This window comes from Typha latifolia, chromosome 3, assembly GCF_019914945.1.
Source record: "Typha latifolia isolate L0001 chromosome 3, TyphaL0001v2, whole genome shotgun sequence".
Classification (NCBI taxonomy): Eukaryota; Viridiplantae; Streptophyta; class Magnoliopsida; order Poales; family Typhaceae; genus Typha; species Typha latifolia.
In genome coordinates this window covers 6,092,430-6,150,496 of record NC_133088.1, presented here as the reverse complement: position 1 = coordinate 6,150,496, position 58,067 = coordinate 6,092,430, and the positions used below count along the sequence as shown (strand labels likewise).

The window sequence follows — 58,067 nt, the reverse complement described above, 5'->3', positions numbered from 1 at the left end:
AACTTGAGAAAGGCGTCTAAGGATAAGACTACTCACACCACTGAAAATACCAAACCACCACTCGTTCACGCTGCTACGATAACGATCAGGCCTCACTAGCTAGGTCCACAGGGTCTTGAACAGGGGGGTCGGAATCTGAAATTATTTATAACAAATATGTCAGTCTTTCTATTAATTAAAATTAACCCGACAAAAGAATTGTTTCTTATTGTAATTATGTACTCTTCATTTCTATATTTGTTTTTATTATTTATTAATCATAATTATATTATTTAATTGTGTATTTAGAATATATTTTATCTGTCTATTATTCTCTTTGATAATTAAGAAAATAAGAATTAAGCTACTACAATTAATTATGTAAGAATATACGTACATAACCCTAATAATTACTATTACCTACTTAGGATTAAAATAATAATTTATATTGTAGGTATTTTGCTAAACATGATATAATTAGAATTATATACTAACTATGATACAATTATATTTAATTTGTATAATTTAAATACATTAAATTAACTAAGCTGCATATATATATAATATATATAAATGTATATAGTGCTGGGCTCAGCCCAGCACCATGCACAGCAAGGCGTTGGGCCGAGCCCAGCGCCTGGCGCTGCAAGGGCGCTGGGCCGAGCCCAGCACCCCTTGCAGAGTGCAGCTAGGGAGAGGGGAAGAAGGAGGAGGAGGAGAAGAAGAAGAAGAAGAAGAAGAAGAAGAAGAAGAAGAAGAAGAAGAAGAAGAAGAAGGTTGGGCCATGGGGGAGGGGTGCGACCGCTGGTGGCCACTCAGTGGCCGGCCTCTCGCCGACGGCTCAACCCTCCAACGGTCCGAGAGAAATCCGACAAAGAGAGAAAGAGGGGTAGAGAGAGAGAGAAGGAGGAGGAGGAAAGCTCACCGGCGTTAGTGGAGGTGGCGGCGGCAGCGGGTAGAGTGAGAGAGAAGGGGTGTTTGAGAGAGAAAGAGAGAAAGAGAGAGGGATGAAAATGAATCCGAGAGAAAGAGAGAGAGAAGCGATGGGGAGGGGGCTGCGGCGGCGGCAGCAGGGGCCTACCGCGCTAGCTGGCTCGGCCAGGTTGGCCGGGCCGATGCTTGGGGCGCGTGGCGCCCATCTCTGCTGCTACTGCATGGCACGAGCTGTCGTGCCATGCAGTGCAGTTTTTTTTTCTTGGGCTTGGGTTATTACAGTTGTAGCTCAATCCAGCAAACTAGGGGCTAGGTTGATAGTAGCCTAACTCAAAAATTGTGGGTTGGGCTACACTTAGCCCCAAACCATGGGCTGGGCTAATAGTAGCCCAACCCCAAGCCCAAGCTAAGCTAGGTTTCACTTTGCCCAGACCACCAGCCGACTACCTCCTCCATTCTTCCTCACCTCAACCAAGAGAAAGGAAGGGACGACGACTGTCGATAGTCACTGTCGTAAGTAGCCGAGCCAACACGTTGGTGGAAGAAGGCACCCACGATGCCAACTCGGCAAGTAGGGAAAATAGCGACCACCTGCAAATGGGCAAGAACTCAATCGGTGGAAGAGGGGAGCTGCTGACGAACCCAAACGTAGACAATCTAGCCAACTGCATCGACACGCTCCCCTCCACAAGTAGAAACTAGATGAGGGGGAGTCCAATAGCTAGAGTGTAACAAACCAATCTTAAAAAGAAAAAAATTATGGGCACGACGCGACCGGCCACACTGTGGCCGGCCTCGTGCCCATGCAAGCTGCGCATGCAGCTTGCGTGGTGGGGGCGCCACGTGCTCGCTGCCGCTGCCGCTGCCATCAGGCTGCGGCCAGCTGGCCGCGACGAGCCCCGGCGCTGTCGCAACCCCCTCCACCGCCTCCTCTCTCTCTTTAAATCTCTCTCTCTATCTATTTATCTATCTCGGTCTCTCTCTCACTCCACTCTCTCTCCACTATCTTTCTCTCTCTCTCTCTTCTTCTTCTTCTTCTCTTCGTCTTTCTTCTTCTTATTTCTTATTTCTATTTCTTCTTCCTTTCTTTTCCCTTAGCTCCCCTCGCCCTCTTCTTCTTCTCCTGCTCCTCCTTTCTTTTTCTCCTTCTCCTCCTTTCTTCTTCTTCTCCTCCTCCTCCTCCTTCTTCTTCTTCTTTCCTTCCTTTTCTTCTTCCTCCTCGGCTTCTACTTCTTCTTTTTCTTCTTCCTCCTCGGCTTCTACTTCTTCTTTTTCTTCTCTGCACAGTGCTGGGCCGAGCCCAGCACTTATGGCAGATTTAATTAATTTATTAATTAATTATTTTATTTATGTTATTTATTTAGGTATTTTTCTTCTTAATTAATGCAAATAGATTATTTAGACATTAACTATTTTAATAATATTATATATTCTTCAATATAATTTTATTAATGATAATTTTATAATTAATGATTAATTAGGTATAAATATAGGTAATACTTATATTTATTTATTTATTTATATATCTATTAGATTAATAGATAGATTTGTAAATTATAATTATTAGATTTATATTCTAATACCCTCATCATATATATTTTAAGTATTTCTATTAATTTTATGATTATTCTGCAACAAATAAAATACTAAGCTTATTTAGTTATTTATTTATTATTTTATCAGGTAAAGAATGCATTGTCCCTAATTAATCAAGATAGTGTATGAATTATAAAATTAATTATAATTAGACCTTGTCTATACTAATGTAGCCTTTTATTTTATTTTATTTTATTTTATAATTATATATTTAGAAATACTCTCATATAAAAGGAAACATGCCTCTTCTCCTTATGTTATAACTAATATTTTATAATAATAATAGAATTATAATATTTGAATCGTATCTATATTATAGACCTAGTTATGTAATCAAAAATAAAGAAAAGTGATTCTAAACCTAATAAACTTTTATATTTTAACTGAATTAATTCTAATTAGATAAATGACTAACATCATACTACTTAAATATTTCAGATCTGCAACCCCCTTATTTGAGACCCCGTGGACCTTGCTAGCGATGAGTATTACTCGGTTACCTTACGGACGTGAGAGATGCGTGGGTTGTGTCTTTTGATCAGACGGTGAGTAGTCTTATCCCTTAGACGCATTTATCAAATTATGTTATATTATATATTATGTAGGTGCATGTTTTGGCCTCCAGTATGATTATATGACTTTATGTAGAGATGATTTCAGTCAAGCATATTTTATCATGCATTTAATTATGCTGATCTGGAATATGAGTACATTGGTGATATATATAGAGATGATTAGAGATGATTCTATTGTTATGATTGTTTACCGAGTTGATCTGTAGTATGAGTATGCATGTAATAGATTAGCATGAGTATGTATGTGTTGACGATACAGTTGGAGACTACATTGCATCATTTTCTCTTGATTCCTATTCCACCTAAATTCCTGTTATGCATTGACTTATTATCGTACTGGATATATGCATTTGATCTGTCATTTAGAAGAAAAACAGGAAATGTGATTGATATGATAATTGATAGAAAGCGTGAGGATACCCGAGTGGGCACGAGGGTTAGGACACGCTTGGTGGATGATTGATCGCTCGACATAGTCGCAATCCTGTTGGCCTTACGTCTGAGGTCGTTAGTTTGTATGCGCAGCAGACATTCGGACACATGCCGTTCGCCAGGGCATATGTGGTGAGTTATCCTCACGAGATTTCTATCAGCTAGAAGGGTGCCCGGTCTAGATGGATATTGATACCCTTAGCGGATGGCAAGGTATGATTATTTTTGAGATACTCCTTGCGGATGGCAGAGTATGTTCTAAGCCTTCGGGCATGATGTTGAGACCGGGTACTAGGTGTTGACTGTGCACAGTGGTCTAGTATTATGATATTATACCGAGATGTCGGTGATAATTGTGATGTTGAGAAATGCATATGATTTCATTATTATTTGGTTACCTAATTATCGAGTGATCAATATGCATTATATATGGTTGCATTTGATATCATAGCATGGTCATGGTCGGCATGCATCATGTGTCATATTTTAGAGAGAGTTATGATGATGGTATAACATGAAGATTTATTTATACATTATCGATGATTATATATTCTACCAGTTATGACATGACATGTTATTTATTTTTCAGTTATGTATTATGGAGAAACATTCATATACTCATTCATGACATGATGCTCTTTCTGATTCATATTATCCAGTACATGATTTACTCTCTATTTGATATCACTGATTCAGGATAAGGTCTATTCACTGAGCCTTTTGCTCATGACTCTCTTTATTTTTCTTTTCTAACCCCCTCAGATATGTCGTATGTGATAGCGACTTGAGATATCTTGAGAAGATATTTTAGAGCGATTATGAGGTAAGCTATATATGCGAGACGGTATAGATAATAATTTATATAAGAATTGAGTTGTACCAGTATTTGATATTTGTACTCTGTTGTATTAGACGATGAATTGTATAATACAGGTCGAATCATAGTGTACTCTTATATTAGTCGTTTTAGTTGCATCTTGATGGTTTATTGTGGTCTGTGTGGGTCCTGCCAGATTATGTAGTGGTTTAATGTATATTATTATGGACTGGGATATTCATATGTTAAGAGGTTTATTTGGTTAATAATATGATTTAATTAGTGATGAGTTATGTGATTATGGATATGCTAGCAGGTAGTATTTGATGATGTCATGATTGTATGTGTACAGGAGAGTATATGTACGTGATGGGTCCCGCCCGTCCTGTCGCGTGCGCCGCGCGTGCCGTGTGGGCGCGTGGGTGTGCATGTGTCCGTGCCGAACGGGGGTGTTACATAGAGGCTATTGATAGTGGGAACGCCACCTTGCCAAAGCTGCCAACTAAGGTGAGGAGCCGCCTGGCGACTTCAACCACTAGGGTGTCGAAAGAAGCCACTAAGGGCAACCATGTGAAAAGAGAGAGCTTTTCCACTACTACGATCTGACCACATGGGTTAAGTTGAGTCAAGTCGAGTCGAGTCAAGTTAGTTACTTAGCTTTATTTTATTATTTTGAATTTCAAACAAATTTGATAATCCGCATGTGGATCCGATTCGCAAATAATTTTTACTCCTATAAATAGGAGTGGACATGTGTTGATAATTATCATAAAAGAATTCGAGTTTAGTTAAGTTATTATTTTCATTCTTATCTTTTACCTTAGTCGTTAGATCGTATTATCTTTTTAGGAGTAGATCATAGCCGTAGAAGTATCCTAATCTTCTAAACCCTAGCCACCTTCATCCACCAGCAGCTACCCTATCTTATGGACGTCCACTACCACCCTTGGCCGTCCGCCACCATCTCGCGACTGTCACAACATTGGTTATTTATCATTCTGCCATATTTGACCTTGCTCCACTATTTTAAGCATAATTTTCCATCCAGATCTCTAATTGACTTCATTCCAAAGGTATTAGATTCGAAACTTCTGAGATTACTACCTCTCAAAATCTTAGAATCATCATACAGACAGATCGCTCTAAATCTAGTTCGTAACATTGGTATCAGAGCTGATGTTCCTCAGATAATAGTGAACACGTGATCCAAAGCTAACCCAGGGGAGATCGCGGCCATGGAGGACCAAGAACTCATTTCCATTCTTTGTAGAGGTTTCTTTAGCACCACCAGCAACTATCGACGATGAGTTGCCAATGTGGGCAAAAGTATTTTTAAAGAACTTTTCGTCGAGTCAAAAGGAGATCCAAACCACCCTCAAGGACTCAATCCAAACTATCCTCAAGGACTCATTTCAGGCCTTGATAGAAGTTCTCCTAGCCCACTACGACCACCCAGCACCACTTGTGCCATCGACCACACTGGAATAGCCCACCCATGAACCGACCATGGGAGAAACCATGCACACCACGATGGTCGAACATGAGTGCATCGAACTAGTGGTAGACAGAAGCACCCTAGAGTTTGGAGCGGACACACCCCTTGAGTGCGCATCTCAAGGCCCAACCCCACCACATGATGACATGCCACTAGCTGAAAACCCACCTCATTTGATGGCTAGGGCTTGCTCTGATTTGACAATGCCGAAGGCTATGGCAAGACCAACTATAGCAAGTTTGGTTTGAATGACCCATGGCTAGGATTTGGCCCGAGCCACCCACAACTAAGGTAGACTATAGCTCAAACCAATGGGCTCTAGAGAAGAAACCACCATGAGGCCCCCTTCCACGTAGTAGATAGGACGCACAAGAGATCGGGGACATAAAGTTTGAGAGTGAATGAAAGTTTGAAAACCACTATGGACACCTTGAAGACAAGGTGTCGGAAGCGTGGTGGATTGTTACGATCCGACCACATAAGTTAAGTTGAGTCAAGTTAGTTACTTAGCTTTATTTTATTATTTTTAATTTCAAATAAATCAGATAATTCATATGTGGATCCGATCTACTAGGAATTTTTACTCCTATAAATAGGAGTAGATATATGTTGATAATTATCATAAAAAAAATCTGAGTTTAGCCAAGTTATTATTTTCATCCTTATCTTTTATTATATCCGTTAGAAAATCATTTGTAAGTAGAAGTTGTATATAGAAAATTTACTAAATATCTACCTCAAGTTCAGTGGGATCTAACCTTTAACATTTTTATATGATGAGTTGTCCTTCATTCTTTAAAATTTGAAAAGAAGATCCATGTTGAATATGTAGATTATCCTAATATTATTTCTTGTTAATAAATTAAAATTATTGTCTTTGATAAAAAGAATCTAAAAATTAAATATAGAAGTTTGTGTTATAATATAAAAATAGCTAAATTTATTAGAGCATCTCCAATGCTTGCTCCATATTTGGAGCCCAAAGGCTCCAAATATGGAGCCAAAAATGGAGCAAGAGCCCGGTGCACTCCAATGCACCGGGCTCCATATATATTATAAAATAATATAATATATATTATTATATTAGTTATTTTAAATTGCTTAATAGATCATCTTAGCGTTATTATTTTTTATTAAAAAATATATGGTTAGAAAACTCTCATCGAGATCTTTAAAATAAGATTAATATTCAATAGTTTTAGAAGTAATTTTAAATTACTAATTTTTTAATTAAACGCATTGAAATTACATTACACGAAATAAACATCAAAATAAACATTACATGTCATTAACTAAAAATATCAAAATTACATTACCTAAAATAAGCAGAAATTAATCAAACATAATAAAAGCAATAAATGTTTGATATTCTGGTCATTGAAGAGCTTGAAGCCAATGATGATGAACAATTTCAATGATTCCTTGCGCGACATAGGAAGATCCAAGATAGAGAGGCTCATTTTGAGCTTCGAAATGCACTAATTAAACACTTATGGAAGAGGCACCGGAATGAAGGAATATAAATTTTAATGTAATTTTTATTTGATGTATTTTATTTTTAATGTATTTCATGTTTGATGTATTTCATATCTAATGTATTTTAATTTTTAATATTTACATTGGGGATAATTTTGAGTAATTATATTTTAGGATACATAATTTATTAGACTCATTTTTATAAATAATAAAAAAAATTAAATTTAAATTAACTCAAAAATAATTTAATATTATACTCATTTTTATAAATAATAAAAAAATTAAAATTAAAATTAACTCAAAAGTAATTTAATATTAGACTCATTTTAAAGGTCTCAATGAGACCTTTCCAATGGTATTTTTTTTGTTAAAAACCGATTAGTAAAACTAATTATATGCTTAGCTTAACTAACTAAATTATTTAACAAAGAATATAAATGAAATTAAAATTATTGAATATAACACTTATTGGGCAATTTTAGTATTTTCAAAACGTTGATGTGACAAATGGAGCCTGGCTCCATTTTCATGATGGGGCTCCAAATTTGGAGCCCCACTATTCATGGCTCCAAATTTGGAGCCCCATATAGAGCCCGGTTGGAGCTCCACCGGGCTCCAAATTTAGAGATTTGGAGCCCGGTTGGAGATGCTCTTATACAAGTTCTTTCTTTTTATTAGAGTTTATGATTCAATTGGATACAAAGATCTACACTATAAAATAACATTAATTAAGAAAAAAATTGGTAAAATAGCTTATATAAATCAGGCAAATTATCACCAAAATAAACCTCCTCTAATTACAAAGTTCATTTAAACTTACTGTATCGCATGCATGTGATGTTATACTTGTCAACCCTAGGAGCCATTTGAGAGAAAAATATTATATATTTTTTAAAACTTTTATAGAATGCAGAGAATGTAATCATTCTATTTTCAACGTTAATCATCTTAAACCTAATAGGCTACTTGGTTCCATGTATTTCAAGATATAGCATCCTTAGTGTTAATTGAGAAATCATTTGTAAGTAGAAGTTGTATATCTTCCCTTTTTTCTTTCCACTAAAAGTTGAGAGAATGCATGACATGCACTTAATTAAAGTTGATGTCAAAATGACATTTCGAAGGATTCATTAAAAAAACTAGTTTTTTATTAAATTATATCTTATATATGTAGATGCAAGTTTTTTAAGATACATGAAAATATAATAATAAACGGGACTGTTTATAATATGTCTTATTTTCCTTTGCTCTAAATGAAAGTAATAATTATCTCATTACTAACATAATATGACAAATGTTAGTTATGAGCAATAAACTTTCTTCTTCTCTTGACTCTCCTACACATTCTCCCAACTATAAGTATTCTGATTCTGTATTTCTTTCCCCTTTGGATCAATTAATGCCAAGGTATTAATAAAGGAAGCTATAGGTGCCATAGAGATCCTTATTAAGGAGCTAACAAAAGTTGAGCGCCCCTTGTCATTATCCTTGGCCTATGTCTCTCTTACTAGCTCTGCCCCTTGTAGTGCCATTGCTAACTTCAAGTCCATTTTGCAAAGGATTCTCAATGCCGCCTCCTCTATAGTGGTCATGGACTAAAGAATAAAGAAAAAAAAATTAGAACTAAGTAAAAGTTCAGCCTTATCGGTAAGTTTTTAGGCCGGTCATCCCCACCGACATACCTACCGACATACCTAAGCAAGAAGACGATGATGGATTGAAATTGACAAGTATCTTATAGGTAATAGATATGACATCAAGTTTTTTTTTTTTTTTTAATTCAAGTTCTCCTTTGAGGCTTATATAGTTGATGGTCTTGTTGGAGGTCCTCAATATGACATCTAACATTGGGAGACTATTAAAAATCAATGGTTACACCCTAGCAACCATTAACAAAGTTTGTGCAGAGATTCACCTTAACAAACCTCTAAAGCAATTTACAATGGTTTGTTCGAGTGAGTAGGGTCCCTCAAGTCATGGCCTACAAGAAAATTTTCATTGTTTGCTACAAATGTGTCAGATAGGTCCCGGCTCATGATGTACCCTAAGATCATAGTGGTAGCGGCATGCTGCTCATGTAGTGAAAAAAAGGCTCTACTACAAGTTGGGGTTTTAGGTTCTAACTTGGGGCAAGTTGTATTGTATTCGACGATGGTCTTAAGATCGATGTTAGAACTGTAGTATTTCGATCCATAAAACTATGTCCAAAAGAAGGGGCATTAGGTGTCGCCCTTATGGTGGTGTTATCTCTAATATTGTCGAAGAAGATCACTGGTTGGCCGTCTTTGTACAATCGCTAATGAATGCATGTAAGGTTATTATTGAAATTACCAATGTTACTCCTTTCATGTTCTTAATAGGTAAATTCATACGAGTGGGTAACAATAAACAAGTATACATTAATGTGCATTCTGCCCATCACGTCGCCTTAGAAGAGATACTCAACGTAGTTATTGTTGATTATCTTTCCTTCCAAGTTGCTTCCTCTGCTAGGAATATAAATAAAATAGTAACATTTGATGGCATGACTACACTCCATATTAGAGAAAGCTCTTATCTCAGGAATGCACTCTAAGCCGACAGCCTAATTTGATGGATGTTGACGGGCTCAAGGACCTTAACACTCCCTATGTCCCTTCGTCCAACAATTCACCTTTTGAGTCAACTACTATTGCCTCCTCTGAACTCTACTATGTCCCAATTTTCATACCCCCTTACTCTTACTTGCCCTCTGTAATTAATATAACATCTCCTTAGTCAATTACTTCCCCTAATCTACTCAGGGAGGGCAGATGGTGGGGTTTGCTCATTTACCCTCCCCCTCCCACATCTCTCTATTCTCCCTCCTCACCTCGTAATCCTGATGTAGGGCCAGAACATGATGAAATGGTGGCACTTGCCACAAAAGTCCTTAAGTTAGCCCGAGAATGAACATATAATGCAATAGTTGAGATCTCAAATGAACCTATCAACTTAGAGCTAAAGTCTTTCCCTACCCATAACTATTTCTGTTAACAAAAGCTTCAAAACCTCTATTCCTTAGTGAAGATGGTTGGAACGTTTTGAAAGATGGTTATAAACCTCCTTGGTCTATTGACTCCTTTATAGATGACATGCATAAAAATGTAACTATAAATTTTAACAACTACAAAACTACTCACATATACTAGTAAGCTAATTAAGCTGTCGATTAGCTTGTAGATAAAGGGTAAGAGCTTAGACTTCGGGTGTATTAAGGATAGGAGGTACTACATTGACCATGTGCAAATTTTGGTGTGTGATATTAGTTTTTGTAACTATTAGGTTAATATATAAAGTCTCCTAATCTATTTTTTAGAGAAAAATATAAGATAGACAAAAATATGTTAGATTTATGGTGGGAATAAAACACCAATAGTTTAGGCCTAGCTATGGCAATCTTAGGTTTCTTAGTTTAGGAAAATTTGCATATAACACCATACTTTTTAACAAAATTATGGTTTACACCCCTACGTTTTTATTATTGTAAGTCGAGCACTATGATTTAATAAATTTATATAGAAAACACAATAGGTTGAATTAAACTAATACCGTAAGAATATTCCATTAAATAAAAATATATTATTATTAAAATAATTAAAATATTATTATTTCTTAAATAACTAAAATACCCTTAGTATAACTTGCTTAAGTGTATTTTCATAATTTTTAGAATATACTTAACCTAACCTAAAGATTTAATGAAGTTTAACTAATAGATTTAACAATATGGTATTTTCTACACATATATGCTAAATTATAGAACGATTTATAAATAGTGAAAATATAAGGTATATACTATAATATTATTAAAAGATATGGTGTTATATATGCAAATTTCTCCTTGGTCTAATTTCCCTAAACCATATAGAAATCACACGAATCCAAGTTGACTCGACCACGAACCAGCATAACTTCGTTTTAGTCGACCGATTCATCGATCTGATCAGACGATTCAGATTAAACAACCATCAGCATATACCCTACTTCCCTCACTTATTCCCACTATAAAAACCCACCCATAACCAGCAAACCCTAGCCCTTATCTTCACCTCCGCCTCCTTCGTGTTCCTCCTCTCCGTTCCCTCTCCCCTCGCCCCAACCGCCGCCATGGGACGGGTGATCCGAGCCCAGCGTAAGGGAGCTGGCTCCGTGTTCCGCTCCCACACCCACCACCGCAAGGGGCCCGCCCGCTTCCGCAGTCTCGACTTCGGCGAGCGCAACGGCTACATCAAGGGTGTCGTCACCGAAATCATTCACGACCCTGGTCGTGGGGCACCCCTCGCACGTGTCACCTTCCGCCATCCCTTCCGCTACAAGCACCAGAAAGAGCTCTTCGTCGCCGCCGAGGGGATTTACACCGGGCAGTTTTTGTACTGCGGCCGCAAGGCCAACCTCATGGTGGGCAATGTTCTTCCCTTGAGATCGATCCCGGAGGGAGCCGTCGTCTGCAACGTCGAACACCACGTGGGTGATCGCGGCGTGTTTGCGAGGGCGTCTGGGGATTACGCGATCGTTATTAGCCACAACCCGGACAACGGCACCAGCAGGTCGTAGATCCGAACTATCTAATTTTGTCTGATTTAAAGTTGCTTCATTATTGGATCATTTGATTTCTTGCTTCTTATTTTATTGGGTTTTGAGTGGATCTAGGTATTGGTTTGATGGTTGCTATGGTTTGTTATGTGGGTAGTGAATGCCTATGGATTTGGTCTCAGGTTGTACGTAGTTATTGTTATTATCTTTCCTTCCATAAATGATTTAGTGAGAGGGATCGGTTTAAATGAATGGAACAATAAGTGGCAACTTAATCATAAGCTTTGCAGTATCCAGTCGAAGGGGCATTTGCAAACTCTAGTATTGATGAATTAGTAATGTGTGCTAAACACAATGGTTGGTCTAAAAGTACAATTTTGATTTAGGATAATAATAATACTGAGTTTAGTACTATTGCTAAGAGTGAAGTGTTTTATATTTTGGTGCTGACCAAATTGGAATTTCTAAATTATGAAATTTTACTTTCAAAATTATCAAATTTTATGGCCAAGCTCTGATATAAGAACAAGATTGGTGGGACTATTCCTCCTTATAGGAGACAAAAGTAAACAAAATCGAAAAATGATATAAAATTTACTTTCTAATTATCAAATCTCCAAAATAGAGGAAGAAAACCATATGGAAGCTCTCTGTTTTTACATAGTATGTTCCCTCCTATAAACCAAGGATTCTTAGATAGGCAGTTAAGTGAGACAGGCTGATTATTTACACAAATAAGAGCAATGAGTGATAAAAAGAAGACAAGAAGGTGAAGATTCACTATAACAAGGACAAGAACCCCTAAAAGGTTGACAATTTCCACCTGAAAATATGACTAGGATATGTAAATCAATCAAACAATTCTTTTTTTCCTTTATTTATTACCGTAACATCCTTGTTTCCTTTTTTATTTTCTCTTATAGATAACAATAGAGCTTGTAAATTTGTTCTCATATATTAGGCTCTGTCATGAATTTTATCTCATCAGGCAGCTCTTTTGGTGCATCACTATTTTGATACCATTATGTGCTTTAAATTTTGCCACATGATCTCTCTGATCATCTAATTGGTTAACTACTATTTTATCTCTTAGATGCATGATCTTAATATAAATTTGTTGGATCACTTATTCAAGAGTAGTTTGCAAGATTTGCTTTGTTCCAATCTTGCCTTTAGAGGGTTGTGTTGTGAGTTATATATGAGATATCCAGCAAATTTCATTCAGTTTGCTCAACAGTATTATGTAGTAGTTTTAATATAAGGACTCTTTTGCAAATTTCATTCAGTTTGCTCAACAGTTAGCAAATTTCATTCAGTTCTACCACTTCTTTTACTTGTAGGAGTTTAAAATCTTTCTTGGATATGTGGACAATCTCATCTTGTGCTTATTGTACTTCTTGCTGATCTGTTTCCAGGATTAAGCTTCCATCTGGTGCTAAGAAGATTGTTCCAAGTGGCTGTCGTGCAATGGTTGGCCAGGTTGCTGGTGGTGGTAGAACTGAGAAACCTCTTCTGAAGGCTGGCAATGCTTACCACAAGTACCGTGTGAAGAGAAACTGTTGGCCAAAGGTTCGGGGTGTTGCTATGAACCCTGTGGAACATCCCCACGGAGGAGGAAATCATCAACACATTGGGCATGCTTCCACTGTTCGTCGCGATGCACCTCCTGGCCAGAAGGTTGGTCTCATTGCTGCGAGGAGGACCGGTCGTCTCAGGGGACAGGCTGCTGCTACTGCTGCCAAAGCAGAGAAGGCAACTTAGACTACTCTCTAGATGTTTCCTTCGTTTTATTTTGGTATTGTTGAGGAGCTCCTTGGTAGGTTAAAGACTTCTTCAACCTTGGAAGAGATTTTATTTGTAATCTTAAGGAGATTATGGAGATTTTGTTTCTCTTGTTGCTCTTGTTTGGATTCTTGCAAAAACTTTCATTTGATATTAAACTGCTTTATTACAATATATTAGTAATGTCTACTTCTATAGTGGTTGCCCTGATACCTAGGTTGAGTTGCCTGACTATCTGATACATTTGGTATTATAGTTTTTGAAAGGGATTTCTATCTGCTTTTGTCTTCTAATTTTAGTTTTCTTGCTCTATTCGCCACTATTTGATTCTTCTTTGTTTTAACATATATTATCAAGTGGTAACTTAATTGGACTGTTGGTTTGTTCGGGGGTGGTAATCTGTTGCTTGTATTGTTAATCTTCAATTAAGATGGATGAAAGGTGAGATTATGAAGGTCTCGTTAGAAATCTAACAGGGTTTTGAGATGTCTTGGATTGTTATATTTCTCATAGGAGAGAACTTTCACAGAGATCTTGGTGTAGTAATTTACTAGAAACATGATGGAAGTTTACGAAGCCTCGAATAATGTAGAGTGCTGTAGCTTTGGATTGGTAGTACCTGAAAGGTTAAATAGATGTACTGATTTAAGGGGAGATTAGCCTGGGCTCTTGTCAGACTGCTATTGATAATGAAGTGCTTAACTACATCATTCCAAATAAATATTTAGTAATGTCTGATTCTAAAAACGTCGGACATTACATAGATATATCAAAATTATGAAGTGCACGGATACAGCTAGAAGAATAAGCCATCGCTGGTGAAAATTATGAACTGTTCTAATTCGATGGATTTTTGTTCAAATATAACTAGAAGAATAAGCCAAAGAGATAAAATAGTGAAGGGGAAGGCCAATACCTAAAACATCTTTCTAAATTTTTATTTGTGTCTTTTGTGTTTCTTAATCTTTTGTGTGTCTATATATACATATATATTAGTCCATCCAAAACTAATAATATTTTTTAAGATGGTAAAACTTTTAACTATTCTTTTTTATATTATCTCTTTTACGAAGATTTATAATGTCTAAAATAGTGTGAAAATTTTTTAGATGAAATAAGTATTAAATTATCGTCGCATTCTTGTGAAGGAATCCAATTGTCCAAACTATTCTTCGTTTTAGAGAGGTAATCTTAAAATGTTTCCCTACTATAGAAATTGGTCTTATGAGAATACCAAACAACGACGCTTGAACTTATCTTGGCTAGACAGTTGTTATTACTATAACCTCTCTGTCGCTCTGATCGTTCTTAAAAAAAATCATAATTATTAAGATATCATTAGAAGTCTTCCTAATTCTACCGAGAATGGTCTCTACTCATTGAAATCTCTTTATGATGTGCTTATATATATATATATATATATATATATATATATATATATATATATATCTTTTTTAGTTCTTGGACCAATGGTGAGAGGCCTTCTCTCTATGTTCTTATTCAATATATATCTTCCAGTTCATCCTAGTCGAGAATATTGGGAAGATTAGATAATAATTCACATCAATGCTCAAATTTGACTAGTTACATGCTCGCATCCATAAGGCTCAATAAGGTTTGAACTATGTATTGTACACTTATGCTTGATTTAGTCGAACTTTGGTTCAAATTCAAGATTAAACCTATCTTAGTTATTGTTATTTTACAAGCTAGATCTAATCAAGCTCAGCTTAAAAATAATATCGGTTAAATAGAGTACTGTTTACTTATTTTAAATTGAGTATATGTTTTCTTTCTTTTCTTGCTAGGGTTGGTTAAATCCTAAATTAAATTTTGGGATAGCTACCCATCCACCTACCCACAAAACTAAAAGCTCAAAAGTGCCTTATCCTTTGTATGTATAGAAAGAACGAGAGAGTGCCAGATTGTGGTAGAACCTAGTAGACACAAAGAGGATGCAATAAAAGACAACAGCCCAGATGGCACCACAAGTGTAAAGAGCCTGACATCCAGCGTTTCCATGGCGACTATTGCAAATTCGAACACACAGCCCTGCAAATACCATTAGGCATTTGAGACGAAGGCTACTGCGTGAACATTGATAATCAGCAGTGGGGATAGATAACTGGCAAAAATATAACTGAAAAAATTAATAATAAAAGAGCGGCAAACACTTAGATTTTTAGGGACTCCGACTCTGATATTCTTTTTACAGATGGAGCTCCTATCAGGTACAGCAATTTTATGTTCACCGAAGAAATCTGGGCGTTGAGAAAGGCCATACAGTAGCGAGAAAATTAGCAATTCAGAACCTGATCATTGAGATTGACTCTTAAGCTGTACAACTTATAATCATAAATGGAGATACACACTGGTCTGTGAAGAACATGCTCTGTAATATAAAATTTTTTATCAACTTATTCAGAAACATAGATATTACACACGTCTACAGAGAAGTTAATAGGGTGGTAAATTGAATTGCAAATCATAGTAGATTAAGTTCTACTAACTTTTTACGGAGAAGCTTAGACTATCCTGAATTTTCTTTAATTTTGTGTAAAAATACCAATGAGACCACATTTAGGTGTGAAAGCACTCTGGAGCTTCTTTTTGATATTCACACGTAAGTTTCAAGGAATCTTTTAATTACAAGGAAAAAAAAACTAGAAAGGATTAATAAAAAGGGGACAAAGTTGAACCGGCAGAAGTGCTGCCGACGGGGAAAGGCACCAAAATGTCCCTAAATCGGCCAAAAACCCTCAAACCCTCCGCATCGAACTGCTGACTCCCCTTTACCGAAGTACACAAAAGAGAAGAGAGAGGAAAGCTGCAGCCAAGAGCAAGGAAGAAGAAGAGAAAGAGAAGAGGGAGCTAAAAGGAAGAAGAAGAAGAAGAGAGAATAAAAGAGAGGAGAGAAACCCTCTGGTAGGGGTTGAGGAGAGGAGGCGGTGGAAAAACCCGTAGGTTTTTCTTTTCTTTTTTTCCTTCACCCATCACCGCCCACAGAAAAAGCTACCTGATGAAGAGTTTTTAACTTCAACAAATGTCGACACAAATAACCTTTGACCAGGATTTATCACAATCAAATCAGCAATTGAAGAACACAATTGGAAGACCGAAATGGTGCGTCTTTCTGCCTCTCGCCTTTTATCAACTTCTTGATCTCACCTTCTAATTTTAAGCTATTAGGAGAAGAATTTAATCCTTTCTTTCTTCTCTCCTTTTTCCTCTACAATCTTTAGATCCTTCGAAGTGTCCAATACCCATTAATTCTTTTTGCAGAACAATTGCTCAACAGAACTCAAAATTCTTTCATATATAAAGATTTCGTTACATATATAACATGCCGAATTACTACAACAACAACAACAAAAAGGAGAGAGAGAGAGAGAGAGAGAAAGAAGGAAACAACAACTGATCATATCATGTAGAAATATTTACTGATTACTAACTTCTCGATCGAAAGGATCATGGCTTCCACATATCTTGGAAGGTAGGCTGGAAAGAAACCAAGATCAGCAACAACAAAATCACCGCGATCACGCCCCACGGTGAGCTCCCCTCCTGCCGCCCCTCGTAGTAAGGCCTCCTCTGCCGATCATTCTGGTAAAATCCGAATAAACCATCGAAGCTCTCGATCGACGAAGTCCATCCGATGACGATGACGAGGAGGACCGGGATGACGAGGAGAGCCCAGTTTATCTGCTCCTCTGCAGTCTCCATGAAGTCCTCAAACGTGAAGAACCATGACAAGCTGAGGAGCAGCAGCACCATGAGCAGTATCAGCAGCACAGGGTATGGTACAGGAGAGAGTGAGAAGGTATCAAACACAGAGGACTCTCTCCTGTCATAAGCCATTGGAGAGTACTACTACAACAACAATTACATGTAGATGTTTATATGCTTGGCTAGCTAGAGCTATATTGGTCTCCTCTTGATTTGTCTTTAATTTGCGTCACAGGGTTGAGTCAATACTCAATACAAAATTATTGAGTGGAAGAAAGAGAGAGCATTGAAGAATGAAGAGTAGTAGGTTTCTGTCTTTCTTCCTGCTTAGTTGCTGAAAGTGAGGTTTAGAGCAGTGGACACTTTCTTCTTCTCGATTGGTTGAGACTCAAAGAGGAGGACCCACACGGAGTAAAATCTGGCAGGTATTAGACAATTGGTTGCCTAAGGAGATTAGGCTTTCCATAAATATTTAGGAAAAATCATTAAAAATATCCTACATTTTATTTTTATTATTATACACCATATTTATCATTCAAGATTTTTTTTATTTTGCCTAAAATAACTCAAAAACATCCGCCGTTTATTTTTTTTTAACTAGCAATTATCATATAAATGAGTTAAGATAACTACAGAAGCAAAGTGACTAAATGGAGAAATTGTCAAGTATTTTAATTTTTTTTTTTAAAAGTAACCAAATATTCTTTTCTATTTTGTTAATTGCTGTTAAGGTAAGATTAATTCAAGATATATTTGAGGCATTAAAAGAAAAAAAAAATAGAGGTTAAATGATAAATATTTATTTGGTAGGATGTAAATAATAATAAAAGCTAAATAAAATATGTTTTTGATAAAATTTCAGAAAAATCTAATGGTGGTGATGAACAAAATTATTGGGTGGCCTGTAGTGAGAGTTGGAGCACAAATTGTTGTGCTATTGACTTTCTTGGAGCACTTGGAGAGGTCATGCTTTAAGAGCTTGGATAGGGATGGAAAGAAAGCATTCAAGAGTTTTGTGGCTAGTACTAGTTTCATTATCATGCTTAATTTACTGATAATTAGAAATCAAATAATCACATTAATTTTTGGAAATATGCAAAATAATTTAAAAGGGTAATATAGTTACCAGTATGGAGAAACATAAAGAAATGTCAATTACCTAGTTAGAACTCCAATATAAAACTTACTTCTGTAATCTAATTACAAACTATGAAAGTGGTACATGACCAATTATTCGAAAGTTAGAGCTATAAGAATTATATATAACTTATAAGCTAATAATAAAAATGTAAATTATTTGGCGACTTCTAACAATCTCATTATCAGTCAGTACAATGATGGTTTCTTTGGAAATGTTCTCAATATTGGAGAAATAAGTAAAAGATTTTTCAGTCAAAATAGCTCTGAACTACATTGATTTCTTGAAGCAAGATCTTTTCTACAGGAATAAGATATTCCTAGTGACAGTTTTGGCTTACCGATGTCAGATTATTCAGATATGAATAAGAAAAAGGACTTATTCTAAGTGAAAGCAATCAGTTTATAATCCTGGATAACCTATGATGTACTCCATAATCATGACTGCTAATAGATGGGGGGCCATAAATTAAGGCTTTATTTTTTCTAGGATTAGTATGATGGAAAGCAAGGGGTTTGAGGTAAAACTATGGGACAGCATTATTATTGTTAAAGTTTCTGTGAACCAATGCATCCACAAAATTAAGTTGCAGGAATTCAACTAGAAATCAGGACTAAGATGTTAGATAGAAATGATTTGTCACAAGACTAGATAAGCCACTAATGGAATATATCAATGATAGAATAATCTTTGATTGAAACAACCATGATTTATTAAGGAGATGAAACTGATACATGAAGGCATCAAAAGCAAAGAGCTATCTTCTATCTGAAGGTTTATATGGAGGAAATTAAGAATTATTGAGTGGTTGGTATACAGTCAAGTAATCAACACTCAATATGTAAACTATTGAGCAGAGGAACATGAAATTTTGATATATGTAAATCAGTTGATACACACATTCTGGACCAAACGAGTCCAAGCAAGTAGAGAAATCTGGGAGCAAAGAACTTGGTGGTGTATCATTCAAATAGATCCATTATGCATCTACATACATTACATGCATGGATTTGTCTACATGTTACATGTTCAGTATGCTAATGGATTATGCTCCCACTCACATACCCATTAATGAATTTATGCTATGACCCATATCATCATGCATGACAGACTTGACATGCCCAGCCAGGGTAATTAAGGGCACAAAGTGTATGTTTGTTTAACTTTCTATATGTGATAGGTCCCATGGATGAGGTCCTTAGTGTATAGTCAATTACTAGATAGACAATCTGCCATACATGAGCAAGCGTTGAATTATATTGAAGATGGCTCAGCAAATAATCCTATAAACAGGTTGAGTAAGAGGTTCCAAGAGAATGGGAGGTGAACATCGGTCTATGACTTAGGTTCTTAGTTTACGACCACATATTGATAGCCAACATGCTCTGAGCAGGTTAATAATAGGGTAAATTAGAAATTACTCTCATGTGTTTTTGCTTAATTTTTACAATCAAACTTAACAAAAAAAGTACTCATTTTTTTTAAAACTTATTATAGAAAAAATGTCCACCATAATATATAGTCAAATGTCAGAATTGTCCTTCTCCTTATATTAAATTTACTCACACTATATCCTATTCTTCCAATTTAAAACAAAATGCAATTTCAATGTCTTCTATCTTCTCCTATTTAAGATTATAAATATTAAATCTTAGTTATTATCTAATTATCACAGTGTAACTCCCTTAAATATATAATCATGGAATAAAATATTTCAATTATCTTAAGAATATAAGCAGAAAATTCATATCTACGCAAATAATAAGATTATTGTTACGAACTGGCCTGATTCAATCCGCAACAGTTCTGAACTCGATTAAGCTCATAACTTCTGAAGGAATCTGCGAACAATATAACCGATGGATCCTCTTAAATTTTGGATATGTTGTAGCTTTTCAAAAGAGATTTCCAACGAATCCAAGATTATAAGATTTGAACAGTTAGATCTCAAGATATAAACCAAACAGTGGCCGATGGTCAATTAAATCCTAGCTTGATAGCCCTCCAATGGCTAGATAGATGCTAGGTTTACTCTTTCGTGTGAAGAGGAAGAAGTTGTTGTAGAAGATGAGGGTTAAAAGCTAGAAGAGGCCGACCAAAGACTTGGGCGGTGGAAGAAGGAAGGTGGGAGAGTGCACTAATGGCTAAAGACAAGTTAAGGAGATAAAGGCCAAAGCCAATTTAATTATTCAAGATAAACTCCAATTAGAGTTTCCTCCACATATTTATAGAGGCTCACCCTAGGGACCCACCAACTAAGTTAAACAACTCTAACAAACCCTAAAAAACTAACAACTAAGTTAAAACCTTAACAAACCAACAATTTTCATCACAGTATGTTCGAATGCGCCCGATCGTGTTTGAACGCACAATTTGTGTTCTATGTAGTTGCAAACACGTGCAAGCATTTGAATGACCCCATTTGAACGCAGGTCCATGGCGTTCGAACGCCTCCCTAATAAAAGACCTTATTCTCTTAAGCAAACATAAACTAGATAAATAGGCTCATCCCAATGAACCCAATGCCGCGAGTGGATTCAATCCGACCGAGTCGTATCATTATTAATATTAGAGGTATTATGATAATTTATACTTTTCCTTTTAAATTTGGATGAAGAAGTTAATAATTTCATATTAGACTAAATCATAGGGATCAAAGTGATATAAATGAAAGTATAGAGGATTATTGATTTTAGGCACAATCATAAGGAATAATTGAAAATTTTCCCTTAAGAATAATACCACTAAGTCCTACCATTCGTTCTAGAAGACATTTTATAAGATGGGAGATAATTATCATTACTCTAAGAGGATACAGGTAGAATTGTTGTGGCCATTATTATTATTGCGAGTATGGTTTCTTGTTAGTTCATTGCTTGCTTATGATGCAATTCATGCATTAAGCACCGATCATGAGCACGGATGAGTTTTACTTGTTGAATGTTAAGTACACTCTGTTATTATTGATGCCAAGCTAGTCACATTAGTTGTGGAAAAATATCAGAGCATCGAACTATGCAGTGAAGTAGTAGGCATATTTATCTAGTTATAATTAATTTAGTTATTTTGCGCTTATTATTCTTGTTTAACTAATCATTAATTATTTAGGCCTACCCATATGTAGTCGCTTCCATTTAGCTATCTCTTCTGCATCATGTCGACTAACACGGCATAGCTCTCGATAAAGTACTACTAATGCAACACTCTCCCAACTAAGTCTGTTAGTATAGTCAGTCCCGTAATAGTGGAAGAAACATCAACTGCACTGTATCTCTAAAATTGTTTGTAAAAATTAAGCTCTTATTGATTACCAAAATGTAAGCCATAGTGTACTGTGTAATCATCTGAACATCATCATTCGCAAGAAGGTGCCAAATATCTCTCTCAACTAGTCCATACGTAGCGATGAACCACATCTCGCTATCTGAGGTGGGACAACTCCTAGGAGCTCCTGACATACACCATCCCACCGAATAGTTGTGGTCTTCATCACGACAGATCTATGGATGCGTAGACCTAACAGTATAGCAACATTCTGTAACATAATAGTGACCTCTCCAACCTTTATACGAAATGCGTGTGTCTCTAGTCGCCAACGCTCCACTAATATAGTGATTAACACCCAGTCAATATGTATTCTGACAAGTCAATATACATAGTAGAATACGATCTGCACTACGATATCAACTACTCGTGAATCAGGCTACCACTACTCGTGGTACCTACACACCGGAAGCCCTAGTTCCTAAAAATAAAAATGTGAACTATAAATTAGAAAGTTGAGCCTAAAAATAAAAACTAAAAATAAGACATAATTAATAATACAAACCTCGCCTCTTCATATCACCTCAGATCTATAGTGTATTTGCAACCTCAGCATAAATGCATCAATAGGCCTTGGTTCCTCTTCTGCAGCCATTAGAAGTCTACATAACATAACGTAATGTACATAACATATGTGTTTTATTCAATGTGAAAGGCAAAAAAATTCTATAATCGTTTTTATGAATATAAAAATAATATAATCTAACATTTTACCAATGATTTAGGAAAACTTAATAATAGTACTTTTACCTTTACAACTACGTCGATAATGTTTTTCTTGCCTACAAATACTGCATAAGTTTTTTTGGCAGGCTTCCGCTCGTCCATCTTATTACAAAACCTTAACATGTTTAGTCTTTCTTTGCCCACCCGCTTTATAGCTGGATCAGATAATAAAGTTGGACCTCCATAAGGCGAGCAATAATCTTTGTCACAAATATGATGAAACTCAGGCTCTCATATACTCACATATGTCTATACCGTATATATATGTTCAATAAATGGTCTCCAATCTAAATTTAACAATTTTGCATGTGGCAAGTACATAGGTGTATGGGCATTTATATTGTTGCATTTTACTATACGTGTAAGTTCGAATATTTAGATCAACTATTTGAGATCAATCACCTCTCAAGTTGCTCAAATTTGACAATGCAGTAGTAATCTCAAAAATACCATGACGATGATTGAATTCATGAACTGTATACATTCTAACATTCCTATTGGAATTTTCCATAATAGCAATGATAGGAGTAAAATCTTGATGGTTGGCCAATGTTTCATATCCTAATTTTCGTCTAATATATGAGAAACGTACTGTGTGATAAAAAATTATTTTCACCAATGACTTTATTGGCAAACCGTGTGCACCTTTCATTACTTTATTAAATATCTCTGAAAGATTTGTAATATTAACACCATATGGATGACCACCATTATGAGCTAAAGACCACTTCTCCAACAAAATATTATCAAACCATTTTTTTTGCATCTATAATACATTGAGCTATCCGACCCATGTGAAAGTTAAACTTTCGAATATGATTTTTGCAAAACAGACATATGAATATAGTTCTTTAAGCCTCTACCTTGAAATTCCTTGTTACCATTGCTAACCATATGTTAGAGATAAAAATGGTGATAGGCTAAAGGCTCAATCCATCCATTTCTTTCATCATTGATTGCTGCTATAATTTTGACATGATGATCTAAAATCAAACATATATTTTCTCTTTGAAGTACAACTCTAAAGCGCAAGCAAGGAATCAACCCCAACTATCAGCATTCTCACTTTCAACAATTACATATACGAGAAGAAACACATCATCATACGCATCAATGGTGATTGCACTAAGTAAAATTTATTTATAGTTTCTATAGAGATGTGTGCCATCAATACTTAACACTGGCATACAATGTGCAAATCCTCAATGTAAGGACTAAATAACCAAAACATACATTTAAATAACTCTGTATTTCATTTAGGTGAATGAATTTTCTTCCACAATATAACTGTACCCAAATTCTTATGTTGTAATTCACGCATGAATAATGACAATTGGTTATAAGAATTGGGCCTAACCACTAATACATCTTTAATGGACTTTTGTTTTGCCTTCTAAGCTTTTTGATATGAAATTTGAAAGCAATACTTTTTAAGAATGTGTGTTTGCAGCTAAGCAACACTAACAGTTGTATCGTTACTGACAAACATTTTAAGCTCATGTGTAACAAATTTCATATCCAACTAATGGTGATCTTTATTCAAAGAAAGATTGATGCAAGTATGTGGACCATTATATTTAATAATTTCTCACATTCAATGGCTCTTACTTAACACTGCTCGTAAGCTTCATTGACATATATCTTCTTGTTGGCACTTAACATATAAAATAATAGATTTAGAAGTCTTAACTTTGAATGAATGATGTGTGCTAATAGTATCTCTTTAGATATACTTGTACTTTTTTGCTCATAAATAGCATCCCGATATGCAAATCACTGCCAAAATATGCCTCGGAGGAGTAGGTAGGCTAGCAAGTGGATTAATAATATCAACACTTTGTGTCAAATCTATATTGTACATTTGCAGCATCGGATCAAAACTACCAATTAGATCGACTACAATTCCATCAAACTCATCATCAGTTGAATCACCCTCTAATAATGCATCAATATCCTCTTCATTAGATGTTTCAAACAATTCACTATCCCGTAGTATATTGTAAAACACATAATCATTTTGTTCGCTTTTAATAATGTGTGCAACAATTATATCAATAGATTAATCATCCAAACCTATATGTGATAGTTGACTACAGCATTCATTACTTTTATCAGCAATTTTATTAATTTTAGCGACTCCAAGTGGTTCACTAGGGCCTTCATGGCTTGGTTGAGTAGAGCCACCATTAATTAGTTGACCGGGTCCTTCATTAGATATCCATGTAACATCAACTAGTGTATTAGTATAGTTGTATAGTGGAGCTTCAATTGGTGTATCAGTATGGTTGTTTTCTCTATCAGCAATTGGTATACCCTCAATGTAAACTTTCAACATACCTTAGTGCTATTCTGTAATATTAAGCATATCATCAACATCGTCATCATCATCAATTCCAATGAACTGAAGTTTTTCTCCTTGAAAAACTCTATTGCATACTAATTTTATACTCCAATGCTCTGTGCTCATTTTAGTCATTTTTGATATTTTTTCAACCAATTGATCATAACTGCAATTTCTATCCACTTTTAATAAATTTTCTTGACCCACCTTCGTATTTTACTGTACTATTTTGCAAATGTATGATCTTGCAATTGTATAATATTGCCACTCGAAATACATATAATTCTTATAAATATCTAAGGCAATTTCTGAAAAAAAAAATACATATAAGAGTTTATTGGCATCTCTTCTATTTGCCAACTTGGAGTGCAAGAACTTCAGATCATTTGAAGGGTTTAGTTACCAAAAAAAATAAAATTGGTATTTATTTTGATAAGCTATAGATGCACCGTAATTTTTCCTACTATATTATAAAATTATCTTAGAAAGTTCTCAACTACATAAAATTATAATGTAATGTGCAAATATAGTGTAAATGTCAATAGAAATCATTTAGCTCATATTACAATTGGTATGAGGACAATAATAATTGTGTCAATTGATTATTGAAATTACCTTGATATTATACACTACAAAATCTACCAAACTAATTACCATAATTGTGTTTAGGAGAACCACAAAATTTGTCAAACTAATTAAATGATATTACCTTGAAATGGATCTCAGGAGAGAGTGAGGCGGGGTTGAGAGTGTTGATGGATCGTTAGAGACAATGAGGCGGGGCCGCGGGTGTTGATGGATCGCTGGAGCGAGTGAGGGAGAGAAAATGGAGTGCGGCGACTTGATGGTGAAGAGATGAGGAATATTAACTAGAGACTCCTTAGGGTAAGGGTTGAAGTCATGTGAGACGGTGAAGAGTTTAGCATCTCACGTATGAAGCGCTGAACTATTTAACGTTTCATTGCCGACAACTTTAGTATTTTTCTTAAAATGTTGAACTTTTCATCATTTTATTACTGTGAAACACTTACTAGTTTAGCATTTCCCATTTAAGATGCTCACTCCTTAAGTATTTATTTTGCAATTGCCTTCATGCGTCAGAAATCAAGCTCTCGGGTTTTAGAAGCCTTCCTAAAAATGCTATACTCTTCAACATTTCATTACTGTGAAACATTGACTAGTTTAGCATTTTCTATTTAAGACGCTCATTTAAGTGTTTATTTTGCAATTGCCTTCACACGCCAGAAAAGAAGTTCTCGGATTTTAGAAACCCTAATAAAAATATTGAAGTAGTTAGCATTTTACCAAAGTAGTCGAACTGGACAACGTTTCTTTAATGCTTGACTCCAACATTTAACCAACTCATTGATTCAGTTAATATAGATAAATGTTTACCTATTCAATATTTTCACTAAAAAGAAAAATATTGAAAAGTTCAACATTTCCACCAAGAAGAAAAATACTGAAAAGTTCAGCGTTTTACTAAGAATAGTAAAACGCTAAACTTATAAGCGTTTCAGTAGAGCTATAAGTAATCTGACACTTTTGATAATAAGTTTGGGCGATATTTTATTTTGGTAAATTAAATTTCAAACAGTGCTAGTTTGGTCAAAAAGTCAAAATTCGATACAACCTATTTGGTAAAAGAAATTTATAGAGGTTGGCAAAATGATTTTATGTATAATTACATAAGGTAATTGGAAATTAGTTTTATAAAGATAGTTATTTTGGAAAACAATATTGCCGCTAATAGTTTGGTCCCGCGACGGAAAAACCCTACATCCTCTCCTCACGTTCGAGTCTCTTACCTCACTTCTCCCTCCCTCGGACTCGTCCTCCGCCAATGGATGAGGTAATCGATGCCAAGCCGGACGAACCCCATTCGCAGGCTCCTCCCAACTTGCGTCCGACTCCGGAGGAACTTGTGGCTCGTGCTGTGGCGCCCGTGAAGGCCGAGTACCTTCGTCCGCCGCCCGTGAGGTCCAACGAAGACGAGGCTCGGGGTGGACACCCCGACGAGGACGACGACACCAAGGAGAAAAAAAGCACTCTTTCTTCTTCAAATGTTGTCAAGGAGAAGAAGTCCAAGCGACAGCTCAAAAGAGAACGCAAGCAGGTTTGTGGAAAATATATGCAATCGCCTGTTCTTAGATACGACTGAGTAATTCGCCTACTTTCTGGTGTTTGAAGCTTCCGTCTTCTTAGAGTTGGTATCTTTTTTGCCTTGGCCGGTAGAACTTGCATATTATGAGTGATCGATACCTGTTGTCACATAACTACTTGGAAATTGGCCTCCTTTCTGGTGTCAAATGCTATCTTGTTCCTAAATTTGACATTTTGTTTGGTTTATTCATTGAACTCAAACAATAATTGATGTTCTTAAACCGATGCCTGTTTCTTAAATGCCCACCTGGGAACTGGCCTCTTTTCTGGTGCCTAATGCCACAATCTTCTTAAAGATGGAATTTTGTTTGGTTTCCTTGGAAGAACGTGGAAAGCCATATCCTTTTATTTGTGGGACTACTTGGAGAGCAGAAGAAAAACTATATCCCTAATGCATCTCAAAGTTCATGCGACATAATTGACTTACAATGAGATGATACAAATGCTGATTGGCTCATTAAATACTAATATAGAAAACTAAACTCAAAAAGCTCTCATGCTATTCTATTTTCATGATCTTATCTGTTTAGACAATGTCAGGACCAATTTAGAAATCTAGTACCAGCAAATGGCTCAGGACTTCTTCAAAACTTCAAATTCTTCCTCAATAACATTTCAGGGTTTTGAGGAAATTAAAACGGTTTGACTGTTGACTTGTATTGATGCTGAAGTGATCTTGAAGTGTGGGTGCAACTCAAAAAACCTATTTCCGATGAATTCTTCAACAAGAAATAAACATTCTAATAGTGAGCTCTCATTAGCTGCTAAGGATGATGATGTAAGATTGAGTCTTGAGTATTTGGAATACCTTTGAGGATGATGATGCAATATGTATACTGTTCCAGCCTGCTAAGCTGCAAAATCTGCCAGATCATACTGGTCACTGTTGTAATCTGTTTGCACTAGTATGAGGAGAAGCATTATGGAATGTAGGTGTTTAACTGGTAGCTTGCTTCTTGCAAACTTCTATTATCTATATATTTGGATCTTGAAGTTCTGCATAGGAATTAAGATGCTTGATGTGGCGGGAATTACTAATGTGTTCCGTAGAGATGTGTCATCCAATGCTCATTAGAAGATCTTTATAATCATATATGTACACATACACATACACATGTACATCTGGAGGAAATATGGAAAATAATATTTGGTTCACTACAAGCTCCAGCATGTTTTCCTCGTAGCTATTAGATATTTTCTGCTGCTTGGATTTGAAAAGCTTCTGTATCTGGTATTTAACAATTAAAATGAAGGAACTTTCACTTTCAAGACTCATTTTGGTGACTTTGAATTGCAGCCTACATCTTGTCTTTGTTCACTTCCATTTGTCACTTTTTCTTATCATTGAAGGTAACATGTGGCAAGGTTTAAGTTAGTTCAATAGAAATTTTAGTAGATCTTTTTAAAGTATCATGACGGAAAAGTGATGAATTTATTTCTTTATAAAAGATTCATAAAACCATAAAATTTTTATTTGAAGCTTTTCTTTAGATGGAGATTTAGCAATAGATTTATGTTTAATTTCTAATAGAAAAATATGTCCTTAGATTAGACAGTGAAAGGTGTTAGAATATTACTAAAACCTTTGTAGGTATCTGAGTGATTTATTTCAACATGTACATATTCTTGAAATTGTTAAAATAGCAGCCATAAGGATATAATCATAAACATGACAACCATAAGGATACCTACAAGGCTTGTGGCCTATACTTTATTGAAATTGTTAAAATATCAACCATAAGGATATAACAATAAATATGACAACCATATATGCTTACCATATCCCTTTTTGTTGGCTACGTTTATCTTCTGCTTCATCCCTGTTCACCCAGTGAATATGACCATCAAAGAAGAGGGCAATGGCTGACAGTCTTCCTTGGCACATCTTTCAGACTGGTTTTGGTTGACTGATCCATTCCGGTTGTATCACATTAGTTTTGATGAACTTTTAAGTACAGATGCTAGGTTACTAATTGGATGCTACAAACTGTATATGATGACATCCTAATCCAATATGTAATGTCCAGGAACAAAATTCTGTGGTACATATTTGTACAGAAGTAGCAAGAAGTGGAAATGTGGATTCATGCCCCTATGGTGGTAGTTGCCGTTTCAACCATGACTTGAACGCATATTTGGCTCAGGTTTGGTTGTTTGTCTTTCATTCATATTGCATCTAATTATTGAATATATGATTATTGCACAAGTAAACATCTATTTTGTAGATCTAAGCCTGAGATTCAATACATGCAGAAACCAGCTGACCTTGAAGGAACTTGTCCATTCATCGCTTTGGAAGAGCCATGTCCTTATGGAGTAACTTGCCGATTTTCAAATACACACAAGAATAACATCCCTTTGGGACCTCATAATATTCCTAGGAAGCGTGATGAGATCAATGTTTTAAAAAAAGATCTTCAGAAGCTTTTGTGGAAGAATAAAGTTAGTTTTCCTAAGGCGGATGCTCAACTCAAAATTCTTGGGCTTAAGGTACGTGGATATTAAGGATCTCACTACTTACATCTTTTCTTGAACTCAAAAGTCATTCTGATGGTGGTTTCAGCAATAAATGAGTCCAATCCAGCAACTTATTTGTTAGATCTCTTTATCTGGTATGTTTTGGCTGTGAATTTTCCATTTTGGTTGTGGCTCGATTTCCTAATATATCATTGCATTATTCTGGTGAAAATCTAAGTTTAATTTAATGCCTAGCTGTCCCATTTTTCACTGATCTACTATAGAAAGCAAAAACTGATATTAAGGCCAATAGTCATGGTTTGAAGTTTTGCCAAGACAGGACAATTTCAGTGGAAATTCATTGCAGAAACTAAGGCAGAAACCATTGATGAGGCCAAAATGCAAGATTATTGATTTTGACCTTTGTTTCAGACCACTATCAGCTGAAACCAATGTTTTGAAAGGTGGTCGACCGCAGGTCCTGCGGTCGACCTTACCCACCTAGAGCCAAGGCAGAAGGTGGGTAGCAAGGCAGTTTAACAATTTTTACATAAAAAAATTATATATCATCTATTTTTATGTTTTAATATTGATTTACTGTACAGATTACAGAATCAGTAAGATAGTAACTTATTAATACCAGTAATAAAAAAAATTAAAAATAGTAAAAGGTAAAAATAGTAATCAGTTAAATAGTTAATCACCAAATAGTAATTCACATTTCAAATTCCTCCTGTTAATTCACATTTCAAATTCTAATCAGCAACTATTTACTTAATTAGCAACCAATTCCTCCGAGGCTCCGAATATAATGCAAGACAGTGGGAAAGAAAAATCAGAAATCTTAATTCACAGTCTCATTAGCATTTAGCAATTAATTCTTCTAGTTGCCTAAACGAGAGTGGGAGAGACTGAGAAGTGGGAAAACAAATTAAGAGTAGTTAACAATCAATATTTTGAGATGGGGGAAAAATGCCATTGGTGGGAAGAACTGGGAGAGACTGAGAAGAAAGATCAAAGACATTCTGCTTGCCGTCGCCAATCGTTGTCGGTCATCCACAATAATTGGTTGTCGCTAACAGTCGCGATAGCTTCCATGGTCACTAGTTGCTGATCGTAGCTGCTATAGAAGATGATCGAAATTCGAAAGAGAGGTTTAGGGTTTTGATGGTTTGATTCAGAGAGAGAGAGAAGAGAGTGTTTTACTATTTTTTTCTTTCTACCAACGCCAACCCTGATGGTTGGGTGGCCACCATGGACACCATTATAAACACCAAACCAATTCTTTTGGTCTATGTTTTTTCATTTACGTTTTCAAGGAGAAAAACCAAAACCAACTGAAATAGAAACAAAAAAATTGAACCATGGCTAATACTTTCCATAAATCCTCTTCTCTATTTGTTAAAGGAAATTCAAAAAATTCTCCTTGCTACTAATACTTTCCCTTGATGCGGACCAGCTTGGGGGTACTTGAGCTTTGATATTAAATTGATGTAATGTGGATAGTTCTAATACCAAATGATATGAACCAATGATAGAGGCTGGTTGTAGGTGCAGATGATAATGGAGGTGGAGGTTGATTAATTGATGGAGGTGGCTCGACAAATAATGGTGGTGATGGTGACTTGTGAATGTGGTAGATGGCTGAAGACTACGATTGACATACAGTTGTAGCAAAGAAAGGCAAGGGGGGAGAGATCAGAGGCAAAAGAGACGCTAGGGCTAAGAGATATAAAGAGATAGAAGAAAAAAGTAATCTATTCAATCATTCAATGCATGCCTAAGATACAAACTATAAAACCCTATTTATATAGAATAATTAAACCTATATAAACTGGTCATCAACTCTTTCTTGAATTGTAACTCCATTTCGTCCTAGATAGAGTCTGAATCTAAAGAAAGTCCGAATATAAAATGTGTAGACCATGACATCACGATCTAATCCATTTGGTTTCATATTATTCATACATTGTATGAATATTTTATGATTATTCTACCAAAACAGTGCAGATTGTAATTTACTGCAATTTAGGGATTTACACTAATTTTTAATTCAGCCTCAATTCTGATTTGTATCGTATCATCTCTTTTCTTTTTATCATTGATGAAATAGGGTTTTTGGGCTAGAAGGAAATCATAAAGCCTGAAGCTTGTTGAGTTGGGCTTGTTTTTAGAATTTTCCTTAAAATCTATTGGGCCTGAACAGATCCAGCCTGGCCTGGAATATTTGTAAGCCAGGGTCATGGTCGGGCTTAAGATCCAAAATACTGGGAATTCAGACCTAAGGTTGGCTAGGCCAGGCCTGGATCATGCAGATCTCTTCAGTTGCTAATCTGCCAGACTCTTAGATAATTAAATTACATCTCTGCATCATTTCTGTTACAGTTCTTTTGAAATTAGCTGTATGAGTTGCTTCTCTTTTCTTTTCATTTTTCTTGAGCAGTATTCTTCTGCAGGGTGCTAACAGAACGAAGGAAAAATCAGAAGTTGACCATGTGGAAATCCATCAAGATAATCTAGATGGATCATATGATCTTCACGGAAATGAGAAAGATAAGATGCTCTGCAGCATGGTTGAGAAACTAGAATGTGCTCCAGCAGTGTGTGCAGAACAGGATTGTTCAGATGATGCATCTGTTATGAATGGCTCATCTTTAATTGATGAGTCAAGACCTTTGAAGAAGACAAAGAGTCAAGTTGATGAAAATCAGAAAATTGATATTAGTAGCGGTTGGTTTTTAATTAAAATTGCTCTTATTTAGTGAAAGTTTATCAGATTTGGTTCGAATGCTTGAGATTCAAAGTTCCTTATTTTAACAACACTTTCTGACTCAGTAAATGTTTTATGGACAGGTGCATCTTGCACTGAAATAGATTTGAGAGATACTAATGAGCCGAATAAGCCATCACCTGATGGATTGAGTTCATGCAAAGTTGACCTAATTGTGAAGCCACATCCACGTGAAAGAAAGCTTATTGATTTCAGAGAGAAGTTATATCTTGCTCCACTGACTACTGTCGGCAATCTTCCTTTCAGAAGGGTCTGCAAAATTTTAGGTGCTGATATTACTTGTGGAGAGATGGCTATGTGTACAAATCTCTTACAGGTTTGTCCACTGAGATGTTCATTTTCCTTACTATTTTTCATGAAATTTATGTATATTAGAGAAAATGTGAATATTTTAAAAGATCATCTTCCTTCAAACCATAATAAATTGAAGTACAAACAAAAATTCATGTTGTCATTTGAATGAATGTAGGAGTATCATATGCATGAATTATTTTATCTCTTCCTAAGTAATTTAATCAAGAATGTAACTAGACTTTTGGATGGCTTCAGATACGTCTCTCGTGAATGAAGAATATATGGTCCTTTGTTGTACGATACAAAATTCATAGTGGAGGAAAGGGAAGGTTCTTTACTAGAAGAGATGAAGTGTTTAAAAACCAGGAAATTGGTGAAATACTGCCCTTAGAAGATCTATGAAGTGTAGTTTTGGATATAGGATATGGATATACGGATACGTCAAATATCAAAAAATAGAAATATGCTACACTAAAGATACACTAGGAGTATATACAAATATCTAGTTTGAGGTGGGTTGGTCATGTCCAATCTGTATTTTAATCAAGAACCGTAACAACAATCTGTATTTTTGAAATGAGCAGTAGCATTCACAAACTTCAGAAATATTATTCTCATGCCCGAGTACACCAAGAAAATTAATTATATTTATTATATTTTGTCTACTCCACCCATTAAGATTAGTGTACAACCAAATATATCTCAATATAAATGTGAAACTCATGTATTTATAACTCAAGATATTTAGTAGCAATATCATTTGAACTAAGAGACGCAACATAAAGAAGTTGAAGCAACTACTACAACAGCAGGAAGAGAGAGAGAGATACGGAGAAAGGAAGGGAGAGAGAAGGAATGACAGAGAAGAAAGAAAAACTAAAAAGGGAAAAAAAACTCTGGACGGAGAACGTCGCCGAAGGTCTACTTGATCGTAGGTGGTGGAACTGTGAAAAAGAAGAGAAAAGAGAACATAGAGAGTGTGAGAAGGTTGGGATTGATGTCCCTTGGGTTGGATTCGGGTTTGATCTGACCCATTTTATCCCGCCCGAATCCGACCCATCCTAGCTCCGTTTTGGGCAGGATTGGTCGATACGGCTGATCCTGCCCAAAACATATTAGCTGATACCCCAGTCGAAACCAGCCAAAATGGAGGAACCATGGTAAAATGTATGTAACGTATATGTAAATGTATATGTAATTATGTATAGGTATATATGCAAATATGTATATATACATATTTAAGCACATCGTTATCAAAAGAACTAGTCATTTATTGCTAATTGTTAGATACTCTTATTCAAGGTTCCTAGTTTCAATTGATTCGCATCCTACTTTGAAACCAGGCCTATAGATCGGTTTTGGTGAGGTATGGACTGGATTAATCGATAACCAATCTGGATCGGACGCATTTTGGCCAGATTTGCCAAAACAACCCCATCTGACAAAAAAAACTCGGATACTAGTCACCTCATCTCTCGAAAAAACCATACTGAAGTCTTTCAATGATTCGTCAAATTAGAAATCTGACAAACTTCTACGACAGATCCAGCAACACCGTCTTTGACATACCTCAAGTAAGTTTGTTTTCTCTCTTTTTAGTTTTTTGGTTTTTCCATTTCTCCTCTCCCTCGATTCTCCCCACATCGTCTCTTTCTCTGGCAATCTCCCCACCTCTTTCTTTCTCCAGCAACCTCCCCACCTCTCTTCTTTTCACTCTCCCTCTTCTCTTTCCTCTCTGTTCAACAAGAGAGAGAGAGAGAGAGAACGATTTTATTTTTTTAGACTTTTGACGCTTAGTTAGAGAGAGCACATGAGGAGAGATTGTAGGAGAGAGAGTTCGCGATAGAGGGATAGAGAGAGTTAGTGGGAGAGAGATAGAGTGAGTTTCTTTTTCTAATTTTTAGATTACTGAGCAATTCATATATTCATTTTTCTCTTTTTTTTTAAATTCCAAGGATTTTCTTTTTTAAAATAATTTTTAAAATTTTAATGTATTTAAAAGATATTTTGATATGAAAATCCAATACTGATAGCCGATAGATATCATTGTTTTGGGCGGCCGATCCTGATATTTGGAACTTGCTTACATTAATACCAAAGAACAGTGATCTATAAATTGTGCGTTGATTATGCTTTTATGGCATGAAATCCTAAACCAATTTCCTCTAGATTTGAATTCATAGATCATGCATATTAATAATATCTAGGGTTAACTTTGTTGCATATATAACCTTCTTGAGCTAATAGAATACCTCTCTAATTTGACTTTTCTTCATTCTTGAACCCTCAAAATTATCTAAGTATCCTTTTTTTTCAAAATCGAATATGTGAAGGAAGTATGTGAACACTTATCCATAAAGTATTTGACTATTATCATATTTGATAGGGTCATTGTATTGAAAGGCGGTCCGGGATGGTAGTAGTCATCCCACCATGTAGCACCTAGGAGGAAGGCGGGCGGCAGGATAGTATGTCATTTTTAATATATAAAATAAATAAATATGCAGTTATATACTAATATAGTGTATTTATAAAAAAAATTATACTACTCCAAAATACTAAATAGTATGATTAAGGGTATGAAACAATCAACTACCTAGCATAACAGATTAAGTGTAATTCAACAATCAAGAGTTCAAGATAGTGAAATGTAAACCTTGATTTTTTAGGAATCTTAATTTACAAGCTACTTAGCAATTATTTCACAAACTATATTTCACAAACTAATTAGCAATTATTTCTCCTATTAATTCCTCTAGCATAACAATAATTCAAGAATCAAGACGGTGAATTTATTTAAAAAAACTAGTCCGCCAATGGGAAGAAGTAGGAGAGAGTGAAAGTGTGAGAGGCGAAATATCATACCATTGTCTATAATTGTCTACTGCTTGCCACCGCTTTCCATAGTCGTTTGCTGTGGTTCACACTCCACAATCGCGCAGGAGAGGACGATCGCGAGAGAAAAAAAGACTTGAGGGGCGATCAAGAGAAGGCTGCTGCCGCTCGCTACTGCCCTCACTACTGTCGACTGTGGGAGAAAGGAGAGTGAGAGGAGATGGGTTTAGGGCTTGTCAAGCGATAGAGGAGATCGAGAGAGGAGAGTGAAGAGTTATTTTTTTTATTATAACAGTTAATTACTGAATTCTTTTTTTAATATAACAGTTAGTTATCAACTTATCTCCCTCTGACCTGAGAAGAAGATCCTATCCGATCTACTTATTAAATTGGCTGGCTGAACTGCCTGCTCGCCAAAGTGGGTCGCCCGGCCCGCCTAGCAGTTTAGCGCTTAGGCAGGAGCCCATCTTGTTACAATGCATTTCAGCTAAGTGGGGCGGCAGCCATTGCATCGCACCGACATGGCGGCCGCCAAAACTACCATTGAAGACACTGAATAGAGTACCCCACAAGATATGGCGAGAGTTTTGACATATCCGTGTTTCTTAGTGAAGGATCTTCTTTCCTTAGCTGGTGCTTTTATATGCATAATCTTGAAGTCTTGTGGCCATGTTTATAGCTGTACAATTCTCTACTTGGATTTCCTGTATGTTCAAGCAGCTTCAGAGTGATAAATATTTTGCTCTGTTCATTGCTAAAGAAGGGTTTCCTGGAAATATTTAGCTTTACTGATCTGAAACTTCAATATTTTGATTAAAATTTTCTTGCTAAACAAGATAAAAAGACATCCCACTGCACAAGGCTCCCACTTACGTAGGGTCTGAAGAGGGAGGATTTATGTAGCCTTCATTTCTGCTACTTGATACATACCTCAATGTAGTGCAACTATGATCAGTTGGGAATTGGGATTAGCCCATTCTCTTAAGTTATATCTGCTGGAATAATTGAACTTGATGAAAAGATAGGAACTTATCCTTGTGCATGTGGTATAGATTGAATTTTAATCTATGGCTATTTTTTGTATAGCCATTTTAATTTGTTTGCAGAATCCATATAAATTTAGACAAAAATTTCTGATTAATTGTTTTTGGAATGCAATTTCCCTTTGTAAGCGAAGTTTTTTCTTTGCTAAAGGGGCAAGCTTCAGAATGGGCATTGCTGAGGCGACATTCATCAGAGGATATATTTGGAGTGCAAATATGTGGGGCTTATCCTGACACTGTAGCTCGTACAGTTGAGCTTGTGAGCAGTGAATGTTCAGTTGACTTTATTGATATCAATATGGGGTGCCCGATTGATATAGTTGTCAACAGGGGTGCAGGGTCTTCTTTGCTTACGAAACCAATGAGGATGAAGAGTATTATTCAAGCAGCATCTTGTACAACTGACAAACCTTTAACAGTTAAGGTAGAATGCCATTTATGACTATATTTGTCAGAGCACTCCATATAAAATGAACAAAATGGGATGTTATGATCATTTTGATCTCTATATGTTTTTATTCTAGGTGCGGACAGGTTATTTTGAAGGAAGAAACCGTATTGATTCTCTGGTTTCAGACATTGGTGATTGGGGAGCCAGTGCACTGACAATACATGGTAGATCACGCCAGCAACGCTATAGCAAACTGGCTGATTGGGATTATATATACCAGTGTGCACGGAAGGCCCCTGAGAATTTGCATGTTTTAGGAAATGGTGATATATTTTCATACTCTGACTGGAACAGGCAATTTGCCAACTGCACTGAGCTATCTAGTTGCATGATTGCTCGAGGTGCTTTGATTAAGGTTTGTTTGTTTTTTTCCTTTTCCCCTTCTGATGATTAGCATATACTTAATAGGACTTGATTAGGCTACCAATAGTTGTGAACACCTTCACCAAGGATGTCTTGGTGAATTCACCGAGTCAGAGATGAAAGCTGATGCCCTTGTTAAATGGCACTTGTTCTTGTGTGTTACAAGACCTGCGCTGCAACTTTGCAGATATGTAGCTATATGCTTTCCTTAGTGCCATCAGCAATTTTGCAGATTTTGTAGCTACATGCTTTTTGTAGTGCCATCATGGACTGAGTTCTACTCCGGCATTTTTTTCAGCTCAAACCACTTTCTCTGATTAGAGTTTTGCTGTGTTTAAAAAATCTGCATTATATTTTATTATGTTTTTGATTAAGAATTTACTCTTCACAGCCATGGATATTTACTGAAATAAAGGAACAAAGACATTGGGACATTACTTCTGGCGAGAGGCTTAATATTCTGAGAGATTTTGTTCATTTTGGTCTAGAGCATTGGGGCTGTGATACAAAAGGTAGGTAGTGCACACCATTATACTGGTTCAGCATTAAATATTTCTCTTTTTACACGGAATGCTGTACTACTTGCTTCTGAACTGTTGCATAGAAGATGGACTCCAGTTTTGCCAGTAATTTGTAATGAATAATTAAACTCTAAGCTTGGTTAGTACAGTACCTCTTTCTTAGAAGATAAAACACAACTGGAGAACCTTCTTCATCATGTAATCAATTATCCTTGATACTTTACTGTATGTGAAATATGTCAAGAAACAGTAGTCTGGAGCCGCCCAGAATGAGGAAGTGAAACCAATTAAATATCAGTCCAATCAAAAATAAATCTATCATTTACATTTTGACACTAATGCATAAAAACAAGACAGATCCCAGATGAAATGCCTAAGGGGACAAACAAATGTAAAGAGATCTGTTAGGTTTGGAGTCTCTTATAACTACTCAGTATGTTAATATCTCCTGCTTGTCAGGAACAATTTGATTTTTTTATTATGGAGATTATAATTTCTTGCGTACCAATATGCAGCAGTATTATATGAATGATTAAATTGGACATAGAAGAAGCTTCCTTGTTAAAGGTAAGCAAGTATAGGGTTAGGGATATATGTTATTTGATCTGTATAAGAACAGTGTCTGGTTTACAAATTACCAAAGGTTATGGAGATTCAGAACTTTGTCAAGCTTTATAACTGTATATCTTTAAAGGGAAAAGGTCTCTACATTTGCCTTGGCTTTATACTAATAACATGAGTACATGACTACTCTTAGTTCTGTGCTGCCAACAGATACAAAATAACTGAGATGCTAATCAGATCCTTTTAATGTTACATCTCCTTAGCATTTAGTCTATATAAGTTTTGACATCTAATAAGCAGTGGTCTTTTTAGCTGCCTCTGTAGGTGTGCGCATGAACTGAGTTGTTGGGAAGAGTCTAATTAGTGAGAGACACTCTTTAATGTTAGTGTATCTTGACTAGTATTTACTTAATTTGTGCCTGGACTGTGGACAACCTTTATAGCCAAGATGAGTACATATTACTTTATCCTTTTCCCCATTGAGTTGAACTAAATTGGTTCTGCGTCCTTCAGAAAATATTGGAAATCTGATTAGCTATGATGAGATGCAGCCCTATCTGCACTAAAATTAGAACTTCGGTTAAGAAACTTTTTGAAAAATAAAAGGCTAACAAACTGTCCCACTTTCTTTGGGTTAAGTGGATGAATTGATGGTAAATAATTTTCATTTTTGTCTATTTTCTTTTCCATCTTAAGATAGTTAACATCTTTATATGACCAATCCTCAAATATGCAATAGAAATGTTGCTCGAGTTGACAATAAAGCTCTTCTAGTTGAACATGACCATTTTCAGATGGCATGATAACTTGTACTGATCCTACTTTGAATTTTCAGCATCTTTGGATTCAGCGCATACTCTTTGCATCCCTTTTCTGATTTTCCACTCAGGTTTAGTCAGTATAATTGACAAAATCATGTGAACATGGCTTCATGATAAGTAGAAGCATAAACTGATTCAATAACCTTGAATGCTTTTGGGTTGGCAATTGACATAGAAAGTTTAAATTTGTATCACAAGATCATGTATGGTTGCCAATAGTGTGCCTGAATTAGTGGTTTACACTGGTATTCCTATTGCTTTTTGTATGTGCAATAAATTAGGTTATCTCCTAATGTCATTCTTCAAAGATCTAGCGAAATCAATTATTCTGCTATGTTGCATATGGTGCTTCGACGCGCCATTACTGCAGTTGTTCATAATACGTATTCTGCCATGCAGAAGTTACCTTCATTCACTAATTAATCTTCTTTCCACCATGTTTTGGAACATTCTGTGGTGTATGAGCCATCATTAGATCAAAATGAAGGAAGAAAGTTATAGTCATGGTCCGAATGCAAAGAACAAAACTTCATATCTTAACTATTTGGTTTACTTGATCCTTTTTATCATCATCTATGGTGTCTCAAGGAATTATCTCACCAAATTATTACTATTTCTCAGTTATGCTGGTATTCTCACCTTTATTAATTAAATAAAATTAATAAACTTTCCATCCATTTTGTTTAGACTGCTCCTTTTTATCTCTACCAAATTGTGTGGCACTCCCACCTCTAATGATTACTCGCTCTTAAACTATTATATTCAATAGTTGAAAGTTTGAAACTTTGAAACTTTGAAACTTTGAAACTTTGAATTGATGCCTCTTCTGGTTTGGTAAGGAGAAAAGTATAAGCAATTATATGCTCCCACTTCTCAGGTGTGGAGACAACACGTCATTTCTTGTTGGAATGGCTAAGTTATACATACCGGTACATACCAGTGGGCCTACTGGATGTTGTTCCCCAACGCTTAAATTGGAGACCACCTAGCTACTATGGTCGGAATGATCTTGAGACCCTACTGGCCTCTGATTCAGCTGCCGACTGGGTAAATCTTCTAGTTCTTATCTTGTGTACAGTCTTTTATTATGTTATTAAAAGTGAATCTTGACTTAGTTCCATTTATTTATCACAGATTAGGATCTCTGAGATGTTGCTTGGCAAGGTTCCAGAAGGCTTTAATTTTGCGCCAAAACATAAATCCAATGCATACGACCGTGCAGAAAATGGCTGATTAGGGTTATTACATTGTGTGATAGCAGTTCTGTGCATTTTTCTCTGAGCCAGCTTGCCATCAGGCCTTCATGGGCTCTCAGGGTGTTTGGCTAGAATGAAGCAGCACAACTTCCAAGTGCCTCTTAGTTACTTCCATTCTTCTACATTTCTGCAGAACAAGGGAAATTTTGATAATTAACATAAGCTCTAATGTATTTTGGTTTGCAATTGTATGATTACAGGATTGCTATTGGCATTCTGTTTGCAGAAAGGTTTATTATTTCTTCCATGGACGTCGGATTCACTACGGTGCTGATCGCAGCCCACTGATGTTGTAATTTTTGGCAAGGAGTTAGCAGCTAATTTAGTTGTTAAACGACTGGATAAATAAATTGATTTATTTGTTTCTTATTCTACCATGTATTGCCATTTCTTGGTGTAAAATCTTGAAGGACTGTTACTAAGTAGAAAATTTCAAATCCATATAAACAGAGTATCATAGCTTACAATGTGCTCGCTGCCTAAAGATAATGTTATGTACCTTCAGTTTTGCCAACCCGAAGATAGATATGGGGTTATGTTTAACGCGAATTAAATGCAAAGCGAGGAATGATTGTGACTATACATGGGTTAAAATAATTCTGTTTTTTTTTTAATGTTTTTGAGAAATTCCTTAATTTAATACTTATTAAAAAATAAACCTTTCTTTACTGATTTGTTTTTAGACTTAAAAAGTCGTATTAGCTATTATAGTCTAATAGTTGAGTTCTATTGGTCGAGTAGTTCAATTTTTGCTTGTTTATATTGGGGTTGATATTTAATTGACCTTTTTACTAGAGCACTGAGAAGGGTTAGTCTCTTTGGTAGATTTTTCGTTGAGATGCTATAAATATTAGGAAGGGCTAAACCCTCACTAGGGGTGGCCAAGATTAACTCGACCTGATAATTTAATATAGTAATCTGACTTTTAAATAGATTTGGATTTAGTCTAATTAGGTTTGGAACATAAAGAGTCAATTCATCTACCCAATTGGTGAATAGGTTGTGTTTATATTTGTTACCTCAACCCAATTAATTTGTTTATAACTCGGCTTACTGACCTGTTTATAACACAGAAAGAAACTCATTTATGATTAAAAAAAATACATTTACAATCGAAATAAACTCATTTATAATTCGATAACTTACTTATAGAACTTGTGCTATTCGATAACCTGAGTAACCTGTTTAATAAACATGTCTTATTCATGTCTAGAAATTCTGACCCATTTAAAAAATCGGTTATATTTGTGTTTGCATTATTATAACTCGACCTGATTAAAGTTAAATTGAATCAAGCTATATTCAGGCTTGAATCAAGCCTGAAATAAGGTCTAATCTAACGGTGGAAGTATAAGAACTAATATAATGATATTATGAGCCTTTCAATATTTAATTTAAGGTTCATATTAGTCATACATATTTTATGTTATATAATATTAAATACTATATTATTAATTTTGAGCCTGATTGAAACAACTCATGATCAAGCTCGACTCGAAATTAGTTTCAAACATACTATATAGATCAAGCTTGAACCAACTCACCTTCAATTCGAGCTTGATCGAGCTTTAGCAACCTAAACTCTTAGCCAGCTTGGTTATTTTGGTAGCCCTAGAGGCTTATGAGATGTGGGAATCTCTGGAGCGATTGAATTCACCATGTTAGAAGTCTTAAACATTAGAGGCTTGCTATCGAATTGTCCAAATTTTGGTCTCTGATAGGATAATCTTTGGGGAATTCCACTAGGTCATGATAAGTAGGATCTTTTGTATGTTCTCTAGGAGCCATCTACTTCACGGTGGATGCAATCATCCATTTGTCACTTGAGAGGTTTGTCGAACTAGACAAGAGGTAGCTAGCAGCACTTGTTCTTCGAAAGTATATTCTTTAGCTTGAATTGTGGCCCTATGAATTATGCTGATTAATTAAAGACTCAATCGATTTTACCTTCAACGTTCAACAACTTGGATTTGAGTATTTCTTAGTTCATTTTGCACCGCATTTGTGGTTGTATCATGAATGAGAGTCATTGAATCCTCTCGTCCTTTTGTTTTCACTTCAGATAAAGGATTATGAGGTAGAGTATTAGGTAATATTTGATTCCGAATGTCTGGTTCATCAACTGGTAGACCACTTTCTACTAGTGCCGATGACATAGCAAGGGAAACATATTGCGGTCTTAACCTTTTCATGATTGCCAAATGACTCTCTTCCATTGGATGCCTTGTGGGCTTAAGACCCAATTCTTATATGTTCTCCTTATATGGTATCCCTTGTTCAAGAGGTAGAACATCTTTGTTGGCAACAATGGCAGAATTGAAAGGTTCTCAAAACACTTACGCCTTGTTTGCTTTGAGTTCAAATAACCCCCTAAACGTTCAAGGATCCTTATCTTGGTTCAGTATTTAAACATTTGTTTATCTTTTTTTATATCTAACTAAGTTCACTCTAATAAGACCAACTAATTAAATTTGGGGCTTAGCCTCAAACCAAACATGGTCTAGCTTTCTAGATAATCCGGATGCCAATTCGGTAACGAGTCTTCAATGTTACATGATTCAATTCTCAACATCCAGCACTTCCGATCAATGATCAATTTCTTTGAGGTATTTATCCTCTTCATTCTCATCTATAGGACTTTTGATGCTCATCCTCTTAGGTGTTCTAATTTGATGAAGGCAGTTGCAGCTCATCTTTGTTGTGCTTAAGTTTAAAGTGCTTGAATGGAATAAGCCTAGTCGCTTTGATAATATGGAGAACCAGAAGAATGATGAGGGACTCCAGTCCTTGGAGTGCACTACTATTGCCCTTATAAGGCTTGCCATCAAGAGACCTATTTACCTTATACTTGGAAATTAAAATATATGCATGAATTGTGCGACTTAAGTAAGCCATAACAGACAAAGTACCTGGCCGGCGATACCGTGCTCATGTCGTAACTTTGCATATACTAAGATTACCAGGCCATCATCAGACAACAGGAAATTATACAACATTCAGCACAAACCGGTCCTGAATTCAGAAGAAGAATCCTCACCTCAGCAAGCAAACCTCCTACTGACCTACAGGATAGGCAGCAGATTCTCTATTCTGGTTTCAGGACTTTGTGCAGTTTCCTATATATAAGGACTTCATTCATACCATAACCAACCAAGATAAGTAGATTGGATATCTTCCAACTTTATATAGGCTAAAAGAATTAATGCACTATCAGCCGATAGATTTAGTAACAGTTTCCCTCGGCAATAACAAGAGATGACACAAGTAAGATTATATCAGATACCATTTTGGAAATGATAAGTCCAATAAGTAGTCGATGCTTACCCACAAACATAATCTCAAACTAAGCATCAGTTATGATCTAGTAGTACAAGTTTATTTGGGCCAAGTCAGTCATAATAATGGCATGGCTTGCATAAATGAACGATGAGATTACATAATTAAGGCAATAGGTTCATGAACGAACGTCTAGCTCATGCACTGTCCAGCTCCCAGGATAATATGCAACTAACCCGTTCGCAGGATGATGTGGACTCCGCTGTCTGTGTCCACGATATCACTTATATCACCAATTTTGAGGGCAAAGGCCACTTCTTCAAAGGGCTTCTGCATCTGCCCCCGTCCAAAACGACCTGCAGCAGTTTACACAGTGCATGGATCAGAACAGTCATACTAAAGCATGCCTTGTACAACAAAAGAAAAGGAGAAAGGAAAAGAGAAAAGCATGCATGGCTAACAACAATCATGTGGCCAGACAAGTTATATATCAATTAACTCACAAGGACACAGAATAAATACAAGAGAATCATCTCTCAAAATAACAAATTCATGAAATTCCTAGAACAAAATGCTGCAGCAAATATTTGCCTTGCAACAGCGCTACCGTGTAATGCCATCTTATTACTTGGTGAATCTAGGAAGTTGATTGCAGTTCAGTTAAATTAAAGTTTGCACTTCAAGTTGATCTATCAAATTCTCTTAAAACCTGTGATTCTAAGAAAAATACATAATTTTGAACAATTTTGTTAACCTCTAGTCTGCTGCAAGCTAAAATTCCTACTAATTTGAATTGGCACAGACTAAGGCATCTTTACATTTTTATGTACCATAACATTCAGAAAGCCATCTCATGTTCATTGCTAGGCCTCTTTAACAGTCCATATGAGATGTTTGGGGATATTTGGATCAATTAATCCTTCTATTTCTCTTGAAATCATTCTTTAAATGATGACAACTGATTCTGCAATCCATAAACCATTAAGCTAAGAAAGCTTCAATTACACATGTATTCCTGTTGTCGGGTTATATTTCTTCAGTAGCTTGTTGAAAAAAATGTCCCGATAGAAATTATGAAGATTTCATAATGTTGACAAAAGGGGCATATGATGGACCATAACCACTGAACCAATGATAGTCTAAGTCCTGATCAGTATAATAAGTAATTACATTCTTCCAAAATTCTTGTTAGGAGAGAAGAGTTTACAAGACAGCATGCAATAGACAAATTAGCGCAAGAGAAATATCTCCAATTAAAGCCCCAAACTATGGTGCAACTGAATATTTGAAATTGTCGTAGTTGTGAGGGTAAACTTCTAATTGCCTATGCTACAACACAAATTTTAAGAGTTGAAGATAAATAAAGATATTTACAATCTTTGGGTTATGAAATTAAGCTCACTGTATCTTACATAATGGTTACAAACCAATGTATGATTTCGAACAAATGCCTTTATCCAACAAGTTAAAATTATATGCATGAAATTTTTTAACAAATATATTTCCAACAAATCTTGAACAACAAATATCTAGAATCTGCTGCCAAGCACAATATTCTTGAGACTCCTACATAGAAGTCATATATGCATTCAACCATGTAAGCCATTTCATTTTACTTATAGGCTCTTGCAAGAAGTTCACACCCTATAATTGGCAAGTAAGCCAAGGAATTAAAAGATATGCCATAAAGAAATGTCACAAATTGATGGTACTCTGCTACGATATGTTCATGACCATCACAAAATCATATAGCCTACATATTGAAGTAACGAAGTGCATCCAGTTTCTTTGCAAAGTTCCATATATGATGTGCAGTGCATTCTTCGCACTGCAAGAGAATGATAGTATGCCTGCTTCTCTTATAACAGCATACCATAGGATGATTGAGGTTCTTATAAAATGAACAATTTGTATCTAAATATTTCCTAACGTCTAACAACAACCTGCTACAACAAGCTTAGTTTGCAATTGGACGATCCTTTTAATTATAAATTTCCTCTCCAAAAATAATCACATTCTTTTGAACTCTCACATTCTCTTTTCTGATCAATATGCTGAAACTACTGAGCTTTTGGGTTGAACATAAAATCATACAATTAAATTCCTGTATTGCTTCTGGATCTTAAATGCATCATTAGATGAGTAGGATGTTGGATTTTTTCTGGATGTTTCAAAAAATATGTTTATATTAGAAGCTTTACAATGCACTAGCACATTCTAATATGCTCTTCAAATAACTAAAACTTTGCAATACATGCAATAACCCTTCAGAGATGGAATACATGCAAATGAAGAATCATGGAAGAGTTCAAGTTACACAAAAAAAAGAAAAAAAGAAAAAGAAAAAGGAAATGACTAGTTCAACTCTATTGACTATCCTACTACTGCACTGCAAAGTAGCTATAGTGGTTTCGTTAGATGCTTATCTTTTCTTTATTTAATTAAAATATAGTCTAGCCGACAGCTTTAATCTACATACTCCTAGTTCTAGGATAGGGACGGCAATCAGATCAGATCATGCTGGGTTGATCAGATTAGGTCTAGTCAAATTAAAGTGAACAAGAACACGACTTATTTAATAAACAGTTTGGAGTATTATATACGAACATGACATGTTTATTAAACGAGTTAGATTAAATGGGTTACATGGGTTATTTAGGTTAATATGAGTTTTTTAGGTTATAAACAGATTTATTTGATTTATAAATGACTTATTCGGGTGATACACAGATCAAATAGGTTGAAGTCATAAATATAAATTTGGCCCCATTTAACAATCAAATTAGATTAGATCAAGTCACTTATGACCTAAACTCAATTATAATCAACAAAAACTCATTTTAAGTCTTTGGTTATCTGGTTAGTAAAGAAGTGAACCCCTTAGTGTAGGGTCGTCAGAATTACCTATTTATTGATAGGCAATTATGAAAAGAACCAAACATACAATTATGGGTGACCAACCACTCCTGTTTATCTATATGCAAGTTGAGACCAATTGGGCTAGCTGCTCAAATCAGAAGAAGACGGTCTTCTAAGTTGTGGGAGGCCTAGCTTGGAAGCAAATCTAGTACTTCACTAATTGGGATTGCAGTCCATTTAAATTGGATTGTTATTAAGACCCATTAGCAACCATAACAAGCATAAAGAAACTGACATAAAACCCTCTTATCGTATTTAGTATTTATTTCCTCTCCTCAAACTTCCCTCTATGTCATACAAAGCTCAGCATCTTTCTCCTTTCTCTGTGATAAGAGATCCGGACCTAATCTTTCTTCGTAAAGCCAACTATCTCCTGGAAGTTTTTATCCATTGCACCAAATGCATTTCTTCCCTCTATCCCCTACGTTGTGTGCTGGTTTTTCCTCTTCTCTGTTGTTGCAATCCACTCTCCTCTACTTCCTCTTCTCTCTCTCTTCTTTTCCCTCTATTAAATACCTTTCTCAGTTAACACTGCTGCTTTTAGATCTCAAGAGAAGTTCAAGACATTATTTAGGATCCAATCATTCAGCAACAAAGAGGATGAAGCATAATCCTAGATCTCTTAAAACTGATTGTATCTGAAAGAATCGTTGATCTCTGCACACCATATACTTAGATAGGCATGTCTAGATGTTATTGCATGCCCAAATCTCTGCCCCTACAGGCATGCAATTGGACAGCTAGCAACTTTATCAGATACTTGTATCCCCCTTCCAATCTTAATTCAAATACCAATACATCATTTTGCAGACAAACACCTCTTGTAAAAGTTCTCTCTCCATGGAAATCCATCTTCAGTTCATAGAAGAAAATACTTTCAATGGTTAGTTCGAATCCTCAGCACCTATAGACATGTGTTTGGATAAACTAGCAACTTTCTTACAGCAGTTTGCGAAAAAAATCCCCCCATGGGCTCCGTATTTGGTTCAGTTATCTAAAAAGGATTTGTGCATAAAAAAAATAAAAGAGGGGGAAAAAAGGAAAAAAAAACTCCATTTACCGATCTGTGAACCATCATCAGCTTAATTTCTAACCACTATACCATTGTCAATCACGTGTCTACACTGCAACCTATTTGACTAAAACGATGTAACAAATGAATCACAAAATTCCTCATTCTTATCGATCAGTATATACTAACCCATTTGCCTCCTGCATCATAGATCATGTTCATCCATAAATTACTTCTTATAATACATCACATAAACACTAGGAGAAACCTCAAGCCATACTATCCAGCAAAGGCAAAAACGAAAATTTTGTCATTTGAACTACGGGCCTCATCTCTATCGGGAAAAGAACCGATCCTTGCAGCCAGCAATGAATGAGAACACATATTATGCTAACACTCATCAAGCCCTAAATATAGAATCCGATCTGACGACACCTAATCCTAGCCCTGGCGACGCAGGATGTGGTTGGGGGGAAAGGAGCTACCTAGGTCACCACCACGCTTCGCGGATGAGCAGTCAGAGTGGCTTGCGGCGACGTCGTCGAAGCGGGCATGGCCGGTGAGGATGTCACTGCGGAAGGCGCGGAGGCGGCCAACGGCGGAGTCCCTTGTGGTGGCGGCGATGGCGCGGCCCTCCGGATCCTTCCACGACGACTTCCGCCGCGAACCCTCGTGCTTGATCAGGATGTGGGATGCACGAACCTGCTCCTGCCCCATTGAAGACATTGCTCGACTCGAGTAGGGTTCTCTCCTTCTCCCTCTCTGTTTGGGTTTATACAGAGAGAATACAGAGGGAGAACAAAAGGAACAAATTTAAAAAGATAAAAAAATTTTGGTTTTCGCCTTTGGGTTTGGGATTCAATTTCCTTTTCGGTTTCGAATTTCGAACTCAGAAAATAAAAACCCAAATTTGTATATAACACCCAACTTTTTAACTAAATTTATATTTACACTCTATAATTTAGGAAATATGTGCAGAAAACATCCTGAGTTAGATTTCAACTAACACCGTGAAAATATTCCGTTAATTAAAATTATTTTATTTATAAAATATCTAAAATGTTCTTAGGTTGATCATTAACCCCAAGGTTGACCTCAAGGTTGACCCATGGGAGGATTGACCTCAAGGTTGACCCATGGGAGGAGAATGCTGCGACGACCCTCGCTCGCGTCCTAGACTCTCGCCCCTCGTTGGCGTCTTCCGTTAATTAAAATTATTTTATTTATAAAATATCTAAAATGTTCTTAGGTTGATCATTAACCCCAAGGTTGACCTCAAGGTTGACCCATGGGAGGATTGACCTCAAGGTTGACCCATGGGAGGATTGACCTCAAGGTTGACCCATGGGAGGAGAATGCTGCGACGACCCTCGCTCGCGTCCTAGACTCTCGCCCCTCGTTGATGTCTCAAGCCTTGCCGGCGTCCCCGAGGTTGACACCCGATCCCTGTGGAGCTACCGCCAAGGGACCCTCGCCCCTCGTCGGCGTCTTTGAGCCTCACCGGCGTCCTCGAGCCTCGCCTGCATCCTCGAGGTTGACCCCCGATCTCGGTGGCGTAGCCGAGGAGATCTTACTCTTGATGGGGCACCCGGCATCCTCGACAGGGGGATCTTGCGCTCGAGCAAACCTCGAAACACCTTGTGGATGTTAGATCGGAGGTTAAGATGATAAGAAGGGAGGAGGAAATGAGGAGGTAGGAGGAGGGAGGAGGGAGGAGGGTTAGGTTTAGTTGGTTAGTTGGTTTGGGTTGGGTTTATTAGTTTGGGTTGGGTTGGGTTGGATTTAGTTGGTTAGTGGGGGTTGGGTGTTAGTTGGTTAGTTGGTTTGGGTTGGGTTGGGTATTAGTTGGTTAGTTGATTTGGACTGAGAGTATTTTTGTAATCTTTATAGTATAGTTAAATTAACCCAGAGGTTAGGTTAAATTTAACTAACAGATCTAACGGCAGGATATTTTCTGCATATATTTCCTAAATTATAAGGCTCAATTTACAAATAGTAAAAATAGGGTGTTATATGCAAATTTCCCCATAAAATGAACTATCTGGGCTATGCAGCTTACTGATCAAGCATATATCAAATAACTAGGGTTGAAACAAGTCACATTAATTCAGAATCGATCCGCTATTCGGTCCGATTCGGATTGAATTTGGATAAAAAATTTCTATCCAATCCAGATAGGGATAAGATTTTTTGAAAAAAAAATCCCACCGAGTCGATATAATTTTTGGATTAGAATAGGAATACAGATATCGATATCCATTTATCCGCATATATTTTTGAATGATTTATAATTTTTAGTTTTTTTTAAATAGTAAATATTGATATCGTTACTAATGATGTATTATATATTATTTATAGAGATTAATTTTGCTAATTTTATATATATTTGGCATGTAAGAATTTTTTAAAACTCTTAATATTTTTGTGTTAATTGTCTCTAAATAAAATATTATAATTAGTTTTCAATCAATATCCATTTAAGATCTAATTTTCTATTCGAAAATTATTCGTATCCATTTAGTTATGATATGATTTTAAATTTTGTTATTCGTCCAATATCCGAATCTAAATTCGTATTCAGACCAAAAATATGAATTTAGACGTGGATTAAGCACTATCTAATCCATATCCGATCCATTTTCAGCCCTACAAATAACCCATGTAACTAGTTTCATAACTGAATTGTATCTATGTTTGAATTACCGTGACCTGATCCTTTGATCATTTTATATTAAAAATGTTCTAAATTAATTCACCTAATAATTATCACCCTTCATATTCTTACATTAATATAAGTAACAATATAATAAATAGAAGGATGGTGGTTATTATTTAAACTAAATAGTAATTAAATATATACAACATATAATATATTACTCATCGAGAGCAAGGACATTACAATGGCCGAAAATATATCCCATTAAAAAATACTCTACATATTTTGTATTTTGCGGTAAAGATAAACCAATCTTTTAAGTGAGTAGAGCTAGGATTTATATAAGCTTGAGTTTTTTTCGTATTATAAACAAATTTTTTTGTGTTATAAACAAATTATTCAAGTGATGAACAAGTATTTAGGTTATAATTGGATTGTCTTATCATAAATGGGTTGGCGAGTTAAAATGAGTTGAGATAATAAATATGAGCACAATTCGATTTAATAATCGAGTTAGGCAAGTTTAACACATTTATGACTCAAACTCAATAAAACTAAACTTAAACATATTTAAAAGCCAGGTTAGGCCTGTTAAGTTAAGTTGTCATGTCTGATAATTAAGTTGGATTAATTTTTTCCACCCGTAATTATTTTCTAATTTATTTTGTGTTCCATTTAAATTTCAGAAAAGTTATATATAGCACTATGTTATGCATTTAATATAATTGCATCTTATGTTTCTTTTATCTATCCATTGTGAACCTTATATTTTAAAGTTATTCAACAAAGTACACCTTGATATTAATTTGTCTAACAAAGACTTACCATATTCCAGTTTCAAATTACCATAGATATAAAGTTGTAAGAATGCCCTCAACTTAATAGAGGGAAAACCATTATACACATCACAATCTTTGGTTCAATAAAATTAACTAAATATTAGCCTTTATCTCTTAGATGGTCTAAGTTATCATAATCATTAGATTAATTTATTTTATAAAGATATAATTAGATAAAAATCTAATCTAATAAAGACATTATCTTTTAGTTCAGATTAGGATTAAGATCGGATTCTTTCATGGATTAGAATACCTATTTCTTACCCTATAAATATGTGGTTGATCCTTAATCCTAGACATTTTTATTTTTTTATAAGCTCTCTATCAAACGAGATATTTGAGGGATTATAAGACTGGATTCACAACTGTGGAATTCAAATAAAGACCTTAATATTAAGATATTAAGGATAACGATATCAGGTAAGTACATCTAATCCTTATTTGTTCTTCATTGATGTGAGCATGATCTATTATGGTTAATAGAAAATTTATGATCTTATTTTAGTTTACCAATTGGTATCAGAGCCGGCAAACCTAAAGCTCTTGTAGCACCTTTCTTTCGTGTTTTTTTATTAACATTCCTTTAATTTTAGTTTATCCTTTATCAATCTCTCTATTCTTTGTCTAGAAATATGCCCAAGTTTTTTGTTCCATAGCATTGTTTCATCAGTAGGATATTTCTATTTATTTACCCCACACATGTGGGGTTAATAAAGACTGAGAACAAACATGATCCAAATTTAATCTATATAATTTTCAAAACCAATAATACAATTTTGTTAGACAAAAGGTAATTGTTCCATTATCAAAAGGAAAACTAAAACCGCATGCATCAAGATTTGAAACTGACAAAAAATTCCTTCGAACATTAGGAACAAAAGTTATGTTTAAAACTTTCATTCTCCATTACCAAGTCTTCTACTCTTTTGAAATCCCTGCATAATGTTTAAAATATGAACAGTAGCTCCAATGTCAAACCACTTCAAAGCACACTAATGAAAAATCACTATATGATTTTGATTTGCAAGCCATTTTCTACGTTTTTTCTTTATATGCTCAACCTTCTTATAAAAAAAGACACGCAGTAGTAGAGTGTTTCACAGACTTTTTATCGCATGTTTTAGAATTCACATGATTGAACTCGTTCAACTTCCCAAAAATATTTGATCCTTTCCTTGTAAATTATTCTTTCTTTTCAGTATTTACTATAGCCAATTGGGTAATCTCTATTTTGTTACATTTTTTTGTCTTTCCTCTTCCCTATCGTTGATGCGAACATTACTGATTGGATGCATTGACGTGTGTACCAGCATATGAGGTATTAATAGTTGATGATCCCTTTTGTAGAGATTTAGTTTTGAGTTAGATTGGATGTGGTGTTTAGAGTTATTTTTATATTTTATATTTGTTTATGGTGTTTTTACTTATTGTCATTGTAAGATATATAGACTATTATTTTCCCATTTGATATTGATGAAGAATTTTAAAATTTTCTCTACTAGTGAGAAGTGAGATTTGGTGCAAAATAGTTGTCTAAGGGTGAAGACGTGAAACCTCATTCCTATTTCTTTTTATTACATCTTTCATCCACCATCTTCTCTACACTACATCTAATCCGTAGTTTTACTCAATTTCAATATCGTAGAGAATATCCTTTATATAGACATCCCACTACTGGGTTTCTACACTACTCTACATCTAATTTTTATTTGGTCAATTGAACCAAGAACTCTGAAACGTCACAAACTTCACCATGCTACAAGCTCAGCAAGTTTTGATTTATACAAGGAGATCATGTTACGAACCGGCTTGATTCGATCCGTAACGATTCTGGACCGGTTTGAGAACGTGACTTTCAAAAGAAACTTTGGGGGATCTAGCTATTGGATCTTGCTAAATTTTAGATATGTTGTCGCCCTTAAAGAGAGTTTTCCGATGAATCTAAGATCTTAGGATTTAGATGGCTAGATCTTGAGTTATCGGCCGAATAGTGACCGAAGGTCGAATCGACCCTAGTTTGTTAGCCCTTCAATGGCTAAATAGATGCTAGGAGAATTCTTTTGGAGTGAAGGGGAAGAAGTTACTGCAGAAGAAGGGGATTAAGAGTTAGAGGAGGCCGAGCAAGGACTTAGGCGATGAAAAAAAGGAAGTAGGAGAGAGTGCCAATGGCTAAAGCAAGGAGGGAGATAAGGGCAACAATACCGATCCAATTATTAGATAAACTCCAATTAAGGTTTCCTCTACATATTTATACAGGCTCACCCTTTTGACGCAAACAACTAAATTAAAACCCTAAAAAACTAACATTTCTCGTCGTGGTGCTTTTGATCGTGCCCGATCGCGTTCGAACGCACCAATATCATTCTCTGTAGGGATGAAAATAGGTCGGATTATGTCAGACCCGACCCACTACCCAATCCGGATTGGATTGGATACGGATAGAAAATTCCTATTTGATCTGGATCTAGATACGGATATGGATAGCCATTTACAAAAGTGTTTGGATCTGGATCCAAATACAGATACGAAAACGGGTATAGTTAATTTTATCGAATACAGATTCAGATAACGGATATCCGTTTATCCACTTATATAAATACCCAACTAAACCCTACCTATCTATCTCTCATCTCCCAAATCTCCTAATCCACAAATGTCGTGGCCGCCTCCATCTAAAATCCCTCGTCGCCATCATCGGCCATGGACGCCACCAACTCTCCGATCGAGGCGTCACCAATCCTCCCTCCTTGAGATCGGCACACTTAGCTCCAAATTGATTTTGATCTAATCTTTGTTGTGCATCCATGCAGTTTCAGAAAATAAAGGAGGCTATAGCAAGACATAACACTGCTCATTGTAGCATCAGCGCGCCTGCAGGAATAGGCTATCTTAACCTTCTGTAAAACTCAAACCCACGGGAGAAGCCTGCAGAAGCCAGTTCTAGATAGTTATTTCCCCTTTATTTTCTAAATATGGGCCGTTCTTTTTACTCTTCCGTTTTCTTTGCAGATTGTTATAAGCAGTTCAAATGAACATTTTCCTTAGGTAGGAGCAAATGCCCAGGTCTCTTGTAACATCTCTCTTACACTTGGCATCACAAAAAGTTTGCATTAGAATTCTTTTATTATCACTGTATGAAGTGTGTGTGTGTGTGTGTGTGTTATTTCAATGTCCATTACTGTGTGAATGTCTGGAAATGAATTCTGATGAAGAGCACATAACTCTCTAATTGTGGCTACTCATTTACAAATGGAGAGCAGGAATATATCTGAGAAGTTAAACTACTAGCATATCTTGTTTTCTACCAGTAACTATTGCAGAAGTTAGATGTCAATTATAGAGCAGCATCTCATTCAAATCCCTCAATTAGTATATAGAGTGATGCTATGTTCACAAACACTGCTCCAAATTTTTTACAAATAAAATTACATCTAATATTGTTTGTAGAATGTTTGCAACATATTTCTGAGCAATACTAAGTTGGAAGATCATAGTTTATTTAAAATTTAATATTTATCCGTTTAAGATCAAAAAAATTATCCTAAAACAAAACTACTCGATCCGTATTCGAAAACTATCTGACTCGTATCTAAAAATTATCTATATCCATTTTCTTAGGATATGGTTTTAATTTTTGGTATCCGACAATATTCGTATCCGGATGGATATGGGTTGAGCACTATCTGATCTATTTTTGATTCGTTTTCACCTCTAGTTCTATGTCCTTGCAAACGCATGTAGATGTTCGAACAAGCGTGTTTGAATGGGCCCATAGTTGTTCGAACGTGCTTCCATTCTCTACTTTTGTGAACGTGCATACGTTCACATGGCCTGTTCGAATGCGGGTCCCTAGCATTTAAATACCCTCTAACCAAAAACCTTATTTTCTCAAGCAAAATCAAACAAAATAAAAAGGCTCATCCCAATGAATTCAATGTCGTGAGTGAATCTAATTTGACCAACAAGTCATATCAAATCACCATCATCACCGAAAAAGAGGAACCCATCATCACCACAAAACAACCAAGGGAGATTCAACGATCATCATCAAAAGTAAGTTGTTCATGCATTATTTTATACATAATCACCAACAGTGTGATTAATTCGCTTCTTCCTAGTTAAAAAAAAGCATCCAAAAATAATTGAATTTCAAAATTTTGAAATTGGAATGTTGCAACTTATCCTCCTTTGAGATCTTAACAAATCCTATTTTTCCTAATCCTTCCGTCGAAATCCCTAATTTCCAAAACTATTCTCTCTCCATAATATCAAACTCCCTATTTTTCTCCTATTTCATATCCCCAAATCCACTTAAACTTAAATCTCAAATGAAACCAAACCTAATCCAACTGAACCGGAACCTATCCAAATTCATTAGTTGCATCCAAATCTGACCCGTTAGCCAAATATCTTAAGTCATCTTCAAATCACTCCCAAACTTGACCCATTAGCATTAATACTTTGTCATCTTCAACCTCTACCCAAAATCTAATTGATATCAAACCCTTGGCCCACCCCTACTCAATTCCACCATTCCCTCACCAAAATTATCTCCATGCTAACACTTTCCATTGATAATGCAGCTACCAACACCTCAGCCTCCTACCATCTATTCTAAGCTCCTCGACAACCGTCATGGAGTCCCGTCCACCCCTTCTCTATCTACGTTCTCTCCACCCATACTATCATCTCTCCATGCAGCTAGCCATATGGTCAGCGTCATCTCGGATAGCTATATCATATCCTTTGCTTTGCCATTCTTCCCTAATAGATCCTTTACGCAATTGATTATTGCCATGATGTTGTAAACTCCTTTATCGTTGCACACCATCATCGCTCATCATCTACACCACTTTGACAACTTCCCGGCAACCCCACTACCACCAGTGCTGCTACGGAAGTCACTTGCAACCTCTACCCACTTGTCTTTCTAGCCTCTTTCTATCATTGACTCTACAACAAATGCTACTCTACCAACCTCCATCAGTGCTGCTACTACCATCGTCAATTGATCCTATTGGTATAGCTGCTACTTACCGATCCTAAAGGAAGCAAGCAAAAAGAAATAATGATGCCAACCGGGTCAGATCGGATCACATCAAAAGGAGATTGGGCTTAATAGATCGAGTCTAGTTATCTTATTTATTTTGCTTATGCAATTTAGTTAGAGTTTATTTAATTAGCTAAGTTCAGATTATTTAAATTTTATAAATATTCATTAGTCAACCAAATATTATGAAACCACTTAGAGAAGATCGAAGACGTCCTGATCTACAACTTTTGTATTCAAGGTTTCTCCATATCCGAATTCTATCTGTGGCAGAATGAAAAATATTTCGAGAAGGACAAGGAATGCTGATTTAGCTAAGTTATATTTATCTCTAAGTGATAGGGCTACAGAACGATCCTTTTAAGATCTAGATTGATTGTAGGAAGCAGTCCACGCAATCAAAGAAAAATATTCATCAAATATTCTCTCGTAGTCAGACAATTACGAAATGAAGTTTAATCAATCCATAACTTCCTGATCTATGTTTTTTTATATGTATGCCTTTTGCAGATTCGAACTACAACTAGGACGAAAACATGATAGAGTGGGGATGAAGGTGATGGTGACCAGTGGAGTGGATGTTAGGGTTATGAAAGATAATGGACATGAGGATGGATGGTTGATGTTGTTTAAGAGATAAAGATGAAAGGAAAAAAGTGATCGAGATCCTAAGAAAGAGGGAGGACTCGATAGACGAGAAAGATTAGAAGTTAGGATATACCTTGCCAACAGTAGAGGTGACTAGTTGGTGAAAAGGGAGGAGGGAGATTAGGGTAGAGAGACTAGAGAGAGGATAGAGGAGGAAAGAAACCAATATTCATTCATTAAGCATAATAATTTTGGCTGGCTTCTACACCTTTATAGAGGCTAGCCCACAAGCCAAAATAATAAACCCTAATTCTAGTGAACTCCTACCGATTGCGTTCGAACGCACCCGACCGCATTCGAACGCACAGAAGGTGTTCTTTATCGATGCAAACCTGATGTAGGTGTTCAAACGCATATTTTGCGTTCTCTGTTTTTGCAAACATGATGCAAGCGTTCGAACGCGCCGCCCCCTTCCACGTTCAAACGTGAGCTACAAAAAATTTATTTTAATGAAAATAAATAACTAATGTAATAAGAAAATGTTCTATCAAGGTGTATCAGCCCACCACACTTCCCCCACCTTGTCCTCAAGGTGAAAAGTCGGGGAAACGCTCCAAGATGTCTGTCTCCAACTTTCATGTCGCCTCATCTGATGGCTTGCTAACCCACTCGACTAGAACCTCCATCTCTAATATGGTACCATGATGTCGTCGGCGCCTAGCCAGTACACGAACTGGCTTTACAATCTTTGTCTCTTCCAATGGCTCTAGTAGAACTAATCCAACGACCTTATGATCTCCAATCTGCTCCCTCAACAATGAAACATGGAAGACTGGATGTACTCTCAACCCCTCAGGCAGCTCCAAACGATACGCAATCGGACCGATATGCTCTAACACCCGAAATGGACCGAATTAGTGATGTGCTAACTTTTGGTTTCGCATCGGACGCAAGGTCACCTGTCGATACAGTTGCACCCTCACGAATACCCAACTGTCGATGTTGAACTTCTACTCCCGATGGCTGTAATCATAAACTTGGTTCATGTAGTTTTGAGTAAGTTTAATATGGGCACACAACTTCCTTAATGTGGCGTCTCTATCTATCAAAGCTAAGTCCACCTCCGTTCGATTTGCAGATGCTACTGGGTCATAATCACATAATGTCGGAGCCATGCGCCCATACACCATCTTGAACAGAGTCATGCCAATACTACTGTGGTGGGCATTGTTATAATACTATTTCGCTCAAGGTAAGAACTCCAACCATCGTCT

The 58,067-nt window shown here is 36.0% G+C and overlaps 4 protein-coding genes and 1 long non-coding RNA gene across 5 annotated transcripts; 3 read left to right on the top strand and 2 right to left on the bottom strand.

Annotated features, from left to right (window-relative positions):
- Window positions 1–11,334: 11,334 nt before the first annotated feature.
- LOC140783294 (large ribosomal subunit protein uL2) lies at window positions 11,335–13,813 on the top strand. Its single transcript, XM_073130128.1, has 2 exons — window positions 11,335–11,871; window positions 13,273–13,813. Exons 1-2 carry the CDS (start codon window positions 11,432–11,434, stop codon window positions 13,616–13,618), a joined length of 786 nt encoding a protein of 261 aa, XP_072986229.1. The 5' UTR covers window positions 11,335–11,431; the 3' UTR covers window positions 13,619–13,813.
- A 2,523-nt stretch (window positions 13,814–16,336) lies between these two features.
- On the top strand, window positions 16,337–17,758 carry LOC140784724 (uncharacterized). Its single transcript, XR_012108308.1, has 2 exons — window positions 16,337–16,762; window positions 17,601–17,758. It is a non-coding gene; the product is annotated as an uncharacterized lncRNA (long non-coding RNA).
- LOC140784723 (uncharacterized) lies at window positions 16,927–17,606 on the bottom strand. The gene has a single exon (XM_073132255.1). The coding sequence runs from the start codon at window positions 17,495–17,497 to the stop codon at window positions 17,108–17,110; it is 390 nt and encodes a 129-aa protein (XP_072988356.1). The 5' UTR covers window positions 17,498–17,606; the 3' UTR covers window positions 16,927–17,107.
- An 8,853-nt stretch (window positions 17,759–26,611) lies between the features above and the next one.
- Window positions 26,612–40,822, top strand: LOC140785340 (tRNA-dihydrouridine(47) synthase [NAD(P)(+)]-like). Its single transcript, XM_073133205.1, has 10 exons — window positions 26,612–27,010; window positions 29,085–29,201; window positions 29,311–29,547; window positions 31,971–32,244; window positions 32,368–32,621; window positions 36,629–36,901; window positions 37,002–37,283; window positions 37,683–37,803; window positions 40,075–40,244; window positions 40,332–40,822. The coding sequence occupies exons 1-10, from the start codon at window positions 26,738–26,740 to the stop codon at window positions 40,428–40,430; spliced, it is 2,100 nt and encodes a 699-aa protein (XP_072989306.1). The 5' UTR covers window positions 26,612–26,737; the 3' UTR covers window positions 40,431–40,822.
- Window positions 40,823–43,709: 2,887 nt separating this feature from the next.
- LOC140785189 (peptidyl-prolyl cis-trans isomerase Pin1-like) lies at window positions 43,710–48,558 on the bottom strand. Its single transcript, XM_073132957.1, has 2 exons — window positions 48,146–48,558; window positions 43,710–44,085 (listed from the first exon to the last, which is right to left on the bottom strand). The coding sequence occupies exons 1-2, from the start codon at window positions 48,384–48,386 to the stop codon at window positions 43,961–43,963; spliced, it is 366 nt and encodes a 121-aa protein (XP_072989058.1). The 5' UTR covers window positions 48,387–48,558; the 3' UTR covers window positions 43,710–43,960.
- Window positions 48,559–58,067: the final 9,509 nt, after the last annotated feature.

Coding starts and splice junctions, on each gene's coding strand:
- LOC140783294 (XM_073130128.1), top strand. CDS start 11,432: ATGGGACGGGTGATCCGAGCCCAGCGTAAGGGAGCTGGCTCCGTGTTC. Junction 11,872..13,272: donor CCGGACAACGGCACCAGCAG/GTCGTAGATCCG, acceptor ATCTGTTTCCAG/GATTAAGCTTCCATCTGGTG.
- LOC140784723 (XM_073132255.1), bottom strand. CDS start 17,497: ATGGCTTATGACAGGAGAGAGTCCTCTGTGTTTGATACCTTCTCACTC.
- LOC140785189 (XM_073132957.1), bottom strand. CDS start 48,386: ATGTCTTCAATGGGGCAGGAGCAGGTTCGTGCATCCCACATCCTGATC. Junction 44,086..48,145: donor GAAGCGTGGTGGTGACCTAG/GTAGCTCCTTTC, acceptor AAACTGCTGCAG/GTCGTTTTGGACGGGGGCAG.
- LOC140785340 (XM_073133205.1), top strand. CDS start 26,738: ATGGATGAGGTAATCGATGCCAAGCCGGACGAACCCCATTCGCAGGCT. Junction 27,011..29,084: donor TCAAAAGAGAACGCAAGCAG/GTTTGTGGAAAA, acceptor TGTAATGTCCAG/GAACAAAATTCTGTGGTACA. Junction 29,202..29,310: donor TGAACGCATATTTGGCTCAG/GTTTGGTTGTTT, acceptor CAATACATGCAG/AAACCAGCTGACCTTGAAGG.